This window comes from Elaeis guineensis, chromosome 3 (genome assembly GCF_000442705.2).
Source record: "Elaeis guineensis isolate ETL-2024a chromosome 3, EG11, whole genome shotgun sequence".
Lineage (NCBI taxonomy): Eukaryota > Viridiplantae > Streptophyta > Magnoliopsida > Arecales > Arecaceae > Elaeis > Elaeis guineensis.
The window spans coordinates 72,191,786-72,263,874 of record NC_025995.2 but is presented as its reverse complement, the minus strand read 5'-3'; the positions used below and the strand labels follow the sequence as shown (position 1 = coordinate 72,263,874).

At 35.5% G+C, this 72,089-nt stretch overlaps 3 protein-coding genes across 4 annotated transcripts; all 3 read left to right on the top strand.

The window, feature by feature from the left end:
* Positions 1-24,105: 24,105 nt before the first annotated feature.
* On the top strand, positions 24,106-36,908 carry LOC105033724 (uncharacterized). Its single transcript, XM_010908627.4, has 2 exons — positions 24,106-24,752; positions 36,476-36,908. Exons 1-2 carry the CDS (start codon positions 24,372-24,374, stop codon positions 36,629-36,631), a joined length of 537 nt encoding a protein of 178 aa, XP_010906929.1. The 5' UTR covers positions 24,106-24,371; the 3' UTR covers positions 36,632-36,908.
* Positions 36,909-38,041: 1,133 nt separating this feature from the next.
* Positions 38,042-58,168, top strand: LOC105033722 (F-box protein SKIP28). 2 transcript variants are annotated; one of them, XM_010908625.4, is made up of 4 exons: positions 38,042-38,526; positions 56,268-56,578; positions 57,230-57,529; positions 57,761-58,168. In XM_010908625.4, exons 1-4 carry the CDS (start codon positions 38,128-38,130, stop codon positions 57,774-57,776), a joined length of 1,026 nt encoding a protein of 341 aa, XP_010906927.2. In that variant the 5' UTR covers positions 38,042-38,127; the 3' UTR covers positions 57,777-58,168. The 2 variants fall into 2 exon arrangements, with proteins under 2 accessions (XP_010906927.2, XP_010906928.2); XM_010908626.3 differs by having other exon boundaries at positions 38,043-38,526; positions 57,242-57,529.
* A 1,390-nt stretch (positions 58,169-59,558) lies between these two features.
* LOC105033721 (GDSL esterase/lipase At5g37690) lies at positions 59,559-61,432 on the top strand. The gene is made up of 6 exons (XM_010908624.3): positions 59,559-59,861; positions 59,938-60,065; positions 60,171-60,297; positions 60,395-60,507; positions 60,620-60,869; positions 60,995-61,432. The coding sequence occupies exons 1-6, from the start codon at positions 59,621-59,623 to the stop codon at positions 61,222-61,224; spliced, it is 1,089 nt and encodes a 362-aa protein (XP_010906926.1). The 5' UTR covers positions 59,559-59,620; the 3' UTR covers positions 61,225-61,432.
* Positions 61,433-72,089: the final 10,657 nt, after the last annotated feature.

The window sequence follows — 72,089 nt, the reverse complement described above, 5'->3', positions numbered from 1 at the left end:
CCATCTGTTCGAAGAAAGCGATCTGTGCACTGGTCTATCCAGATCAATCACCATCCTCATGATGATCCTATGATCAAGAGTAATTTAGAAATCAACCATCAATGACATATGCCTCAAATTCTTAACTCTTTGAGAATATGTGTCATCATCTTATTAATCTCTTGGATGATTCATGGACACATAGACATGAATGGTAATATAACTGTCCAATAAGTATAAAATCATTTCTTAGAGATATGAAATGTATCAGTCAAGATTAGCTTCTAGAGCATACATCCAACAATCTCTCACTTGCACTAATGCTAATCTGCCATGTACCAAGCTCTATCTTCACAAGACAGGCTATAGTCTTAGGCTAGCTAAGTGACTTACCAGTGGGTCATCCACATCACATGTGGAGTTTGCTCTCTGCACCTCTATATATTTATACTCGAGGTAGTCGTGTATTCTGCTATTCTGTGTGCTTGGATATCTGATGAGACCTAGGCTCCTTAGCAAGGACTATGGTGCCATTGTCTTTGTAGTATAATGTCACAACATCTGATGGTATGACAACTAATTCTGTAACTAATTGTATAACCAGAATGCATCCTATACATCTACAGTGTACTCAACTTTCATTGATCAATTATTTAGAATCCTTCCAAGATATCGACATAGGAACATATCCATGATGTAGATACTCTACCATCAATATCAGACATAAAGTCTGAATTGGTGTATCCTCTTACTCCTAGCTTTGATCTTTCTCTAAATTAAGAACATATCCTTAATTCTTCTCAAGAGTTTAAGATCGTTTTCATAGCAATCCAGCACTCTCAGCCTGGATACAACTGATATCTACTTATGACATTCATGGTATAATCAGTTCAAGTATTTTATGACATACAACTATGCCGAGAGGGTAGCAGACCCCTCTCTGAGATTTCTATATTGAATACTTTCAGTATCCAACCTCTGTACTTTATCTATAAAAATACAAGCATCCAATTATATCTATCTCTATAGATCTTTAGCATCGCTCACTTTATGTCTTTCATAGAGAAATTATATTCAACCATATTTTAATCGATGTTAGTATTGGATACTCCCACTGATCCTTTTAAAACCTATAATTCCTCATATCTGATCAAAGAATTTGATCATATCATTAAAATGAATGTTCTAACTCCAAGGGTATTATGATTTTTGTGATCACCTATCACAAGAATGAAATTCATAGACTATTCTATATAGAAATCTTCAAAAAATCTCTACTCAAAAAGTTATTTCACATCCTTTCTTAGAGTCGATGTCTCAAATCGCCTCATTGTAGGTTCTAGGATCATCTCTATATTTTCTATCTCCCATGAGAAATAATTTTCTCTACATCCTCTGTTAAGCATACTCAAGTACCTTTCGAAAGGATTGGAGATCCTACTATGTGTACAAGGTGGAGGAGGAATACACATCTACTGACTCATGATTAATATGTTCTTAAGGTCCCAAGACTTCCTGCTCTTCAGAGACACTCTCTTAGAGCTTAACTTTCCTCCCACTACTTCATCTTGGTTAAATAGTTTTTCAAGAAGATAGCATTGAATCACAATCACATTGTAATTCTATCGAAAAGTAATATCCTAAACTCTTTTAGGAAGAGCTTCATAGACCTATCCTCTAACATATCCACTTGCTGTTCTAGACACAGGCTGGACATCCTTGAATCTCAAAATAATCAAGATTCAATTCTCACCATGTCATATCTTATATGGTGTGATAGGAACAGGTTTAAAAAGAACCCAATTTCATAGAAATGAAGTATGTCCCTAAAGAAATATAAATAAATCAATAAATTTCATTATGGACTATATCATATCTCATATAGTCTCATGACTCTTCTTATCTCATGGAGCTAAGATTTACTAAGAGGGGTCCAATATAAAACAATATCATTTTCTGAGATAATCAAAAAAAAATTTCAATGGTATTGCATCCTCGATCCGATCGAAGTATCTTCAAAATTTTTTGATTTGTTTCTCTACTTACATCTGAATTCTTTGAACCTTTCAAAAATTATAAATTTATATCTCATATACAAAGTAGAGACAACTCCTTGATTAGCACATCACATGGGCTACACATATCAAATGTGTACAAGGATAAGTATCTCAGTGGTCTTTTTCTTTTTGTCCCACAAGAGTAGCTTGGTTATAATTTTCAAAGAGATGATGCACAAACTAGATTTGACTCAATAGTCAATGAGCCCAAGCCCATATTTTTTTTAGTTTGTTAATTATTTCTTATCCAATATGACTTAGCTATAGGTTCCACATATACTTTAAATTTTATCTCAATTTTGGATCTCTCAGATCTAATGACATTCATTGATTGCTCAATTAAGTTCACATATGCATCAACATACAAATGATAGAGACTGTCTCTAAGAACTAAATCCAAATGATGATCGTAAAGGATAGATACTCATGACCGCAGTAGTAACTGTTGTCCTATAGCTAATTCAAGGGTTACTTCCTCAGCCCTTTACCTTTCCATCGACTTTACACTAGAGTCTGTAGCTCAACTAGGAGAAGAAAAAATCGTAAAGATAGTATTGAGTAATTTCAACATACCTACTCTAGGTGTATCTTTGTTTCTTTAAGCTCTCCAGATATTTACCTCTGAACTCTTTCAAGGTTCCTTTCTTATCAACACTTTGATCAATTTAGATAAAGTACCATGATGGTCTTTTATATGGTAGTTTACTATAAACTATCCATATAAATTAATCAGAGATCGCAGGATCAAATCCATAAGCAATTCTTTATACATGGTCATGTCGAACCTTTTAAGCTCTTTAATATCTTCGATCATTATCAAATAACGATTATAGACTGACTGTCCATCATGCATCACATACGCTGTGTGACTCTGATCATCTCACAATACTTGTGGATGAATCAACATGTCGTTGGCAGTGTACATGTACTCATGCATAGCACCTATCTTTATTGTCATTGTCCATCCACTCGTCAAGTATAGCTCGTTGATTATGGATTGGATGGATTGTTAATATTAGAATAATCTGGTATAGAATATTACTTAATTTTTTAAAATTAAAAATAATTTTTAAATTTGTAAGCCAGTCTATATACTCGATTTCGGTTAATCGATTGATATTTAGGATTCAAGCTAGAGGGTTGGAAGCCGACACAATGAACAGCAAAGAGCAAAGATTCTTATTAAATATTTATATTTATTTTATAATTTTACTCTAGAGATTTTTAGATGCAAAAAGAGACTCTCACTATTTTATCAGAACTCCCACACTCTTCGAGTGGAGAAACGAAAATTCTAATGCAATAATTGAATTTCTAATGGGTGCTGCAGTCCCACCGATACTGTACACCTCACCTAACAGTTATTGGTAATACGAATAAATACCGATACATGGACAACTCTTTATTCAGATGCTTCTCTAAGCATATCGCAGCTACTTGGTCTCTAAGTCATATGGGCTCACCTAACAGTTATTGCCCGCACTTCTTAGTTAAGTCAGACCCACCATTCACAAGCAGGTGTAAAGCCGTCATTGGATCCCTCACCTAATAGTTATTGGGCCCAACCCCATCTTTACTCCATAGTAACTCTTTGCTAATAGAGTGGTTACGTGTTTTCGATGCAACTGAACCACTGTGACCAGTCGAAAACAATCAACGTTGATAGCACACCTATACATCTACAATGGTGAAAGACTTTGGACTTAATATTTTATGAAGAGATTTGGATTTAAATCTCATCTAATCAATCATTACATGACTGATATAATTGACGTGGACTAAATCAAACCACCAAGCAACCATATTTGTGGCTCAATCTTTCTAATTGGCTAGATCAGTAGAGATTGGTGGAGGTCCCCCCGTTGCTTTCCTTAGACACCAATAAATTGATCAAATAAATGAACAAAACTAATTAAATAACCATCTTTCAATTACTTATCTTAGACATCAATTGGATAAGTGATCAGAATTGGTTAGCTCAAGTGAATCGGGCTCAAATCAACAAGCCAAATTAGATCCTTAGGTTAATCGATTCTATACATGGGACTCAATCGATTTGATCAACAATAATTATATGATCATTAACTTAATTAATCTAACTCAATTCAATACTTGACTCAATTTAACCAATTACTTAATCGAATTAGACCCATATGACTCAAATCAAAAATCTTAGATGTAATCCTATTACACGACCTAATTTTTGATTTTTTCATGATCAAAATTCTCATACATAAATATAAATTTTAGATTCTAAAATTATATTTCAGACTTAAATTTTTTATATAAAAATAAGTATTAAAATATAAAAATAATTTTTAAGTTCTAACATACAAATATATATCACATATATGCATGTAAAATCAGATCTAAACAAAATTTCAGATCTAAATATGATACCATATATCTCATATACTAATCATAGATTAGATTAAAACTAAATTTATAATTTAAATATATAATCATATATCATACATATGAATCAAAATTCATATCATAAAAAAATTCAGATTTCATGCATGTATCTATTTCACATGAACTAGAACTCTTTTTAGATCAATTTTTAGATCTATGCATGCATCAATATATCAACTATATATTTTAAAATTAAATTTAAAATTAAATTTTAGATTTGAAGATCTATCCATACATCTCATGTATCAAAAAAATTAATTTTGAAACTTCTTCAAAAATATGTATATTAAAATTTAGCATATGAAAACCCGTGGCTCTGATACCACTGTTAGATTTTAGGGTTTGAAGCATGCATATATATTTCAAAAACTTAATTTTCTAAATATCTGATAGAGAATAATATTAAAATAATTTTAATCTTAATTTTGTATGTATAAAAATATAAAACCACATGATCTATTTTATATACTGAAATTGATATATGCTGAAATTCAGATTGTGATCAAATTATATACCTGTTTCGCAATCTCTTTCTTCAAAACTAAAATTAAAAAAGATGAGGTTCTCTGTTAGCCACATAAGTATCTGATCTCTATGAGTATCTACTCAAGATCAGCTTAGAACAGTCATCTTTAACCTAAATTTTTGTTCTCCAAAATTCAGCCTGCTAAATCTGAACGAAGCCTAGATTGCGATCAACACTTGATCTTTCTCCTTGATTTTTTTTTTCTCCTCTTCACTAGAGTTTTTTCTTGTTATGTGCTATTATCAGATATTAGAAACTAGTAAGAAAGAGGCACCCAAACTCTTTTGGGCATGAAACTCCTTGGGATGCATGTCCCAAGGAAGGGGTGTATAGAACACACAAGAGAAGAGAAAGGGAGAGGAAGAGAGGGCGTGGGGGGAGCCTTTGGGTGTAAGGGGCTACTGATTTTGATGCTCTAGGAACCTTAGGGGAGGTTCTTTTAAATAGGCATAAAGATTGAATCCTATTCAATCTCATAATACAAGTCCTACTTGCATTAAGATTCCTATTAACTTAAGTTATCCAACTTACATTAGGAAGCCCATTAGGCGCCAACAATTGGAGCCCTTGCACCCATAATTAGACATCCCAAAATATATCCAAGAGATATCCCATATCAAAATAAAAGGCCCTCTAATCAATGGACACACCCAAATTGATCAAATCAAGGTGGTGCCCCATAATAATTATCAAAGAGATTCATAAGGGACTTGCATCCTTAATTTATGTGATCTATAACCTTAGACATCCATAATTGAAGTCTCATGAATCTTATTTATTTAGGTTATTAGCAAGTAATTAAGTTAGAATTAACTTATCAAATAAGTAATCCCAACAGAAAGAAAAATTAGGTCCAACCATATGCTAGCAAGGTTACCATGAACCCAATGAATTTCTCTAAACCTAATTGACACTTATAAGCTCAATTACTTATTCCAAGCCTAATCTCTTTGTTGTGTGACCTCATAGATTCAATTCTATCTGATAATGATACATACAATGATCTCTATCATCATATCATTGAAAGTCTTTTCAATGGATCGGAATAATTCTACTCTAACTCAACAAAGATTGTCGATCCAGAACAACCCTAGTGAGCTCTCACAATTCACTAGTGACATCTAGCAGTATGTAGTGACAATCCAGTAGAACTAAAATGAACCTCTAGGTGTAGTTAACGTATGATTCAGTCTCTCTATCATGAGTTCCGACTAGATGGTAGGTCATGGATAATCGTCAAACCTCAACATCAGTCATATGATAAATTCAATCAACTTAAGTCCATATGTGATTCTATAAAAACTTCTTTTCATCAATCACACTGCTATGGCCATAGACTTAAGGACTCAGCCTCTTAAATCTCATAGGACTACTTCCTTCTGTGAAGGTCGATAGATCCCATCTTGATGCACATCCCACTCCTATAGTGGACCAACTGTCGCCAATATCTACTACAAGGGCTCATTAAGACCCATATTGATGTGTTAGTCAAACTCCAACAGCCTCACTGCAAGCAGTAGTGTCATCTCAGGTCAAAGGATCAGTCATACTACTACAGCATCAAGAAAATCACTAACGAGTGAGTAGACATCCATGTGACTTCTCGTGTTAATCACGCTCAATGCTAGTTGTTCTCTAACAACCACCTGTACTCTTGCTTCAATGTCTCTACACTGCAGACTCAAGACCCATCTGTCTGAAGGAAGCGATCCATGCACTGGTCTATCCGGATCAATCACCATCCCCATGATGATCCTATGATCAGGAGCAATTTAGGAATCAATCATCAATGACATATGCCTCAAATTTTTAACTCTTTGAGAATATGTGTCATCATTTTGTTAATTTCTTGGATGATTCATGGACACGTAGATATAAATGATAATATAACTATCCAATAAGTATAAAATCATATCCTAGAGATATAAAATGTATCAGCCAAGATTGGCTTCTAGGACATACATCCAATACAAGCAACCATCAAATGTGAACATTACCAATGATAGCACTGTCATTTCTGACACATTCACATATGCTCTAATATCTATAAGATTTGCGTATAACATTATATACTTAAAATATTAATATATTCACTTATTACAGAGATGTAATATGATCATAAAATGAAGGTTTGGCAATTTTATTCGCCTGAATATTATTGCGTTTGTTAGTATACGACCCATGACATGTCGTTTGTACTTGAAACACTCCAGCTGCCCTATCAAATCTTGTAACTATATGCGAGGTGGTTTTGGATTGGTTTGTGATCACATGAGTAGTAACAAAAGGGATAAATCTTTCACCTCTATTTAATGCATCCTCCACTTGGGGCACGTTGACTATCGAAATAAGATACAAGTCGAAAGAATGTGAGTTATACCAATGAAATTACAGGCACAAAGCGAGCATTCTTCAAGACTCCATGGAAACATTCAGACAAATTAGTGGTCATCATTTCAGATCTTTAGCCACCATCATATGCAAGGGACCATTTATCTACAGAAATTTTAGTCAACCATTGAAAGGCTTCCGAGTTCTTTTTTTAATCTTGCTCATGTACTTGTCAAACTTCTTAATTTGTGTTTGCATGCCAATTCTTTTCAGCAAATCTCTTGATCTTATATCCTTGAATCTTGTATTGAAGTTGCTGGCTATATGGTGCTGACAATATACATTATATGCATAGAGTGGTTGCCAACCAAGATGTTTATTTTGCATAGCAGATAATATATCTACATGCCGATCTGAAATCAGATAGATGTTCTGACATGACGTAACAAAACATCTTAGGCAAGCTAAGAACCAACCCCACGCATCAATAGATTTTTCATCTGTTATGGCAAATGCAAGTAGAAAAATTTGATTATTTCCATCCAAAGCAGTTACGATCATCAACTTCTCACAATACTTTCTATACAAGAAAGTAGCATCAATGCTGATTATCGATCTACAATGTTTGAAGCCCTCAATCGATGGTGCAAAGGTCCAAAAAGTATGATCAAATACAGTACATGTTGGATACCCGATAAGAGTGCTAATGAACTTCACCTAAGAATCAGAGTTGAATTTTGTACAGCACGCAACCACTTCGATAGTAAGTCATATGACTTATCCCAATCTCCATATACTAAAGTCATTACTTTTTGCTTCACCTTCCACAACTTTCTATAGCCAGGCCTATAGTTGAATTTCTTCTTTACAGCTGCCCAATCCCAATGATAAAAATTATGGGTACTTCTTTTACAAGATCCCGTATTTCATTCATGATGAAGTTTGAATTAAGTCCAAAATGGTCTTGAGAAAGTATAGCCAAAATACATGTATGCGAATCAACATAACATGTGATTTCAAAATAATCATATCGCTTAACTATTCGAAGCATCCAATTACATCTGGATTCTCTATTTTTATACTTAACTATCCAAAGCTTAGGCTCCGACTCAATAACCTTAAATTCATGATACATATTAATAAAATACTATTTTACTATAGTTTTTAGTTCCACCTTATCCACAAAATGGAGTCCTTTACACAATTCATCACCTCTTTCCCAAGTGCTCCTCAGCACCTATAATGTAGAAGACATTAATAGATTAGTGGCTATCCAATCAATACTCTTGAATGTCCCAGAAGGAGCTTCAAACTCTAAAAAATTTGGATGCTCCATAACTATTGACTCTATGATTGATTTTGATGATTACAAAATATTAAGTGATTATGATACTAATCATGTGTTCATGAGTAAATGTAGGATTTTCTAGGTGCTTAAAATGAAAAAATATTTGTAGAAGAAATCTTCTTGAAGGGATGATGATTAATGGTCAAATAAGACTTAAACAAGAAGTTTTTAGAAGCCTAAGTGCTATGAAAGACCTTAGACATCAAGGTGGAAGAAGCCATCAAAAGTTGAAGTCAAAAAGTCACTGATACAGAAAAATATATAGAAATTTTTAGTAGGCTATCATCTGAGTCGATTTAAATTTTATCTGAGTTGACTTGAGCTAAAACAGTGAAGAAAAATAGTTTTGGCATGTAAAAATTTTAGCTGGCACTCTTTGAGTCGACTCATGGATTATCTGAGTCGACTCGAATGTAAAGTGACAAAAAAGTAAATTTTGGAATAGAAAAATATATCAGGTCGAGCAGATGCTCAAGTCGACTCAAATTAGTCGAACCGAGGTCTTAGAAAATAATAGAGAGCATGATTTTTGAGATAAAAGTTTGAAGCAGACTTGTAGGCTAGTCAAGTCGACTCGAGACATAGTTGAGTTGACTCAAGGCTCAATTCGAGTCGACTTAAGTTCAATTCAAGTCGACTCAAGTTTCAATGACTAGTTCTGTAGAATTTCAAAAATATACAGAATTATTTCTAACAACTAGTTTTTACTTTCTAATGACTAGAAACGGCTAGTTTGACTTCTAAAAAGGATTTAAAAGCTTCCAAACTTAATGAAGAGCCAAAAAAAGTAGATTAAAAAGAGGAACACGTCAGTTTATATGAGGATCATTGAATATTCTTGAGAGAAAGAAAAGAGAGGAATTAAGTGTAAAATTGTGAGTGTACTTTCAAGAAAAATCTTCTCCAACTTCTTCTATATCCTCTGAAGCTTCAAACAAGAGAAGTTCAAGCTTCAATCAAGCAAACCATCAACAATTTTTTCGAGCTTAAAGAGTTTACTTTTATATTTTTATTTATACTAAAATTTTATCATCTTATATTTTTATTTTCTTTACAAGTTTTTTTGGAGAAAAGAAACTTAGGGATAGGCCAATCTAAGCCCGTAATTGGATGTTGTAAAGATTTTGGTTAGTAATCTCAGAAAATCAATTGGGTTGTTAGTGAGTCCAGAAAACTAACCGTATAAAGATTTTGATTGGTTGACCTGGATTAAAACCAATTAGATTTGTTTATGAGTCCAAAAAAATAAATATACTGTAATCATGAGAGAATTATAATGAAAATCTTAAGAAAAGCTTGGAGAGTGGACGTAGGTGCGGATTGCATCGAACCACTATAAAATATTTTATATTTAGATTGTACTTTCTCTTGTTCTATTATTTTACTTATCTTACATGCTTTGAATTTCAAGTTAGCATAGTTTAAATCTCGCATAGCCATTTATATATCTTGATTTCGCTGTTGCTTATATTGCATATTCACCACAAACACTCAAATTAGTTTATTTTGAAGCACATACTTGCCATAAGGTTTAATTCGGCTAAAACTTTTTTAAAGAACCCAATTCATCCTCTCCCCCACTTGGGTTGCTATCTTTGGGCAACAAGTGGTATCAGAGCAGGTGCTCTAATATTAGTTGTTGACCTAACAGTTAAAGAGCCAAAGATCATGGCAATCCAAATAGAATTTTTGCTTAATGAATGTTATTCTATTGATCAACCCCCTATACTTAATGGATCAAATTATAGTTATTGAAAGCACGCATGTGCATCTTTATACAAGCACATGATTATAAGTTATGGAAGATTATAATAGATGGCACATACACCCCTAATGCATTGATTGAGCATGATAAAGAAATGATCCAACTAAATACTAAGGCCATGAATACACTTTATTATTCTTTAGATATTAATGAGTTTAATATAATCTTTTTATGTATTTCAGCAAAATAAATATGAAAAAAATTAAAAACTACTTTTGAGAGAGTAAATCAAAGAGAAATATCAAGCTCTCAAAAAGATAAAGAAGCTCATCCCAACTTATGCCTCTTGGCTTATGAGGATGAAAAGAAGAAGAAAAAGAAACAAAGAAAAAAGAAAGCATTGATTAACGGGGAGCAATGCAAAAAAAAGAAAAATGAAAAAGAGAAAGAAAACATTACAAATCCTTGCTTGATGGCTCAAATTGATGAGGTAAATATTAATAATTTTTCTGAATTTACATTTGATGAGCTTCAAGAAGCCTTTAATGAAATAATGGATGAATTTAATAAATTGAGGCTGAAAAATAAAGAGCTCAAAAAGGCAAATCTCCTTTTAATGGAAGAAAAGAATACTTTAGCTAATGAAAAGAAAGAATATTTAAAATTTAAAAAATCATTGGCTAAAGAAAATATTGAAATGAAGGAGAAATATACAAATCTGAAATCTATCCTAAAAGAGAATGAAAATCTTCAAAAAGAAAAGAAAAAGCTTGTGGAAGAAAATAAAAGTTAAGAAAAGAGGTTGAGATTTTGAAATCAATAGTAAAAAAGTTTACTCTTAGTTTTCAAAATCTTCAATCAATGGTAAATAATAGTAAGGCTATTTTCAATAAGATAAAAATTGATTTTAATTCTTCAAGAAAATAGCAACATGCTAAAATTATGATCACAAAAGCTTCATTTAAAAACTATTCTATCAAGTGCTTTAAATGCAATCAAACTGGCCATAAACTTTTTGAATATAACTTTAAAAGAATTGACCATACATTAGTTAAACAAATTTGGATTTCAAAAGAAACTTTGAGCACTAATTTCTATGAATCCAAGAAAGCTTGGGTATCAAAAATTATAAAATAATTTTACAGGTATATCAAGTATCTAATAAAGTAAAAAGAAAAAAAATTGGATGAATGCCTTAGAAATGATGTTGCTTGGTAAAAGCTAAACATTTCTTACATCATACCATCACTAATTTCTGATGTTATTTTGCTTGAATGATTAATTTTGATGCTTCATATGTATGCATGATATTATAATTTCTCATTGCTTATTTGAATATATTGATAAATTTGTTGTCTTAATTCTAGCATCATATTGATCATTGTAAGCATAAGTTTTATTTGCTGCACGTTCTCAATTGCTTATAACATACTATCACTTATGAAACTTAAATTAAAATAAGTTTGATTGTATGTAAAATATTTGGGTGTAAAACTCTCAACTAAATTTTTGACATTCTTATAAAACATTTAATCACGATTCAAAGAACATCAAGATCAATTATCAAATCATAAAAAATTACATACTTGATGATTTGCACTGCATTTTAGTTTAACTCTTAAAGATTGAATATTCTTCTAGTTAAAACTTACTATAGAGCCCTTATCTAGTTTTCCTCTTGAATTCACCTGATTTAATTATTATACCCCCAATTGATCAATTCTAATTTGATTTGAATATCAATCTCAATCTTTGTTTTGATTTTCAATTGATTTATTCCTCAATTTGATTAAGTCTCCATTTTTTTTGAAACTTCTTGAACTATTTTCTGTTTCGAGAAGTCGACTGTTGAGTCTGAGGAGTCAACTCGTGGACTCTACAGAAAAATAAAACAATTTTGTGAGGAGTTGACCCTAGTGTTACTAGAGTCGACTCCTCATCAGAAGTTGACTTGAGTTTAACAGGAGTCGATCCTTATGTCTAAGATGAATTTTTTGATTGAAAATATCCCAAGACTCTATCATTCTATGTTTCTCGAGCCATAATCCCTTTTAAATCCTTCTCCCATCAAAATTGGATCTTTCTTTTCATTTCCACCCTATCCTTGTGGTTTTTGTTCTCCAATGGCACCTCGAAAGTAATTGGCACAAAGGAAGAGAAACTCTCGTCCAAGAAAGAAAAACCAAGCATCAAAATAATCTTTGAGCTTTTAGAGTAAGAAAGAATTTTAATGGGATAGAAAATTAAAAGACTAAGCTAAAAAATTCTATGTTCTTTTGACTTATCCAAATTCAATTCAAGAATTCTTTGAAAACATAAAGCTTAGGATTAAAAATTTAGACTCAGAAGTTTGAAGTATCCATATTATGTTGGATGAATTCGAATTTGAGTTGAATAACTCCTTGATCCAACCAAATTAGGTTAGACCCAATTAGATTATCTAATCCAATTAGGTAACAAACGGTTTCGATTAAATTCTAATCAAATTAAAAATTAATCGAGCTCGAATAAGGAATCGAACACCCTTAGCGATTAGGTCATCTCATAACCTAATCAGATCAAATCAAATTGAATCTAATTCAATTAGATTTAATCTAAACTTTAATACTCAATCAAATAGAGTAATTAGCAATCTAATCACTAATCAATCCTCTTATAATTCACTAATAATTAGCAAATTAATTTATTTAATTTTTACATAAGGTTAATCATCAATCGAATTGACGATTAAATCTTAGAATGATTCTGAATCGTTGATTAACCACATGATCAGTCAGATATTTCTTTTAAGTGTGACCTTATAGGTTCAATCTAAATCGATAGTATAAAATAGACTTCCTATACCAATCAAAGTGACCATCTAGCAATAGTATCCGACATCCAGATAGGTGAAAAGATTGCAAAGTATTATTCATAAATCTATTGGCATATGGTTACCGTATAATTTATTCTTTTGACCCTAATGCTCAAGATGACCTGATGTTTAATTGTTAAATCCCGAAATAGTCAACCATATTGTGTTTCAACATTTTAAATCTATCACATGGATTATCCTAGCTAATATTTTACTAAATTGAAATACACTGATGCATTAACTCTTACTTATTCGGAGGGGTCAATTTCATCTTGACTCACACACCGACTTCGCAAGTACGTAACTATATCCAAAAATTTTCATCATTGAATTAAAAATTCAGATAGTCTAGCATCAAAGCACAATGAGTTGCTCGTAAGTCATCGTGGTGATCTCAGATTAAAGGGACACATAACCATATCATTCGTGAGCTTCTTTTGACAGTAGAGTGCTCAGTAGTTGGTTATATTCAATGAGATGTACTATTATATCTCACTTGTATGCCATACTAGTGTCTCCACACCACTTAGTTATTAGAATAACTAATGCATATGACATACAACGACCTACACTCAATAAATGCTATCGTTCTAGTAATAGCATATTATTTGGTCGTAAACTTATTTTAAGGACTAAACGATATATTCTTCTATATCGATTAAGATAGTCCTAAGGACTTCATCACAATAATTAGAGTTTATTAAAAAGATATACACTATTTTGTGTTGAAAAAATTAAATAATAATTTTATTAATTTATCAATTCATATATATTTATATAATAAGCTCAACTATCAACAGACTGATGATTGACTTTGAGACATAATTTTCAATAATAAGATTAGCTCGAATACTAAGGATATCTACTAATGGGCTGAAAATTATCTACTTTTTGGATTTGCTCACCTACCCTAAATCAATGAGAAAATTTTATGGTTGCATAAAAGTGAGAGTTGAAAGTCTCATTTTCAAAGTAAAAGGCACACAGATTGAAATGGATATTGATAATATTGGATGCATGCTAAGAGTATCTTGGATTGTCTCAAGCAGTGATATATTTAAAATTCATGTTTGTTTAAGATAATGTCAAGGGTATTGAGGATATCAGTGCCAGTCAACTGAGTGTAAAAATGTGACTACTATGACCAGCAGGATCTTCTACATATTAGTTGTGTATCACATTCTCCAGAAAATTTCACTTTGCATGCCAGCATCCATGCTATAGTAGTTATTTAGACTGATAAGCTAGTAGTACAAATAGAGCAGATAGAGATAGCTCCATTTTCATTGACCAGTCATCCAAAGGATATAGATTAACTATATGATAGACTGGATAAGAATGCATTTGTCAATAGAATTTTCACTAGAATCATCCCTTTTATTTGTGTAAAGATTCAAACATATACTTCATAGGCATGTAGGTAAGATGAGATCTGATGAGGTACAATCATTGGTCAGAAAGGAGTCAATATGATTGATTTAGGCTATCACTTTAGTGAGAAAATATGTGCGTGATTGAGGTCAGTTATTTGGAGATATTAGACCACCTCTCTATCTAATCAACTTAGACTTTCTTTTTAAAGCTATACCAACCTATTCTCACTTAGAATGCTAGGATTTATTTCTTAGAACTTTAGTGACCCTAGCAATTCATTTTTGGAATCCATAGAATATAACTCTCACATATCTTATTTTTTTTTCATGTTTAAAATAATAAAAATTTAGATCACTTTCGTAATCATATTTTAGCAAATCAATGAAAATATAACTTTTTATTACATATAATATGTTTGATGTATCTAATGATTATTCTTATTTGCTTAATTGAATATTTGTCTTGTTTATAAAACTAAGGATAAGAAATATACATAAACTAATATTAAATTTAAATCAATAGTTCATCAAATTAAGTAAAAATGCATAATTTGGAAGAAAAGAGGGAGAACTAAGATAAATGAATCTTATGGCATTTACTAATTAAACTGGGGGAATTAAGTAAATCAAGCTTTCGAGCACTAATTATGAAAAATAGTGGGAGAAAATATTATTTAAAAAATTATCTTAAAAATTTAATGGAATAAATTATTATTAATCTTAGAATAGAAATCATTGATAAAAATTTGAACCTTGCTTGTTGTCATCAAAATCATTTTTGAACTTAAAAAAAATATTTATTTTATGTTGATATATTTGAGCATTTATGTAGTTTTATCTATTTGATTTGTTTCGAGAAATTATCTGTAATTCATATGATTTGATTAGCAGTTCTACTAATTTGATTAGATTTGATTGTTATCAAGAAATGAATTTGATTTCCGAACTTAACTAGAGAAATTATTTTTAATTTATTTTGAAAAATTATTTTTATCTCTAAAAGAGAATTTATTGATGAACATTTATACTTTTGATTTGGTGCTATCATTTGACTTGTTCATTCATATTTGTGCTATCATAGATTTCATGGCTTGATTCTATCCTTATTTCTAATAATCATTTGATATCAAGCTAAATTTAAAACATATCCTTATGCTTTGTCATGATTGATCAATTTTTAAATGGATTTAAAAAAAAAACTTACTCTTCTCTAATCATTAAGTGGTATCAAAGGTTCATGAAAATTAAAGTTGGTCCGAAATTCAGTTCAAGTGATATCAAATCTTACTTCGAGAAAGTTATTATTGGTATCAGATGTAATATAAAATCGATTATTTTCATAATTGTTATCAAAAAAATTTATCTTAAGAAAATTTTCAAATTTGGTATCAATATCATTCTTGCCTTGCACTTTATTGAGTTATCTTTGGCAAAATAATTGAATATTGTGTCTCAAATCTATTTTGTATTGATATATTCTTGATATGACATCATTTGAGATAAATTTGGAGAATTTATGAACTTAAATGAATTAATACTGCTTAAAGAAAAGGAAGAGATATCATTTGAAAAAAGAAAAATATATCTTGTAGCTAATTTTAATACTTAAAATTCTTTAAAATTGAATAGTTCTATTTCTTTTGAATTTTTAAAGCTCAAAGCTATTCTTTAACTAAATTTAATAAGATTTCTTTTTGAATCTATGGTTTTGAGAAAAACAAAATGCACTGTTGAAGTTGTATTTTATGAAACCAACCAAATTAATTTTGAATTCAAAATGAGGGATAAAAGTACTTTTCATAATTAGTTTCAAGATGAAATTTAAAAAATATTTTGCTTCATTGGTTTATTTTTGAGAAATGAATTTGAAAATTTTAAGTGGTGTTTTTATTTGATATCAAGAAAGTCTTTCAAAGAAGATACTATTTGGTTTGGTTTTCAAAGTAATTGATATAAAACTATCTTCTTCTTAAGCATATTTTGGTCGATACCATACCTTGCTTCGATATATTTTTGATATGATATCTTTCGAGATAAATCCAAAAAATATATATATACCTTTTCTTAATTGAATGATATTTCTTAAGAAAAAGAAGATCTAAATTTAAACAAAAATCTCTCTATGATTTATCTTGTATGATCTATTGATATTAATTTAAAATAATTTATCGAAATAATTTGATCAGAATTTAATCGATTCATCTTTTTGATCAAAAGTTAAATCGATGGATATAATAATTTTTCATAATTGGTATTGAAAAAATTGTTATTGCCTTGAATTCTATCTATTTATCTCTTGGCAAAGTGAAAAGGATGCCTAAATTCTATTTTGCATTGCTCTATCTTTGACATTATTTTCTTGAGACGTTTCAAAAGATTGATACTCTTTATGTATCAATTAAATGATACTTCTTACAAAATTAAATATATATTGCAATTTGGTTTGAATGATCTGCTCAAAATTCTTAGCTTTGAAATGATTTATCTTTTTTGAATCTTTGTAGTTCAAAGCAATTTTGTAATTAAATCTAAGAATCTGTTTAATGTATCAATTTTATTTAAAAAGAGGAAGATATATTTTTAGATCTATATTATTCAAAAAAAATGCTCTTAATTAAATCTAAATTTGCTTTAATACTTTAACAAAAAAGAGGGAGAAGTCATACAAAGGGGGAGATGGTATCACAAATTAAAAAATCTGAATTTGAATATTATATTAACATTGAATTTGAAAGTGAGTGAACTTAAATATATTTTTGAAAATTGAATGTTTAAGTTGATCATGTGTTTAAAATGCTCATTTGATTGACTTGATTCAATCAATTCACCTGTATATTGCTTCTCAAAATCTGAATTTTAAGATGAAATGAAACTTTCATGAAGAATATACTTAAAGTGTTATCGAAATAATTGTGCTCAAAGCTTAAATTCCAAAAGGGGAGAGCTATCAAAATTTGCAATTTAAATATATTTTCACTTGATTTTGATGATTTTAAATCCTTTTCTTGAACTTTTTTATGCTATCAAAAAGGGAAAGAGATGAATATTGAGTATATGCTTGATTGCTTGAGTTGATCATGTTTGAAATGCTCTTAAAATGCTGAGAGAAAGATATACTTGAGATGTAAAATACTCATTTGCTTGCTTGAAATGTTTATATAAAATGAGAATATTTAGATATGTGCCATCTTGAATATTGATATTTAATTTTGGTGTCAAAACTTATAATGAAAATATTTTGATAAATCTTATTAAAACATTCATAAAGAATGTTCTTGTAAGTACTTATTTATTCATTTCATGATTCATATTCATATTGATAAATTAGTTGAAACACATTATACTTTATTATGCATATACTCAAAATTTTGTCATCATCAAAAAAGAGAAGATTATTGACTCTATGATTGATTTTGATGATTATAAAATATTGAGTAATTATGGTACTAATCATGTGTTCATGAGTGAATGTAAGATTTTCTAGGTGTTTAAAATGAAAAAAATATTTATAGAAGAAATTTTCTTGAAAGAATAATGATTAATGGTCAAATAAGTCTCCAACAAAAAATTTTTGGAAGTCTAAATGCTATGAAAGATCTTAGACATTAAGGTGGAAGAAGCCCTCAAAAGTTGAAGTCAAAAAGCCACTTATACAAAAAAATATGCAGAAATTTTCAGTAGACTGTCATCCGAGTTGACTCAAATTTTATTCGAATCGACTCAAGCTGAAACAGTAAAGAAAAATAATTTTTGGCACGTAGAAATTTCAGCTGGCATGCCTTTGAGTCGACTCATGGATTATCCAAGTCGACTCGAATGTAGAACAATAAAAATATAAATTTTTGGAATAAAAAAATATATTGGGTTGAGCAGATGTTCGAGTCGACTGAATTAATCAAGTCGAGATTTCAGAAAATAGTAGAGAATATGATTTTTGAGACAAAAGTTCGAAACAGACTCGCAGAATAGTTGAGTCGACTCGAATTTCAACGGCTAATTATGTAGAATTTCAGAAATATGCAGAATTATTTTTAATAGCTAGTTTTTACTTTCTGACGACTCGAAATGGCTAGTTTGACTTCTAAAAAGGATTTAAAAGCTTTCAAAGTTAATGAAGAGCTAAGAAAAGTAGATTAAAAAGAGGAACATATTAGTTTATATGAGGACCATTGAATATTCTTAAAAGAAAGAAAAGAGAAGAATTAAGTACAGAATTGTGAGTATGCTTTCTAGAAAACTCTTCTCCAACTTCTTCTACATCTTCTGAAGCTTCAAACTGTTGGAACCAGATCTAGGGTTTCAGGATTAGATCTTGAAACTTTTTCAAGATCAGACAGCGAAAAATAAAAATAAATCAAAATTTATTTTCTAAAACTAGAGAATTCCTAGATTTAAGATTCTATTACATGATTATTACATAGAATTAAATCAAAAATTAAAATATATAGAGCATGAACTACATGTTGATCATATCAACATGTTTCTATACTACATCTAATGTATGTATTAAATAATAGATCAGATCTATTACCTTGCAAGTTAGACGTTCTAACCTTGCTGATCCGAGCTTGAGGATGATGTTGCAAACCGCACATGCGTTCGGTCTCTAAGAGTCATCCACACGAGCCCACGAATCTTGACCAAAAGTCCTGCTTCAGGAAATCAGCACAGATGCTAGTACTGCACTAATCCTTCTTCAATGGTTGATCAGGTGCCTCCTTCTTCTTGATTTGGGCTCTTCCAAAGATGAGAAGTAGGAGGAGAGTTTTAAATCTGAGATGCTCTCAGAAAACTCAAGATGGAGGAAGGAAAGAGATGAAACTAACAACCCTAGAAGAAGACCCTCTTCTTCTTTTTCTCTCCTAGACACCCTGTCTTGTGTCTATTATATCTCCATGACCCAAAGGTCTTTCTCTTTGATTTTTGGATACCCCAAAGGTATCTCAAATATCTATGTTCTATAAAAATTTCATAAAGAAACTCATTTTATAGAGAGAGATATGATAGAGTCCTTGTCTAGGTCAAATACCTAGTCAAGGCTTATCCAAACATGGCAAGATAAGAGGCGCCCAACTCTTGGGTGCCTCCTCCTTATTTTCATGTATAGACCACTAGCAAAGGATGCACAATGTGTGCCCTAAAAGTCATAAAAATCTCAAAAAAAATCTGAGTAAATTCGATGCAAAAAGGAAAGAGTTTTGGATTTCTAAAACTCTATCTCATAGAATTTGAAATCCAAACTTATTCCTACTTTAATTTGATCCACAACCATTTCCATGTATGAAAGAAGAAAGAAAACCTTTTGGAAATAGGAAAGACCTGAGAGAGGGATTTTGTCACACAAAATAAGAGGGGATTGGCGTGGAATAAGAGAGAGAACATGGGGGTCTTATGTGGCGCAAGGTGGAATCTTAATCTTACTAGGATTCTATTTTATGATTATTTTAATTTGATTTTTCAAACCAAATCAAACCAAAATTAGATCAACCCAATTAAAATAGGTCTTAATCCAATTAAAAATCTAATTTAATCAAATAAATTAGATTTAAATCTGATTTAATTTTCTAATCAAATTAGAAATTAGGTTGATCCAAATCCTAATTGAACTAGGATTAGTTTTTTCCTTGCACTTGGCTTATCCAATAAACCAATTGAACTTGATCCAATCAAGCCCAAACCAAATATAATTAAATTATATTCAATTAGACTTAATCTCAGCCCATTGGCTTAATCAAATTAATCCAATTAGCAATCGAATTGCTAATCGATCCTCCTGCAATACTTGCACTAGGTTAAATGTCAATCGTATTGATCGTTTAACCCTAAAATGATTCTTAATCGTTGATCAACCATCCGATCGGATCATGAACTCTAATGTGCGTACCTCATAGGTTTGAACCTAAGTTGGTAGTACAGAAATAAATTTTTATACCAATCGAATTGACCATCTAGCAATGGTACCCGACGATCAGATAGGTCGAATGTGTAAAACAACATCCTTAGAACCCATATGGATATAGTTTCTATATAATTCATCTCCTTGACCAAAATGATCATAGGATACCTCAGAGTTCAACTGTCAACTCTGATCAGGTTGTCCACATTGTATTTCAAAATATCAAATCCATCTGATGGATTATCCTGGCCAAGGTTTTGCTAAATTGAAATACAGTGACTCATTCTTCTCCAACTCTTGGAGTGGTCAATCCCATCTCGATCACACTCTGACTTCGTATGTACTTGACTATGTCCAGAAGCCTTCTGTCACTGAATTAGAAATTCAGTTAGTATAGTATCAAAGCACAGTGAGTTGCTTGTAAGTCACTGAGGTGATCTCAGGTCTAAAGGACACTTATACCTATATCCCATCAGAGTCATTCTTGACAGCAAAATATTCTGGAGTTGGTTACGTTCAATGATGATGTACCCTTATATCTCATCTGTATGCCATACTAGTGTCTCCACACTCCTTAGTTAAGAGGACAACCAACCTATATGGCCTACAGCGACCTATGCTCAATAGAAGCTGTCGTCCTTATTAACAGCCTATCATTTGGTCGTGAACAGTTTCAAGGACTAATCGATAAATTTTCTCTTTATCGAACTTAAATAGTCCTAAGGACTTCATCATAACAATGGACTTCATTAGAAGATGAAAGCTTATGATGAAAATATCAAAAATATATTTTATTTATTGACAAATCAATTACAATACTTGGTTGCTCAACCATCAACAGCTTGATGATTGGCTTTTGGGACATATTTTCCAACACAAACAAGAGAAATTCAAGCTTCAATCAAGCAAACTATCAGCAATTTCTCTAAGTTTAAAGAGTTTACTTTTGTATTTTTATTTGTACTGAAATTCTATCTTCTTGTTATTTTGTTTTCTTTACAAGGTTTTTTGGAGAAAATAAACTTGAGGATAGGTCGGTCCAAGCCCATAATTGGACGTTGTAAAGATTTTGGTTGGTGATCTCGAAAAATCAACTTGATTGTTCGTGAGTCTGAAAAACTAATGGTATAAAAGTTTTGATTGGTTAACCTGAGTTAAAATCAATTGGATTTATTTGTAAGCCCAAAAAATAAACATACTATAATCAAGAGAGGATTATAGTCAAAATCTCAATAAAAGCTCGAGAAGTGGACGTAGGTGCAGGTTGCACCGAATCACTATAAAATTCTTTATATTTATATTATACTTTTTCTTATTCTATTACTTTACTTATCTTGCATGCTTTGAATTTTAGCTTAGCATAGTTTAAATCTTGCATAGTTATTTATATATCTTGATTCTGTTGCTGCTTTTATTGCATATTCACCACAAGCACTCAAGTTAGTTTATTTTGAATTACATACTTGCCTTAAGGTTCAATTTGACTAAAATTTTTTTAAAGAACCCAATTCATCCCTCCCCCCTCCGCTTGGGTTGCTATCTCTGGGCAACAACAACAAGTTGGTAGTCTACATAATGTGACATACTGGGTTCTAGAACATCATGGTCCATGTCATCTTTACTTGGCACATTATCTTTCTTAAATAGCCGATTATCTATATGACCTGTATTGTCGACAATTATGTACAATGAAGCTTGTCTAACAATAGGATCTACCTCATCAGTATCCATTATATAGACATTATCAATCTGTTCGCTTTTCTAAGTTGTCATTCGTACATCCCAATCAGCTACTTCATAATCCTTTGAATCAGACTAGATCCAGTGCCTCCAATGGGTTGCACATCAACATACAACTTGACACCAGATAAACAAGGATGCGAATTTATAGTTGCAAAGATAATCTTATATCTTCATCGGCAGTAATCAGAACAGATTCATACTTCAATACTGTTGGCTACATAATAGTAGGATATCTATATGTTATTATTATTTTTATTTTTAGTTTTATCTATATAGAAGATTTTATATAACTTATCCTCCAACTCTTTAAATTTTATTACATATTTCATCCTAATAGCCTTTTGTGGTTGGTAAGTGTACTCTATTTCATATGGTCCTTTAATCGTTGAACCATTGATGTAACATAGAGTCGTGACAATTTCTCCCATCTTTCACTATCTATATAATAAAACGAGTAAGTTCAGCATATTTAGAATAAAATTTGCAAGCATACATTAAATAAATTCACTACTATAAAACTAAAATAAGATCAATATGCATATAATAAAACTTATCATGCATAATCAATCAATAGACCAAATCCTATATTGCGTACCTCGCCCATTGGACTACTTATGCTATATAGATGTCTATGAGAATATTGATGGATATCATGATACCTTCAAGAACTCTTTGATCAGCCCAATAGACCATATACTCATTTTATAATAATATGGTCCGACAAGATTTGCCCGTCAAGCTAATTGGAACAATCTAATCACATAATATCTTCTTAATTAGTCAATTACTATTTATATCAAAAAATTTATTACTTCTTGACCACTTATAATAAACTGATTGATACATTTATAGACTAAAAATTAATTAGTCAATTATGATCAACTATAATTAACTATTATGCTTTAACATTACATTGCCTAATATCAATTACAATCTGGATGTGATTTTTTTTTGGTATCTCTTGACCATCAATTTTTTATAAATAAATTATAAAATTTTAAAAATTAGAGAAGATTTACTATAGAGAATATACAATGCCGGTCCAAGATATGGAGAGTGGGCCAGATGGGGGTGGATGGCAATGATCCCAGAAGAAATGATCGGAGTAGGCCGAAGGGAGTGATCCAACCATGATGGGGTCGGAGGTGGGGGATTTGATCGCGGTGGGTCGAAGGTGGGGGATCCGACCAGTGTGGGGCTGGAGATGGGGGATCCTATCGGGATAGGATCGGATGGGGGGTGATCCGATAAAGAGACATCGACCGACCAAAAAAGAGGGCCAGATTTAGGTGATTGGATGAGAAGGTGGGTTCTAATGTGGGGGGAAATATCGAAGAAATGGGGAACAAGGGGGATCGATGGATTGGGTGCTGGTGATCGGAGGAGAAAGAGGCGCGAGGACTGTCGGTGAAATGGCGAATAAGGGGGGATTGTGCCGGGGGGCGGGGGGGGGGGGGGGGGGGTTGGTGAAGTCAGGAAATGTGACTTTACCACCGATTTCAGATATGATGGCACATGTGGCGTTTGCTGGGACACATGGCGGGCGGGTTAGGACATTAGGCCGTGAAATCGTAGGTTCAGGTACGGTAGTTTCTGTAATAAGTTTGGATTGGCCTTATTTTTCAAATAAAATATTAAAAAATATTATTTAAAAAAAATCCCGCTAATAGCATCAAAAGTCTGCAGCCGTACACTCCGTTATCACCGTCCTCACCTTGAACGACAAAGCCGTTGGGAATGTTATCAACAGGTTAACAGCGTTACTGAAAGTTGGTGGCCCGGGCGGTGAATCTATCCGGATCTCCGGCATTTCAAAATACAAACTCAGTACGATAATAAGATAAAAAGGAAAAAGCGGCATTTGGTGTGGTATTTTTCGGTCCCATGTCTCCATCTCCCTCCTCTTCGACCAAGTCAGTCCAAGGTTGAACACCCTCTCGGACGCGAAGAAAACGGCAAGTGAGAGAGGGGGGCCGAGGCAGACCCTAGCAAATACGCCAAACGCCATAGAAGAACTTGTACCACGCCGACGCGAGAGAGACGAAAAAGGAGCCACCCATCCCCTTCCGCCTTCGATCTTTCGATCCGCGTCGTCGCCGCCTACGACTCCGACGGAAGCTCCGTCGCCGCTGGCGGTGGCGGCGATGAGAGAGGAGAAGAAGACGATGGAGGGCGCCTCGGAGGAGCTCGAGCGCCGGAGCCGCTACCTCAGCTCCCTCATCCAGCGCACCAAGCTCCAGCCCGACGGCGAGCCGGAGAAGCAGCACCATCAGGAGCTGGCGAAGCCTGATATGGAGAAGCTTCACCACCATCATCAGCGGCAGCAGAAGAAGAAGAAGAAGGAGGAGGGAGATGAGGTTGTCGATGGCGGGGAGGATGATCCACAGGAGCAGCAGCATAACGTGCGTGTGAGGGCGGCGGACATGCCGCCGGAGCTCCAGAAGCTGGCGTTCCGGTGTGCCCGCGAGACGCTCGCCGCCATGCCCAAGCTCGACAGCAAGCGGCTCGCGCTTTCCCTCAAGAAGGTACGCTTTCTCCTCCTGTTCCTGCTTTCCTTTTTTCAGATTTGTTGTTCCCCAGGAATTTGCGTGGTAGCTTTCACCTCCGCTCCCCGAACCCTAATCGTCTGTTGGGACGGCGAGTGTTAGATAAATATATGTTTTTGATGTAGTTATTAGTTATAATTAGTGTTTGGTATCTCAATTAATGCTTGAAAATATGGGTCTAATAGAGTGCGTTGATAAGAAGTGGATTTTGGTGGGGACTGGTAGTTTGTTTATGGTAGTGATTAATTTGTGCTGGAGTCGGAAATTTAATTGCTAGCTATAACTGGTACGTATTTGGATTGCTGATATTTTATACAGCGATATAAGAAATATACCAATCACTATATTTGATACAGCGGTAATATTTCAGATCTGCAAATTTTGACATGGGTGGTATCCTCTTAAAATTCTTCATAAATAATATTTTGTTAAGTTTTTTTCCTTTTAGTTAAGGTTTGATGTAACCTGCTGTGAGAATACATAGCCCAGTTCCTTATCTAGACTAATTGACTCTGTCGTGGAGGTCATCAGCTTTGTGGATTTTATTACCTCCAAAGAAAAAAAGTTATAAGGAAAGCAATAAATTCAAGACAGGAAATTTTCTAGTGGTTTCCTTTTTGTTGAGTTGATTCATGCCTCCGATCTTTCCTTTTTTGTGGAAGAGTCGTTTTGGCTGTATAGATATCTGGTTACCATGTCTGTGTGACATCTTGGGACGGAGAAGTAGAAGAGACTGGGGAGACTCTTGATAGCTGATCCTCCAATCCCCATTTTTCAGGGCACAAGGAATCACATATTGTGTCGGTTCATCTTGGGATTGTGGGATTGACAACCTTCTTGGTTCTTGCTCTCCTCTCTTCTCTGGTCTATGCTATTTAGCCAATCTTGGTTTAAGCAGGAGGAGTCTCATCGGATATGGTAGCAGGAAAACCAAAAGTTCCTTAGCTTCCATGATGTCCAGGAGATGGAACACTACTAGATCTTGTACTGAAGGGTTATATTTGCAAGACTTTGTTGTTCTAGAAAATCTTGCTATTGTTCCGCTTGCAATAATACCATTGACATACTTTCTTTGCACCATGTCATTTTGAAGATGATCCTTTTAGGGGCTTCTAAATTTCAAAATCTTTTCACTTTTGGGTTAAGTGTGCTTGTTTCTAGCTACCTGGCTGATATGGATGATGGAGTTTGATAGGATACTCTCATTTGGTTTGCTGGTCTGGTTGGAAATTTTTCCTTATATTTTTTTTTCTGTATCTTTTCTGGGCTGCTGTTGTTTCACGCTTTTATTATCTTGATCCTTCATAAATGGAGTTTTTTGTTGCTAATTGAACTTGTTATTCAATTACTGCTTCTGAAATTTGTTTTCGTCATAATTTATTTGAATAAAATGATGGATCCTTATTGGAACTCATGGCCAAGTGACTTTTTTTTAACAGAGCCATATACCATACCAGGAGATATGGTATGGTACGCCCCGTACCAAATGGTATGGGGTGGTACGGCATTCCATGGCATGCAAAGAACGTCACATCTTGCTGATGTTCTGCTGCCTATCTAGACACTTACTGCAAGTTAAGGCACTTTAACTTATAGTTTAAGGCAGTATGAACTTCATGTGGAATGTCATGTCGTTTTTACTTTTTTATTAATCTATATTGCACAGTTCGCATTTTGTGACTAAGAAAATTAACGGTAGTCACTGTATTTTGGTTCATTTGTATGTTTCTATTTTTGAATATTGTTTGGTGCAAGATAATTTTGGCATCTGTTATTCATGGAGGTTGAGATCTTGGATGCTGTAAGAGACCTAGGCATTTTGATGCCGTGCCAGGTGACTGTGAAGCACTACTTTATTGCTTTAAAAGCATGTGAGTCCCGTAAAAGGAAGTTAGATATCTAATCTTCTTCCTTTCTTCAATTTTTCTGTGTTCAGTGATTTATCTTTCTTTTCTTTGCACATTCCCGAATCACCAAGGGGAATGATCCTCAGTCATATTCAACCCATTGCTGTGTAGCTGGTCTTGGATTCCTAGAAATGCTGAATGATGAACTAGATCTCTAAAGGAGTTTCAGGACCATTTTTGTGATTTGATATATCTTATCAAAAGATGGTTTTCATACTTTAATTTGTAAAGATCATGCCATGGTTAGCTAAATTAACCATAACCATAACCATCAACTCTTATCGCGGTTATTTTAGGCGTGAATCCTTCTTACCAATTATTCCTACTTGGGACTGTCTATGAGGTTATTGCAAATTTCTCCAAATCCTTTTTCAAAACTCATGCCCATTCACCATAGATCTTCTCTGCGTTTTCCAAAATCCTTGACTAAAGATCATAGTACTTCACATCACCCATTTGTCCTGGACTCCATAATACATGCCTATGCCGTCTAATTGGTTCTCCGTGGTCTAACTCCTATAGTTCCTTTGACATTCTCATTCCACACTCCATCCTTCATACTATTTGTCTCGCATGTCTTTAAATTCTTACTTCAATGTTGTGGGATCCATTTTATAATATGCATGCTTTTTACAAAATTATGTCCACCTCTATCATTTCTTCCATCTTACTTGTTACTGGAAACTAGCTTAGCTACGAATTCCTCCTCCTCCTTCATGCCTTTCCCATCAAATTTAAAGGCTGAGTTAAATCTTTCTTATAAAGAAAAATGACAAAAAAAAATCTTTTCAAACATCACTGTCTCAAATTATTCAGGCCAGGAACCTGAAAGAGAGCCCTGCCGTGGTATGTCCTCCTTCTCCAAGCCTTTTCCCATTAAATTTGCGCAATGGCTTCTTTACAAACGCACATGACAGAAATCTTTTCAAGCATTACTATCTCCAGTTATTCAAGCCAGGAATATGAAAGAAAGCCCTGCCTTGAAATGTCCATCAAGGCCTTCTCATCCAATAAATGGTTCAAATTTTGTCTGATTTTGGATCTGAGCCTAAAGAAAGAATTTCTGACAAATGAGAAAGGTAACAGAAAACAAATTAAGTGAGAAAGAACACAAAAGTAGGCCTATGGAGTCCACCTTAATGAGAGGACTGAATGCTAGTCCACCGTGATTACCCAAAATGTTATTGAAGTGATTTACACATCTAAACATCATGTCTTCTATGTTTTTGGAGGACACATTACCTACTAGCAAATACCAATTGACACTTCGAAATCTTTGATTTCATCTGAAAAACTCATATTGTTAGAACCTGCTGAATTGGGACTTAGGTCTTAAACGGAGAGAATGCTGGAGGCAAGCTAATAATGCTGAATGACTGTTTAAAGTATATAGCTTTTCTTTTGCACTAGGTGCATGTTGTCATAATTGCTGATGGTAGGGATTAAGTGGCCATGACACCTGGTGCTGATTGGAATGCAAACCCAATTTCCTTCTTCTTCAATGTGTTGCTGCTGTTCTTATCTAATCATTCTCACTGCCATTGTTCACATGCCATCTCTTCCTCCTCCCATGAAGAGACAAGAAGGAAACATTTCCAGCATATCTGGTGAACCCAAGAAAAGGTTTTTATGCAGTTGTTTTGTGGAGGAAGAGAGAGAGGGCATGATGTTGGAGGCAATAATGAGACAATGAAAGCATATTCTGGCTACTGTGGCCCAGACCAGAGTCAGCCAGGAAATAATGAGAGAATGATAGGCATATTGTGGCCTATCGACTTCTCTATTGATATCTCTTATTTACTCAATCTGATCTTGCTTTTAATTGAATTTGCAATTCGCATTATCCCCTTCTGGATCATGTTGGCCAACTGCCAAATGGATTGAAGTTCCATTGAGGCAGTAAGTAGTCATTTTCAGTCAATCTAGTATGTGATGTTAATGATGAGGGGTTAGGAGATGTTAATACTTATTGATCAGTTACTTATTATATCTTGATAGTTCACAATGTTTGTTCTTATCCTTTTGACTTGTCAATAACAGAAGTTGCTTGAATGAATGAATGGTGCCAATGCATATATTACTTGTCCTGCTGTTATGCAGACTAATGTGGTTTTGAAATTTGTAGACATGGATGATTGAGGATATGAAACTACAATATCAAAAAACATACTGGGAGAAGGTAACAATGATTGCAAGGTTGTGATAGGACTTAAGGTGACAGGTACTTTAATAATAAAAGTTGGATTGGAAAGTGAAATTGAAGTGAGATCTGGAGGTTGATTTAAGAAAATCAGGAGAAAGGTTTTATTCTTGCTTTTGGTTAAGGGTTATGTAAAATTATTGGTAGCCTAGATATTTACAACAGGCTTGACACTTCAGTTTAAAGAAAATGGAAGAAATGCATACAGAAGTTGTAGAGGATATCAACAATGGAGAATGGAGTATTTGATGGTTAAAATGGGTTGAGTTACCGATGATTTGAAGGTTTTAACCAATGTAAGATAAATACAACTTTTAAGAGACGCATAGAAGCTTAGAGGAAGATTGCAACCAAGAACATCGTAATTAGTGGTCCATGGCACCAAGATGCTTGCATATCAAACCTAGGGTTATGTACCTTTGCATGCAGAGTCACCTTGAGAAATAGACAAGCTCCTTTATTGTTCAGAAGATATTGGTTCAAGTAGTTGCTGGAGGGAACACCAAAGGGGAAAAATCCCTACTCATTGGGAACAAGTAAAAGCTTATTAGAAAGGAGAAGAATCCTGTTATCTCAAGGAGTAGAGTTCCTCCTATTATCTCCTAATTGAGCAAACCATTTGTGGTTTATTGACCTTTCCAGGATGGAGAAAATTCACCGTCTCAGAGAACATCTTGCTGGCATTGTTAACCAGGAAAATTGCAGAGAGACCAAAATGGATTTTTAAGTCGTCAAGAAGAGGACAAAGAATGAAGCTCTAATGTTTTTTGTAGTTCAGAAATGTTTGAAGCATTTGATCTCCAATCCAGCAGGAACTGGATACCCTTTACTACAGGGAGAGTGCAAGATCCAAACTGTGTGGATCTTGAAGTCCTTGTTTGCAGAGAAAAGATCAAAATTATATGATGTCAAAGAGAAAATAGCTAATGGCTGCAGCTTGGACAAATTAACATGAACACATATGTCATCACAACCTGTAGAAGAGGAAAATCACATTGGCAATTTGATAGTAGAAAATGCAATTGAAAGAAAAGATGAAATTTTAAATTTGGAGCATCTTGTCCAGTGAGAATACTTAAGACCTGGATTTAAGGATCTGGTACTTCACAGATTAGGAGAATCTGGTTCAGGTGTTCTAAAAGGGGTGCTTCTGCCTATCAAAGAATTAGAGATAACGCTCTACCAATGGTATGTCGTACCCATCCAAGCTGGTGTATACCAGCTGGATGCCATAGAGGGGGTGTCTTGAGTATTGATTCACCAAACTGACCCATGTTCTGCGCATACTGACATTGTTCCAAGAAGGTGCCTGGACAACATCCTTGAGAATTTGGAAAGGTAAGTTTTTTCATGTCTCAATTCTAGGCTTTCTTGTTTTCTTTTTTGTTATTTATTCTAGGCCATCTAGTATTGCCTCTTAACATCCGTGGCAATGATATTATAATATGCCCATTGTCAAAGAGCTCGTCCAGTCTGTTTCATCTAAGACCATAATGCTGAAATACATGATGTGTGATTTCATCATCCACATTATAGACGGTCGAGTTCCTCTCACTTTATATTCTTCCAAGAAAGAGTTCCCTATAGAAGCCTCCATAAAAAAAGAAAAAAAAGAAAAAAAAGAGAAGATATTAAAAGGTTGTGCAACATGTGGCATTGTTGTGTTTGATTGCGTCTTATTCTAACAATATCTGGTTCCCAATTTGGTGAGATGGTTGTAATAGAATCTTGTTGTGAAAAGACATCTCTCTCCCTGCCCCAATATCTATGATCTCTATTCTCTAATATTGTTGTCAACCTTGTGTGATGTAAGAATGACACAAATATGCCATGGATGTCAAACTTTTGTTCACCATAATTTGCCTTGTACAAAAATAGGGCTTTGCATGCCCCTTCATCCATCAGACAATACTCACTATAATCTCATGAGTATGAACCAGTACCAAAGAATCTTCGACAGTCTTGCTTTCCCTTCATAATCTTAGAAGTATCTAACAGTTGCCATTCCAACTATGTATTTTATATTTTATGCCTCCTGAAGGCTTCCACCTTGCAAAAATATCCTTCATGGACGAGCTTTACATACCCTTTCACACACCTTATAGTGCTATTTCACTACTACTTCATGAATTGGAATCAATATAGAAAATTATAAACCCTGAACACCCATGTGGAAGTCTTTCTATCCATTCATAATTTTAAAAGGTCTTGACCATTTTTGCCATTCCCAACTTCGTACATTACATTCTATGTAGCCCGCAAGCTTTCATCCTCTACAACAATATCCACCCGGTACTAGAAACAATTTGTTTTCCCTCACAATGTATGTTTTCCCTCACAACCTATGCTTATCTACCTTAACAATCTTTCTGTAATCATTCTTGTATATATCAAACCTTAGAATATGTAGGAATTTACCTTATTAAATTCTAAAGTTGCTGCACTACCAAGTTACCCTAATCTTTCAAATGATTGATATCTCCCATGTTACTAACCTAATGCCTTTCTTTCGCATATTGCTAACCCGATGCTTCTGCAAAAGGTCCCTTTTATCAACTTAGCCACAATGGAAGCAGGTGGCCTCCTAGAAGATGAAATAAGCTATATTAGCAGTTTGGTATGGGACTCCTTATTGTGTGAATAAGATTTCATAGGTTTTATTTTTCCATAATACTGGTGGATACGATACAAATTGTGTTTGATTGGAGTTGTTTTAGAGTTTGTGTTTGGGTCTTGCACATCAATGATTTTATGTATATCTAACTTGATTTTAAATGTTAAATATATTTTGATGAGTCAAAAGTGCGCTTCAGTGATTTTAAATATGTGATGTCGAACAAGTTTGCAGGGGAATCTAAGCAGAAGTGGGATTGGCAAAAGTCATTCAGGATCCAATAAGCGGTTGACTGGTAGACTCATAGTTTGCCTAATTGCTTAGCAAACTTTTGAAAAGTTAGCAAATTTGCCATCTAGTACTTTGTTTGTAGTGAGCCTATTCTTTTTATTTTTGTTTTTTTATACCTCTTTGTTTCAATTGTTGTGATAGTTGTATTTGAAGTTGGGTGGAAATCCCAAGAATCAAAATCTCCAGTCAAGCTTTAGAAGACCAGGACTTTCCTTTTCCAAAGTTGAGTAGATGTCAGACATCTCAAAGTCTATAAAAGAGGCTTAAGTACTATAGTAGACACTTTTGCTTTTTCATTAATAAATATTGCTCTTTCCCCTTTTTTGTGTGTCTCTTGTGAAGAGGTTGTGGCATTCTTTTGTAAACCCAAAGGAACAGCTAGCTGGTTGGCCCGTGAGCTTCAGAAGATATTCTTCCTATACCCCTGAGCTCATTTTTGAGACGATGCTGTTCTCCTCCTTGCTTGTGTTGTGTTAATATGCATAAGAAAATAAATTAAGATAACCATAGATTTTTCCTAGCATATTTCTGCATACCATTTGGTGTATTTATATTTGTTATGATTTTAGTACTAGTGCATTCATACTACCAAATGTTACATCCTAATCTGAAGAGCCTCAATGAATATTAGCACAGTACATGATAGACAATGTTTGGTTGACGAAAGAAGTATCTTTCTATCATGAAAATGCCAAAAAGGTGTTGAATAATTAAGGCATGCATCACATTCTTAGAGCATAAAAGTAACTCTTAAATTTCATCATATTTTCTTAAAACATTTGATGACTATGTTGGTGGATTCTTGCCATTTTAAAATGGTTTTTCATTTTGTATCTGATTCTTTTCTTATGGTTCTATAACTGCAAGTTTGGCTTGTACAATGATACCCGAGGATTGAAGTTGGAGTGAAAAATCTAAGGGCATAAAGCCAAACATGTACGGTTACTGCAAATGTGCACACAACAATAATGACAATATATAGCGTGCATCTACCAAGAAACTCAATAAGTTCAATTCAGGCAACTATGTGGAGACTAACAACACAAGAAGATCATACAAAGTATGCATGTTTTTGTGAATTATTGGATTATATATAATAAAATAGGATGAGGGTTGGCCTTGGCGCAATGGTAAGGTTTCTTCCGTGACTTGGGTGCCACAAATTTGAAACATGGAAATAGCTTCTTTGCATGCAAGGGTGAGGTTGTGCACATCTAACCCTCTCCAGGCGCCGTAGGAGCCTTGTGCAATTGGACAACCTTTTTCCATATAATAAAATAGGAAGTTATTGTGCTCTATTTTCTAGCAGAACCTATAAATTCATAGTATACTCCCCCACAAACCCAAAAAAAAAAAAGAAGGTGAAGATTCCACATCATCTGATAGTGTGCATTTTTGATAAGGTGGGCCTAGTTCACTAAAAATGGGACTGTACATACCAAAACTTGTAGAAACCATTTTGCTCTCAATTGACAAGGAATCATATTCTAATCTAAAATAACTTTCAATGAAATGATTCATTTTGGTTATAATATGAAACCACTATTTCTCTTGCAATGAGTAGGCCAAGAAATTATTCACTGACATGTTGGAAATGTACAACAAGCATATCTAACCTAGCAAACTAGTGAGATAAGCCACCTTTTTTTTTGCTTCAGTTTAGCTTCGGTAATTGACAATTCACGAGAGATGTCAACAGGAACTCAAGTGTCACCTGATTTGATAACTTAATATAATAATTCATAGATGGTACGCCATTGCAAGCTTTTTGCCCTAAAATTATCATTCTTGCATGTATGCACTTGTATTTGTGCGTAAATATAGATAAGTTGAATATAATGGAATTTAGTGGACATCTTTTCATTCAGTTGTTTTAAGCAGATTAACAAGTTCCACAAAAGCTATGTAAGATGCAATGTCAAGCTATAATACATATATTTGATCATGACGTGTATAACAAAGCCTAAGCAATTTTAATTCCTTTAGGCCTATAAGTTTTCCTTAGGCAATATGATTTTTTCCCCCATTTTTTTCTCTATGATAGACTAAGAGCAACAAAATGGGGTAAAGAATGATGAGTTCTAGTCGCATGACATCTGACCGGGATTAGAGAAAGCTATTAATCATGAGGAAGTAGGGAAAGCATTTTAATGAAAAGTTTATTCTTAATATGTATATGAATGTATCATGTAAGTTGTTTTAAAGGATTAATAATTTAATATCCTTGAGTTATTTTATGACTGACAAGTGGCAATTACACACAAGGTGCCTCCAGGGATTAATGTATTTTATACAATGGTAAAACAGATGTATATTGACATATTGTCGTTGGGGACCAAATTGGATGCATAGAATATGCAAGAAGTTTACATTATATGTATGTATGTATGATAATTAATAAAGATATTACAAGTATTCCAAGTTTCCGATTCAGAACCACTAAAAGTATTGATTCCTTGAATTTTTATGGGAATGAAGTTTTACAATCTTTAATGATAAGTTGATAATACTAGTTGGGGCTTACCATTAGCAGTTGGTATTCCTCCTCTACTAGAGGTCATATGCAATCTTGGATGGATATTGACATGTCAATTGGATTGGGATGCATGTGCAAGCACTTGACTTGGCATGGAAAAAGGGAGTTGGACTGGGAGGATATGCAAAACAAAGTAATTGAAGTTAAAAATATGTAGTTAAATATTATATAAAAGAAAACTCATAGATGTCATTTGTTAAGGTCTCCCAATATGCATATTTCTCATTCAAATTTTCTTAATTAGCTAAATGATTTTGAAAACATGACATTTTGCAAAGTTATTTTAATACTTTTTGGACAATCTTGAGAAGATAAAACCTCACTTTTAACACTATTGCGGGGGACGAAACTCACCATTGGGGGACTCTAGCTCTCTACAAGTTTTAAATAATTGTAGTTAGATAACTGATAGATATCCAAGTATTTGGCACTCTGATTTGGCTACATATTTGTCAATTGACATGGATTCTAAGAGCTGGATGGAGTGTCCTGCTAAAATAGGTCATGTATTTTCATATTTCTTAAATTATTTCTGATAGAGGAATGTGTTAAAGCGTTTTGGCTCCTGCCGTATGGGCCAAGGGGCCTTTTTTTTTTTTTCCGGCTTCAGGGCTTAAAGATGAAAAGAGGGAATGAGGCATATCTAAATGGAAATTGATGGAATCCCATTGGTTATTCTTCTGTTTGATCCAATTTAATTCCTCTTGCTTCATAAGTCTGCAACTAGAAATTGTCTATTTCAATTCCAGTAAAGATATCGAAGGGAATTTTGAGGTTTGATATATTGCTACCAGCTGCCATATTGGTGGCTTGCTAGTATGGTACAGGTTGGTAAGGCACGCCTCTGTACCAACACATGGTACGATGCTGGAAGTGAGACAACAGCTGTGCCATGTGTCGGTACAATATAGCCATACTGTATCACTTGTGGAATCGAGCCTCCATACCATATTGGTAACTAACCAATACAGTATGGTATGCTCAGAACCAGGTAGAATGACTTGGTACAACAAACCTCAGGTAATATGCATACTTCATGGGCTTTTTTGGATGCCCCCACATCTTATCGACCAAATTTTCTTTATTTAAGGTAGGTCAAGGAGATGTTAATGGTGAAGATAGAGACGTCCTCGCTGGGAAACTATGGATCACACCATTCTCAAAAAAAAAAGTGGGTGCGTGTGGAATTTGAACTCACCTTTCACAGGGAACTTGGTATCCCTAGGTTTGCCATCTAGAGTCTTTCCCAATTACAACTATCTCAAACTTCCCTTCTCGACATCCCAACTTTGATGCTTAAGGGATTCATTTGATGGACAACATATTCAGCCACTCAAGCAGATCCCAAAAATTCGGTATCACTTTGAAAAGATATCAAACATTTTGAGGTTCCATTATCCTTTATTAATGGAACTTTTGCATTAACCGGTTGGGACAAGGCAACCACTTGGTTTGTTTGGTGGGCTGGGAATGCTAGGCTTATCAATTTTGGTAAACTACTAGGAGATCTTGCCATGGCAGATTAAATCTTATTCAAGAGGAGGGGGGGTGGAGGGGGTGTGGGGTTGGGGAGTCTATGGAGACCTTTCCATACTTGATATCTGGAGTAAGTTGCTCTGGCTGTGTTAGGCTTTGGAGGTATTTATCATGTACTTCTTCAACTTAAGTCTCCTGAAAAATCTTTATTCTAGAGCATATTTTATGTTTGTATGTGAATAGTTAGAACCTCTAATCATTTTCAGTGTGTGAAAGTTACAATAGCCATGATCAACAAACTCATCAATGTGAGATATCAGTATTTGAACCCCTGCTATAGTATGTTAGTTGTAAAACCAAATATTTTGTGGTCTCCTGTGTCTGAACAGGATATTAGATGACATTTGAGTAGGTTAACAAGGATTCTGTTTTTTGATTCCACTAAAAAAAATTGGTTATATAGTTTAGAATTTGGCCCGTAAAAATATTTTATGTAATACTTCATTGTAGATTAGGCCATGACTTGTTAGCATGGTCATGTCGATAAAAAATACTGCTTTTTTTGCACATCTGATGGTCCTTCAGCATCTTTGTTATTATTTTCACAACCAATGAAATGCTTCCTCCCGCTATTTCTTCTCTTTGGATTGCTGAATGGCAGTTTCTTTTCTTTTGCAGGAATTTGATTCATCATATGGGCCAGCTTGGCACTGCATTGTGGGTACAAGTTTTGGTTCATATGTCACGCATTCTTTGGGAGGTTTCTTGTATTTCTCCATCGATAAAGTCTACATTCTTCTCTTCAGGACAGCTGTTGAGCCATTAAGGCATTGATGGGGACATCAAGACTCAAACGTGTGGTTCTAAGTAAATATAGATGCTTGGAATACTGTTAAGTTTGTTAGCAGACCTGTGCATTGCTGCTGAACGTGTAGTAATGATGTGAAAAACATGTATAATTGTAATGCAACAAGGACATGAAACAATTGGCTGTTTTTTGTCTTGGTCAATATACTAAGCACCGTTGAGGTGGTTTTCCTGTGATAACGGACGTGCTGAACGTTTTTGCCACTGATAGGATAAATATGCAGATTTTGATGTGTTCTAGCATGATGGAGCTTGTTAGTCCTGCATCTTAACTTTGTATTTGGCCAACGTTGTCTGCTGGGTCTATAGCATGCAATTAAAAAACTGTAAATATGATTACGCACATTTTTCACAATGAAGACATCCCTTTATTACTCGAAAATTTAGGGTGTGGAGGACTTCTATCAGATACAAATGTTTTTATTCATGTGTTAAGAAGAAAATGGGTTTCTCCCACATTTTATTTGCATCATACGAATGGTTTAATGTTTTGCTGATCCAACCAAGCCATCAACTGGTTGGTAATGAGTTCATGAATTTTGTTTGAGCTCTAGTTTTGCAATTGAGAGCCTAAGCTCGGTGCTTGGGTGGGCTTGAGTTAATTCTAGATTGATTTATGTATATATTTAATGAGCTAAAAATCTTTAGCAAGCCAAGGTATTTAACAGAATTTGGTTATTTTGTTACACCTAAGCTATGTTTAAATATTTGTTTGTAGTAGTGCTACTGGGATGCTGGATTTTTATATCTAGTGGATCATATTTTCTTTTGGGAAAGGCTTATTGGACCTGGGAGTGGCAATGGATTGGATATGCTTAAATCAGTCAATATTTATACTTGCTTCATAATTAAAATTTTATATCCACACTCATTCCGTGTCCATCTTAGATCAGATCTGGTTGGATAAGATAGATGATGTGGATTTGGTTGGATAAGATAGATGGTGTGGATTTGGTTGGATAAGATTAAATTGGATGAGAAGTTTATCATGTAAATATTTTAAAATAATTATAATTTAAAAAAAAATTTAGATTAAGATGAATATTGGATTAGATTTGAGATAGGGCATAATATTACTTACATCCAACCCAAATTCATTTTGCATATTTTATCTACAATCTATAATCATCGTGACTTTTAACGAGATCGGATAAAATCTATCCCGTTCCGGTCATTGGTTCGGATGTCTGATGAGTTGACTATAATTACCATCTCGAATGGAATCCCTGTCCACGGCCAAAAATAATACTTGAACCGAGGAGGCCTGCATGTGCCCACAATAAGTAACGGATTGGTAACTTTCAACCTGGTCATGCGGCGCACGTGCCATAACGTCGTCGCAATCCGCTGTTTGTTTATCCCCGTGGTTCCACCGATGGCATTTTCCCTTCTTTCCACCACTCGTTTCATAGCGTCCGTCTCCATCGTCTAAACCCTCCACTCTCCATTCTTTCCACCATTCAATGGAGCATTCTCTTCCAACTATAGCCAACCCCGACGCTCCCTTCCCATCTCCCACTCCGTCCTCGTCTACCAGCAGCCCCTCCGGCGATGCCGCAGGCGCCGATCTGAGGGGCCCCCATGGCGCTCTTTTCTTGGTGCTGGGGTACCTCCGGTTGCCGGAGCTCTTGGCGTTCCAGAGGGTGTGCAGGCTGTTCAGGGACGTGATTGCCGGCGACTCTTTCCTGTGGCAGCACATCGTCGTCGAGCCGCCCTTGAATGGGAAGCTCACTGATGATGCCCTCTTGAAGGTTACAGCGAAGGCGGAAGGAAAGTTGAAATCTTTGGCTCTGTTGGATTGCTGGAAGATCACCGATGCCGGGCTCCTGCTGGTCGCTGATAGGAATCCTGGCATCACCAAGGTATAAAATCGGTGGAATTTTGATTGATTTATGGTGGTATAATTGTTGATTTGGAATTTGTTTTAGTCTAATTTTAGTATGGATTTTCTTTTCAAGTGGTTTTGTTCAACGCGCACCGACCAATGATGGTGCTTGTAATGACGGTTAGAAAAGTGAGGACCGATTCGAGGTTTCTTATGACAGTTATACATTTGTACTGTGGAAACCTATTTTTATTCAAGGGGTTCTATTGAATGTGGGGAGAGAAGTCTTGTGGAAAATGTTGGTCCATTTGGGAGTAAGGTTGTCGATTTGGGCCTTTCTCATTGCAGAAAGTTTGTGAGCTCTATGAAACTGCATTTCTTTTGTTTACTTGAAGATACAAAAACAGTGCACAAGGAAACGTGGCATTCAAGATTGTGCAATGTATAGATCCCTTGCAGATCATGGATTGGAAAGTTGATGATTTTTGGTTAAAAGAAATTCTTCTGCAATAAAATTGTTGTTATTGAAAATAATATTTTAAAGAGATAGTTTACATTCTTCTAACAAACTCAGAGACTTAGTTATGACGAGATAGGTACAAGAGGCATAATGGGTATTTAGTATTGTGATCTTGTGGGTTGTAGAGTCAGTTTTATTTATTTATTATTTTGAGAAGAGTAGAATTAGTTTTATCAGAATTAGCAATACTTGTATATAGGAAAAAAGGCTGACATGGCTATGCTGTCATAGACCTTTATTGATCTGTTCTTCTAGCCAAAAGATTTTTGTTAGGTTGATTTAGTATACTAGGAAGATTATCATATTGATACTTGGACATTTTGGAGGGTTTAGTGAGCTATAATTTGTTGTAGGCTGATGCTATAGGTTGAATTTGAACCCTTATATTTTTATGCATATTATTAATGGTTAGCCACAATTATTTCAGATGAGACTCTATCCTAGTGTCAGATGACATCTTGAGATGATTTGACTGGATCATAGTGGTAAAATGGCGTTTTAATTGGATTCTGCAGAAAGAATGGTTTTGTAAATGTATACAAACAAAAATACTTTATTTGAAGCTATATTATGGAGGAAAACACAGGAGAATCTTTCTATGCACCTCAAAAATATAATGCACAAACAAAGAATAAAATTATTAAAATCTGAAACTAAATTAATGCCCCTAAATTACAATAAAATTAAATGCCTATTAGGTAAATATGAGTATGCAATAAACGATCTAATCAAATGCAAAAAAATTAAAATAACACATGCAATGCATAGTGCTAAGATCATATGTAATTATTTTAGCATTAAAACTAGAATATGTAGCTAGGAGCTCTATGTCGGATCAAGATCCAGAAGATTGTTCTGGCAATAAAGTTTTTTTAATCGTAAAATGTTCCTTCCTGTGATATGAAATGTTTGTACACCTATTAGCATGGTCAAAAAGCTACATAATTAGTGATGTCAGAAGCAATTGAAGATCCTTTTCTGTGGTAAGTTTGGGCCATGATTGCGACAAGGGATTGTTGCAGCCCTGAGGTTAGGGCTCTGTGTAAGCTTTAGTGGAAAAATGGTGGCTGATTGTGAGCTGTGAACAAAGACTCAATCTAGAAGGTAAGCAAGCTAAAACGGAGGGCAAGATTGACCACCTAGTAGTACATTTCAGGCCAAGAATATGATCTGACCAGCATCGGTGTTGCAATATACCTGATTGTTTCATTCTTTAGGCCTAATAGCAGACCAGCTATCAAGAAGTTGCTGGCTCTTGTCTGTTTCAAGTAGATGGTGCAGAAAAGAGGCTTTGTAAAGTTTTCTTGTGGTGAGGTTAGGGTTTAACAAAGAAAAGTAGAAGCTGTAACAATATAGCAGAAAAGAAAAGGGGAAACAAATGAAAGAAGGTGCAAAAGAGGGGAGAAAGAGGAAATATAAGATCCACACTCACTCCAGATAGGCCATGGATCTATCCACAAAGGAGAAAAGACCCTTGGATATGAGAAACCAAACTTTTGCTTCTTTTAGCATAAAAAATACAAAGGGGTAACTATAATAAATATTTTTTTGCAGTTTTATGAAAGGTTTATGTACTGGACTGTGTTGGTCAAAATTTGCTTGCATCCATAGTATCTAAAGAGGAAGAAATTGGAATCTTCATTCCTATGCTACTTTCACTAGTCATTTTAGCAAATTTTGAAAATGAGCTGGAAGGTTGTGACCTTGAAGGGACTCTACAACAGATTTTTATGAGCCTAGCTACCATGGGCCGGAGAAGAGTTGGCTTGACCTACTTGAGGAGAAATAACAGGAGTCACTAGAGGAGGGACAGCAACATGATCTGCTAGGAATAGGGGTAGAATCAGCCATCAGAGGATCAAAAGAAGCCACCAAGGCATTAGTGGTGGCATCATTGGTTTTTGTTGTACAACTAGGGTGTCAAGATCTTCATGTTCATCAATCTCCTAGGGTTGTTGGGGTTATGTCATAGGAGGATCTGTAGTAACCAAAGCTCCTAATCATTTTCCCCATCTCCCTAAGGATGTTGTGAGAACTAAGTGCTGTTCATGAGTTATGTTTGGATGGTAGGTGCACATAAAGTACTTGTAATAATCAACTATCACTTCAATAGTTCCGGGAATGGCTTTTATCACGCATATGGTGATATCATAGCTATAAATGTTGAGACCATTTGGGGAACCAAATGAATTAACTATTTAATGGATTGCCTCCTTGTTCTAGCAAATGAGAGGGAGGCAGAAGGGCCTATGTTGCACCTTGAAATATAAATCATGGTGGACAGATTCAAAGTTTATAGATCAAGGATGAACAAAATGGGAGAAGACTCTACTCACTCTAGTATTGTTGGTTCCCCAATTAATAAAGTCAAAAAGGTTTCTCTTAGAAGGACATGTAGCCAAGAATGACCGTAACCGATATTCCTCGACAAATAGGGTTGAATGTGGAGGGAGGCAAAAGATAGCACTTTGTAACCACAATGTTATCAATCTCACCACATCATAAGAGGAGACCTTGATTACCCTTTTTGAGTAAGACCATTGTTGTTCAGATATGCGCCTAAGAGGTGGTGATGAATTGGAATTTTAAAAATTTAACATAGTTATGTGCATAAATGCTACTTAAATGAGTGAAGGTAAGATGTAAGCAAAGATATGAGTAGTGATAAGTAGAAATAGATGAATGCAAGAGAGCAAGAAAGCAAACACAATTAAACACCATAAATTTATAGTAGTTTGGTATCAAACTCAGCATCTATATCCATTCCCCAAGAACTCTTGTTTGGGAATTCAGCTATATCCACGTTGATTATAGTTTGATTGTTTTATCTAGGCTCATAATCAACTGAGTTGATTTTGAACAAAAAATCAACCAAAACCTCCCAACTAAGCCTCGTTGACTTAGTCTCATAATACTGTCCAATTCAAGGTTTGACCAACCTTTACTCAAGCTTTACTCCCTTAAAACTTGTTACAAAAGATACAATTAAAGAGAAATGAATAAAATAGTAACACAACTCTTTTTAAGAGCAATAAAAGGAAAGCTTGATGTAGTGCAATGGAAGTCAAAGTGGTTGCTCTTCAATGCTGGGACTTCTCTTCTTTAATGCTTGAGTGAATTTAAGGTTGGTGGTTGTGAATGCTTGCTTGGAAGCTCAATCAAAGCACATTCACTCCTTTCTTTGTATTTTCTCAAGTGTATTCAATGTTCTTCAATGAAACTTCTCTCTCTCTCTCTCTCATCCTTTTCTTGTGCTTAGATATGTACCCTCATTTAATTTCTAGTCTTAAATACCCTTAGGAATGGCTGGAACACCTTAAGGAGCTGTTAGAGAGGCAAAAGGAGCCGTTAGAGGTCTGATTTACCCATTAGAAACTCGTAAGAAAACTAGCCGTTGGATTGCCAAGTGCAAAGGGGTCAACTCCACTTCTTCAAAGCTCAACTCGTCACTTTCAGGGGTCGATTCGTCTTCTCCTTAGGTCGACTCTAAAAGTCTGTGTTTTTGAGCATCCTCTATCTTTCGTCTGAGATCGTTGACTCGGTTTTGTTCCAAATGCCTTATCCCGGTACTGTCACTCAGTTTTGTTCTTAGCAAATTCCTTGACTGGTCAGTCTCTTTTATCCCACTAACTCCTCTAGCTCCAAGAAAGATAAAGAGGAACAACTAGGCCATCAAACCCTTGCATCTTTAATGATTGTATGCCAAAATGACTTTTAATTATTCAGACAATAAAGAGGGGATCCTTGGTTACTCCTTCCCCCCCTTTTTCTTTGTTTTGTTTAATGTTTGTCTTGGTTTATTTGTATTGATTTGTTATTGGGTGCAGGGATTCAGGTCTAGCGGGACGTTCTATGGGACATCGGGATGGGTATCATCCCATGTGTCGGAACAGGACATCCCACTAGTGTCTCAGCATCCCGATCGGAACATCTTAGACATTCTCTGTCCCAAGGTCGGGATGGGGCGGGATGGCGGCGCATCCCATTCCATGAAAAAATCAGGACAGCCCCGTCCCACGGATTTAAAACTTTGGTTGGGTGTATATTTAGGCTAGGATTTTTTGAAAGTTAGTTTTTTTGTTTTGCTCAATGTAACAAACTGATGAATTTATATATCTTCTTATAGCCCAGCTCATCAAGCCCATTTCTGCTCTTTCTCCTTGAAAGAAAAAAAGAAATATATATATCGTCTTATTTCTTTAACTAAGTTAATCAATTTTTGTCAACTATTTTACCCAATCTCAATGCTCTATACACAAAGCTTGCATTGAAGGCACTCTTTAATAATTAGCTAAAAAGTGACATTGTTAGACCTAGATAACACAACTTTACTAAGTCCAAAACAGATCTCATCTCAAAGAGACATCAGATCAACCTAAACAAACAAATGGAAGCAAGTCCCTCTACATGTTATTTTGAGTTAAATAAAGGCATCACACTTAAGACAATTGTTTTGCTGCACTGGCTATTAAAATCCTATGGGATGGGGCTGTCCTAGTTTTTTCCGTGGGATGGGATGTGCCATCATCCCACTTCGTCCCAATACTTGGGGCAGGGGATATCCTAAAACGTCTCAATCGAGATGCTAGGATGTTGGCAGGATGGTCTTATCTCGATACATGGGATGGTACACCATCCTGGTATTCTGTAGGACATCCCACTGAGACCTGAATCTTTGGGCTATGAATCTGCTAGAATTTCAACCATTGGCTGCCAAAATGTTTTTCATTGAGCTTTTCAATCACATGAGCTTTGCTCTTGTTTTGGATAATACACTTTTCTTGATAAAATACTTAATATATTACTAGTTCACCACCTATAGTTGTTGGTAACTTTTAAATTATTGTTTTCACTGTACATATTTGGAAAATGTTAGTGCATTTGCATGCTCATTGAGAGTCAGGGATGCATAATATAACAACCCAACCTATAAATTTATGTGTGTAACTCATGAAAATGAATCAGTATTGAAATGCACCAAGTGCTGTCAAGAATCTTTTTAAGTGGCATGCTTTGAAGAATAATTTACAAGACACTTCTATCCCATCTTTTAGATTTTAGGAATGTTTAGGTACAATAGGATATATGAGACCTTAAGATTTGAGGAATGCCTCAGTATTCGGGAGTTAAAATTTGGACTTGTAGGAACATTCAAAATTTTGAAATATGGTTCAAAATTAATTTTTTATTCTTGAAGAATCGAAATTTAAGTATTTTTATTAAATTTAAATAGGGGGTACTTCCTTATTCACATTTAATGTCTTAAGTTAATAGAAGTCGATATAAAACTAAAAAAGAAGAAGAAGAGGATATTTATTTAAATGATATTAGATACAAATAAGCCTTTGTCTGTCCTTGTCTAAATCTGCCTGTCGAGTTACCGACTAATTTGACTTCCTTACCCAACTGACCTGTTCCACCTACTTGCCACCAACTTTAGGTGGGGCCCACCTGCTTAGGCAACCGATCTAATAGGCCAATTAATCTTGGGGGCCTACTTTGTGACCGATTTGTGTTGACCATAAATAAAGCCAGGAATGCAAGCAAGGGAAGAATAAGAGAGAAGGGTGGCTAAGCTGGGGAAAGGGGGGAAGCATGGAAGCTTGGATATCATTCGTGCATTTGTTTTCTTCATCATGTAAGTAACCTTGTCCATGACTTTGGATTTAAGTTTTGATATTACTAGCATTTTGGAGTCACATAGTCAGTTCTAAGCTCATGTACAGTTATGAAGTTCTAAACTACATGCTCAATTCCCAGAATTATGATTTTCTTTTTAATTAACCTTTCTATCTTTTCAATCCAAGCGCTGGTTTTTTTAAAGCCTAGATCATCCTCTGAATAAGTTATTTCCAGAACTAAATAACATTTTGAAACAACAAAACCCTAGTTTAGTTTTCAATGACCTAGGTTTATCTTTTGTTTTCAAAGTCTTGAATCAGTTTTGAACTTTGTATGTTGTTTCAAGGCTTCGAAATCAAGTTTTTCTTTTAATATTTTGGATTGTTCAATTGGCTTCTACTTTAGGGTTATTTTGGCATTTAGTACATATAAGCTGTTGCTGAGATTTTTGACTTATTCTTTCTTTAGGAATTTACCATACAAATTCGAAGTCATGTTTTGGTATTATTATGACAACTTTGAATTTCTTTTGGAATTTTGAATTTGATAGTTTGGGCTTGGGTTTTGGAATATGCACTCATCTATTATGACTTGAAATTTTTATTCTATTTTCAAACTCTGACATCAATTTGTTTCTATTGTAGTATAATAAGTGTTTTAGGGGCATCTGAAAAGTTTTGTAATTGAAAAATGTGAGAAATATAAAAGGCATATGTGGATGCCTAGTAAAAGTAATTGACCTCATTTAGAATATTGATGAGGATATTTGGACCCTTGGCCAAGTGGTATATATGGACCTTAAAGATTTTTTGTGGCTTCATCTGCATTATTAGGGAGGATTATGTGGCCTCATCCAATTTACTGGGGGGAGATTTTATATGGCCCTCCTTTAGCAAGGATTTATGTGGCCCTAGGTGTTAGTGGAACTTTATAAGATGATGTAAAACTATGTGAAATATAAGAGTTTCTGAAATATAAGTTTTGCTTTAGCCATTTGATTTCGAATTAGTATTTGACTGACAATTTTATGTAAACAATTTGGACTCTTTTCTAAACATCCAATTCTTATTGAAACCTTGCTTTCGGAATTTCATAACAAAATGATTTAAGTGAATTCTTATTTGAGGTTTTCTAATGATAATTTGATTATCATTTCATTTCAAAGTCATTTATTTTCCTGTAGATCCTTAATTTCATTGATCATGGTAGAAATTTACTTTTTGAGCTTTGTAGCTAGCTTCATTTATTACATGGCTTTTGGAGTTATTAGTGAGAGCTCTAGTGAACCTATTTTAGAAGTGGACTCGATATTTAGAAGTTGAGAATTGGATCCAATGATTTTGAACTGGCATCAGCGTTGTCTCAGTTTGTCTTCAATTGCTTGTATCATGGAAGGTATGGCATCATGTAAAGGCTATGTGCCTATGATATAATTTGTGTATGGATATCTATTCGAGAGCTGTGGATTGTGATACAATTGTAGTTAATGCTTTGTTTGATCATATGTTTCTATTTGATGTTAAATATTTGGTAATTTGATTTGCTTTGATGATCACATCTTGGAGTTTGGATCTTGGGGCATGACATGATGATATGTACTGTAACCCTATCTTGTGAGTGTTGAAAATTTATGTAGGGTGCATGCATGTGTGTTTCAATTTTTTTTTTCTAAATAACGCAGTAGAATTAAGTTTAAAACATCTTTTAATTTAATACATGCAAGCATAAAATAAAAAACATAAGGATCTACTTCATATACTGAAATTGAACACATGCTGAATTTTATGCTGAAATTAAATATGTGATTAAATTACATATCTATTTCATTTTTTCTTTCTTCGAATCTAGATCTGCAAGAGAGTAGGTTCTTCTTTAGCCGTACAAGTGCCCGATCTCTACGGATATCCACTCGGGTTCAGTTGGAACAGCTTTCTATGGTGTTGATCTTTCTTCTCCAAGAACGATCATCCTGCGAATCTGAACGAAACCTGGATCGCGATCAACTCTTTGATTATTTCTTTGATCTTTTTCTTCTCTTTCTTTCTTGATCTCCTTCACTTGATTTAGCAGCAATCAAGCTCTGAAAATCAGCAAGAAAAAGTGGCTGCCCAAGCACCTTTGGGCATTAGAGATGGTGGACGCCCAAGCACCTTTGGCGTTGGAACCAAGAGGACCAAGAGGGAGAAGAGAGGGAGACGTGGGGATCTTGTGGGAGGCATTGGAAATCAGATGATTAGATCCTTAGGGAAGGGCTCTTTAAATAGACATAAGATTTGAATCCTATTCAAAACCAAACAGTCCCTTAATACAAGTCCTAATTGTGTTAGGACTCCTTGTAGTCCTAGATTTTTGACCACACTTAGGAGAACTATGAGGTGCCAACACTTGACGCCCTTTAGTCCTTTCTTTCACACACCAACTAGGGCTCATAGGCCGCCTTAGCTTTATCTTCCACGCCATCAACCAATTAGGCACGTCCAATTTGATCAAATTAAGTGGTGCCTCATGAAATACAATCAAGAAACTAATTAGGGGTTTGAAGCCCTAATGCATATGATTTATAACCTTAGGCGCCCAACAATTTGAGCTCTATGAATTTAATTCATTTAGGTTATTAGCAGGTAATTAACTCGAATTAATTTTATCAAATAAGTAATTCAAGTACAAAGAGAAAATTGAGTTCAATCATATGCTAGCAAGGTTATTCTGAACGTAATAGGGTTTCTCTAAATTCAATTGAGACTTTATAAGTCTAATTGCTTATTCTAGGTCTAATCTTTTTGTTGTGTGATCCCATGGGTTCAATTCTATCTGTTAGTGAGATATACCATGATAGTATCATTGAAACTCTTTTCAATAGGTCGGAACAATTTTATTTTGACTCTTCAAGGATTGTCGATCCTGAACAATGCTAATGAGCTCTCACAATCCATCAGTGACACCTAGCAGTATATAGTGGCAATCTAGCAGAACTGAAAAAGAATCTCAAGGTGTAGTTCACATATGATTCAATCCCTCTATCGTGAGTCTCGACTTGATGGCAAGTCATAGATAAATCGTCAAACCTCATCATCTATGATAGATTCGATTAGCTTAAATCCAATTATGATACTCATAAAATTTTTTTTCCATCAATACACTGCTGTGGTCAGATTTTGAATTTAGCCTCATAAATCTCATAGGACTACCTCTATCAAGATCGATAGATTCCATTTAGAGTACATCCTACTCCTACAGTGGATCAATTGTCGCCAACATCCACTATAAAGACTTAATGAGATCATGTTTATATGTCAGTCAAACTCCAACAGCTACATTGTGAGCAACCGTTCGTAGATCAAATGATCATTCACACAACTATAGCATCGAGATGATCACTGATGATTGAGTAAAAATTAAAGTGATCTTTCGTATGGTCACGCTCAGTACTGGTTGTTCTCTAACTATCCACACTTGTTACTCAGTGTCTCTATACTGTAAACTAAAGACTCATCTATCCTGAAAGAAGCGATCTGTGTGCTGGTCTATCCGAATCGATCACCATCCTCATGATGATACTACGATCGAAAGCATTTAGGAATTAATTATACATGCCTCTAATTCTCAACATTTTGAGAATATGTATTGTAAGTATTAATTTCATGGACGATTCAAGGACACATTACTCTTGAATGAAAATAAAACTTATCTGTTTATTGATCAAATCAATGTTTTAAGTATAAAATTATGTCCTATATTTATTACAATGTGTCAGCCATATTGGCTTATAGGACATACATTCAACAATCTCTCACTTAGACTAAAATCAATTGGCCACTAATCTGAGTCCCATTTCTCAATATGGACTTCCATCTTTGGTTGGCTTAATTGCTTTATCAGTTAATCTGTCACGTTATCTATGGAGTCCACTCTTCACATCTTGATTTATTTTTTTCGAAGTAGTCACGTATGATATGGAACCGTCGCTCGATTGCTTTGATTTCTGAAGAGACTTCGACTCCTTAGCGAATGCTATAGCTTCATTGTTGTCGTAATACAGTGTATGATATCTGATGTCATTATCTCAAGCTCTGCGATGAACTTTTTGAATCAGAAGTCTTTTTTGCAGCATCTAAAGCAGCGACATACTCAGCTTCTGTGGTCGAATCTACTATGATGATTGTTTGAAATTCTTCCAGCCGACCGTGCTACCATTATATACGAATACATTTGATGTAGACTTTCTATCATTAGGAGCAGACATGAAGTCTGAATCAATATACCTCTCGACTCGCAACTTAAAATCTTCTTCAAAGATCAAAAACAAATCTTAGTTCTTCCTAAGTACTTAAGGATATTCTTCAGAGCTATCCAGTGCTCCTTGTCTGGATTCAATTGATACCTGCTCGTGACATTCACAGTAAGGGCAATATCAGGTGAGTACACAGTATGGCACACATGAAGCTCTTTATAGTCGAGGCATAAGGACTTCTACTTATGTGCTGAACTTCCTCAGATTGTTTGGAGACATCATTTTAGAAAGATGAATACCATGCCTAAAAGGTAGTTGTTCTCTTTTAGAGTTTTTCATATTGAATCTTTTCAGTACTTTCTCTATGTACAGTTTTTGTGACAGGCCTAGCTTCCTTTTAGATCTATCTCTATAGACATTTATTCTAAGAATATAGAATGCTTTCCCTAGATCTTTCATGGAGAATTTCTTAGATAACCATCTTTTGGTCGAGATCAGCATGAAATATCATTCCTAATGAGGAGAATATCATTTACGTACAATACGAGGAATATTATTGTACTCTCACTAACCATCTTGTATACACAAGATTTTTTTCATTTTTGATGAAATCAAACGATTTGATCGCATCATCAAAATGAAGATTCCAACTCCGAGAAGTTTACTTTAATCCGTATATGGATCTTTGCAGTTTGTAGACTCGATGATCACCATCACCTGATATAAAATTCAAAGGCTGTCCATATAGATATTTTCATCAAGATATCCATTGAAGAAGATAGTTTTCACATCCATTTGTCAAATTTTATAATTATAATAAGCTGCAACAGCAAGCAGAGTGCGAATGGATTTCAACATGACGATGGACGAGAAGATTTTCTGATAGTCAATGCCTTCGCGCTGACTATAATCTTTTGTCACGAGCCTAGCTCTGTCTCTACCTTACCATCGGCACCTAGTTTTCACATTCAATGGGTATTATACTCTCAGGTGGATCCACTAAGGTCCATATTTGGTTTGAGTGCATTGAGTCAATTTCTGACTTCATTGCATCTAATCATTTTTTAGAATCGATATCAGACATCTCTTCATTAAAGATATTAGGATCATCTCCATGATCCTTATCTTCCATAAGAAATTTTTCTCTACTTCCTCCGTAAGCATATCCATGTACCTTTCAGGAGGACAGAAGACTCTACTAGATTTATGAGATGGTGGAGAAACATCAATTACTGGCTCATGAATAATGAATTCCTGAGGATCTATAGCTCGTTGTTCTTCAGAGACCTCTTCAAGCTCAATTAATCTCCTACTACCTCCTCCTCGATAAACTGATTTTCTAAGAATTTGACATGACGACTCACAAGTACATTATGATCTTGTGGAAGATAAAAGTAGTTTCTATGGTTTCTTTCGGATATCCTATAAAACGAGCTATAACAGATTCATCCTCTAATTTGTCAACCATCTATTTTCTGACATAGGCTGGACATCCCCAAGTCTTTAGATAATCTAGACTCGACTTCTTATCGTCCCATATCTCATATAATGTAGTAGGAATGAATTTTGATGGAATTCTATTCAATAAATATATTACAGTTAATAAGGCATATCTTCAAAGATATAAGGATAAATCAGTAAGCTCATCATGGACCTAACCATATCTAATAAGGTCCTATTCTCTTTTCGGATATCCCGTTGAGCTGAGATGTTCTTGGAGGAGTCCATTGAGAAATTATATCGTTGTCTTTAAGATATCTCAGAAATTTTCGACTAAGGTATTCATCTTCTCGATCAGATTGAAGAATCTTAATGGATTTACTTGTCTGTTTTTCTACTTCATTTTTGAATTTTTTGAACTTTTTAAAGACTTAAGACTTGTATTTCATCAGATATGAATATCCATACCGTGACAGATCATCGATAAATTGATGAAATAGGTGTAACCACTCCTGACCTGCACATCAAACGATCCACATATCGGTGTGTATCAGGGCAAATAGCTCAGTGGCTCTTTTTCATATCCTACAAAGGGTAACTTGGTCATTTTTCTTTGAAGACGAGATTCACAAGCTGGGTACGACTTAAAATCAAAAATTAAGGATCTCATCATTTTTCAGTTTGTTTATCTTGTCCTCTCCAATATGACAGTTTATGATGCCACAAGTACTTTTGGTTAATTTCATATCTGGATCTCTTTTATCCTATGGCACTTACTACTTGCTCGTTTAAATTTACATTCACATCAACATGCAAGTGATAAAGACTGTCAATTAAAAGACCACGTGCAATCAATTTATTTCATAAATAAATAGAACAAAAGTCTTTATTGAAATTAAAATCAAAACCATCATGTGCTAGCACAGACATGAAAATTAAATTCCGATTAGCTACAGGTACAAAATAATAGTTTTTCAAATTTAATCTAAATCCTGACGATAATCGAGAGGATAAGTGTCAATGACTTTTGCAGCAATTTTTGCTCCATTGCTTACTCGAAAGATCATGCACCTTCTTTCAACATTCTATTTTCTATTAGATCCTGCATTGAAGTATATTTATGAGCATTAGAACTAGAGTCCAATACCTAACTAGAAGTAGAAGAAATCGTTAGGTTAGATTCAATTACGAGCATATTTGACATATCTTTCGAAGATGTGTCGCTCTTCTTGGTCTTCAGGCTCTCCAAATAGAGTGGACAGTTTCTTTTCCAATAGCCATCAGCATCGCAGTGGAAAACTTTTCCTTCATTGCAGCCTTCTTAGGAACTCCTTTTTTGGCTTATTGTTCTTCTTCTGCCTCTTCGCGGGTTTATTCTTCTTCCAATCAGATTTCTTTTGGATGAAGAAGATCGCTCCATAGCAAGAATAATGCCCCTTGAACTTTTTAAGATTTTTTCAGCAGTGACCACAATATTGATCAATTCGGATATAGTGCAATCTAGTTTGTTCATATGAAAATTTACAATAAATTGACTATATGAACTCGTATGGGATTGGAGGATCAAATCGACTTGCAATTTTCTTTGCATGTTAAGCCCGGCTTCTCAAGCTCCTCAGTGTCCTTGATCACTATGTGCTCATGGACCGACTGTCTTTGTGCATCTTCAGATTGAAGGTCTCTTGGACACTTCGGAGTACGCTATATGGCTCTGTTTATCATACAACTTTTGTAGGTGAGTGATCATGGCTCTGCAGTAGACATATGCTCATGCCAGCTTTGCAACTCATTTGATATGGAAGCTAGCATATAACACTTAATCCGACTGTCTTCATCCGTCCACTTATCATATGCTGCTCTTGCTTAGCACTAGGACGGTTTGGTAATATTAGAGGGTTCTAGTCGAGTGCATGGCCTAATTTTTCAGAAGTCAGGACAATCCTGATATTTCTAAGCCAGTCTTTAAAATTGGTTCTGGTCAAACGATTGGATTCAAGGATGCGGGTTAGAGGGTTTGAAGCTGACATGGTTTAACTGCGAGAGTAGAGATTCAAGTTAGATTTTTGTACTTTAAATTTTATATTTGCTCTAGAGACCGTAAGAAGCAAACAAAATTTTTACTATTTTTTCGGATCCTTATACTCTTCGGGTGGGAAGTAAAAATCCTAACACGACCGCTGAATCTCTGGTGGGTGCTGCGGTCCCATCAATGCCGTGCACCTCACCTGATAGATATTGGTGACACGTACACTGATGCGTGGACAATTCCTTACCCAGATGTTTCTCTAAGCATATTGCAGCTACTTGATCTTTAAGTTATGTGGGCTTATCTGACAGATATTGACTACATTCCTTAGTTAAGTTCGATTCACTATTCACAAGCAGATGCAAAGTGTCATTGGATTTCTCACCTGACAAATATTGGGTCCAACCCCATCCTTGTCTTGGAGCAACTCTTTGCTAATAGTGTGGTTGCGTGTTCTCGGTGCAACTGAACCACTGTGACCAGCCGCGAATAATCAACACTAGTAGCATGTCCGCACATCTACAACGGTGGAAGATCTTTAGACTTAATACTTATGGGGAGGTTTAAGATTTAGGTTTTATCTAATCATTCATCATATGACCGATCTAATTAGCATGGGCTAAACCAAACCGCCAAGCAACCTTATTTAAGACACAATCTTCTAAATTGACTAGATAAGTAGAGATCGGTGGGGGTCGTTCCGTTACTTTCCTTAGACATTAATTAATTAGTCAGATCAACGAACGAAAATAATTAAATAACCATCTCTCAATTATTTGCCTTAGATACTAATAGATCAATTGATCCAAATAGATTAGCTTAAGCAAATCAGGCTCAAGCCATTGAGTCGAATTAGTAGGTTAATAGATCTTACATGTGGGATTTAATCGATTTGATCAACAACAATTGTATGATCTAAGACTTAATTGATTTAACCCTAATCAACACTTGACTCGACTTGATCAATTACTTAATCGAATCAAATCCATTGTATCTAAATCAAAAACTCTAGATATAATTTAATTACATAACCTAATTTTTGATTTATCCATAACCAAAATCCTTATGCATAAAGATAAATTTTAGATCATAAATCTAAATTTCAGATCTAAATTTTTTGCATGAAAGATAAGATTTAAATCATGAAACTAATTTTAGATTTAACATGCAAGCACATATCACATATATGCATGTAAAATTTAGATCTAAACTAAAATTCATATCATGACATGATATTATGTCTCACATACAAATCATGAATCAAATTGAAATAATTTTCAAACCTAAATATGCAATCATACATTTCATGTATGAATCATAAATCAGGTCAATAATTTTCAGATTTATGCATGCATCTATATATCACATATATATGAACTAAAACTTGATCTAGAATAATTTTAGATTTATGCATGCCTTCATATATTCCATATATGAACTGAAAATCAGATCTATAATAGATTTTAGATTAAAATTAAATATCTATACATCTTATATATCAAGTAAAATCAGATTTTGAAACTCTTTTCAAAAATATGTGTATCAATTTCATGCATATGAAACCTGTGGCTTTGATACCACTGTTGGAAATTCGTGTAGGATACATGCATGTGTTTCAAAATTTTTTTTTAAATAATGCAGCGAAATTAAGATTAAAACATCTTTTAATCTAATATATGCACGCATAAAACAAAGAACATGAGGATCTATTTCATATGCTGAAATTGAATACATACTGAATTTTATGCTGAAATTAAATATGTGATCGAATCACATACCTGTTTCGCTTTTTTTTTTTTAAATTTGGATCTGGAAGAGAGTAGATTCTTTGTTAGCCGTGCAAGTGTCCGACCTCTATGGGTATCCATTCGGGATCAGTCTGAAACAGTTCTCTATAGTGTTGATCTTTTTTTTTCAAGAACGATCACCTTGCGAATCTGAACGAAGTCTGGATCGCGGTTAACTCTTTGATCTTTTTTTTCTCTTCTTTTTTTGATCTCTTTCATTTGATTTAGCAGCAATCAAGCTTTGAAAATCAGCAAGAAAAGGTGGCCGCCCAAGCACCTTTGGGCGTTGGAGATGGTGGACGCCCAAGCACCTTTGGCATTGGAACTAAGAGGGAGAAGAGAGGGAGGCATGGGGATCTTATGGGAGGCATAGGACTTACTGAAAATCAGATGATTAGACCCTTAGGGAAGGGTCCTTTAAATAGATACAAGATTTGAATCCTATTCAAAACCAAACAGTCCTTTAATATAAGTCCTAATCGCATTAAGACTCTTTGTAGTCCTAGATCTTTGACCACACCTAGGAGAACTATGAGGCATTGACACTTGGCACCCTTTAATCCTTTCTCTCACACGCCAGTTAGGGCTCATAGGCCACCCTAGCCTCATCCTCCACGCATCAACCAATTGGGCACGCCCAACTTGATCAAATTAAGTGGCATCCCATGAAATACAATCAAGGAACTAACTAGGGGTTTGAACCCCTAATGCATATGATTCATAATCCTAGGCGTCCAACAATTTGAGCCTAATAAATCTAATTTATTTAGGTTATTAGCAGGTAACTAATTCGAATTAATCTTATTAAATAAGTAATTCAAGTACAAAGAGAAAATTGAATTCAACCATGTGCTAGTAAGGTTATCTTGAATCCAATAGGATTTTTCTAAATCCAATTAAAATTTCATAAGTTCAATTGATTATTCCAGATCTAATCTCTTTGTTGAATGACATTATAGGTTCAATTCTATCTGGTAGTGAGATATATCATGATCTCTATCATAGTATCATTGAAACTCTTTTCAATGGGTCAGAACAATTTCACTCTGAGTCATCAAGGATTGTCGATCCTGAACAACCCTGGTGAGCTCTCACAATCCATCAGTGGCAACCTAGCAGAACCGAAAAAGAACCTCAAGGTGTAGTTCATATGTGATTCAGTCTTTCTATCGTAAGTTCTGACTTGATTGCAGGTCGTGGATAAATCGTCAAACCTCATCATCAGTCATATGATAGATTTGATTAGCTTAAGTCCAATTATGATGCTCATGGAAATTCTTTTTCATCAATCACACTGCTGTGGCCGCAGATATTCGGACTTAACCTCACAAATCTCATAGGACTATTTCTTTCTATCAAGGTCGATAGATTCCATCTAGATGCACAACCTATTCCTTTAGTGGACCAACTGTCGCCAACATCTACTATAAAGACTCAATAAGGCCATGTTTATATGTCAGTCAAACTCTAGCAATCACACTGTGAGCAACCGTGCCATCGTAGGTCAAAAGATTTTCACACAACTACAGCATCGAGACGATCACTGATGATTGAGTAAAAATTCAAGTGATTTATCGTATGGTCTCGCACAGTACTAGTTATTCTCTTAAAAATAACTAATTAGTAGGCTGACTCCAGTTGCGTGGACATCTGTGGCAAGATGAAGATATGTGAACCTTGAGAACTCACAAGCCTTATCCCATGTTTTTGGGGTTATTTTAATGAATTTTTGTTTCACCATTTTTTTTCCTTTATATTAGGTGAAATTCACCCATTACTATAATTCTCTCAGAACTCATGTTATGACAATCACTGGTGAATTATTTTCAGCCTCTTAAAATCCTTATTCTTGTCACCAGAGCCATTGCTGATAATTGACCGTACATGCTAGTCTTTAAGTCATGCACTTGCAAAAGGTTCTACTGTTCTAGTATGGTCTAACCAAAAAATCCAATCCAAAATATGCTTGTAATATCTGCAACCATCAAGGTACACCTAAATATGTGAGATATAATAAATGGTCATCCATCATTTCTGAAAGGATTCAGCACTTGTTTTAGTTCTCATTCTTGGCAGGGCAACATCATCTTTTGATTTCTCATATGGAATACAGATGCTTATATGTACTTATATCATGCACAAAACATTGCAGCTTTGTGTACCTGGATGCATATACCTAACTGCTGATGGTGTTGTGAAAGTAGCGAAGCGACTTTTTGAGCGTGAGGGCAATCTAAAGCATCTTCAACTCCGTGGTATCTGCAACATAACAAAAGAACATCTTGATGTCCTTAACTCTTTCATGTGCAAAAACAATCCATGCCAAATTCCACAGCCGTCCTTTTACAGCCACTGGCGCATTGTGTCATTTAACAGTGATGATGACCGTCCAGTTGATGTTGACATGTGCCCCAGATGCAAGAATGTGAATCTGGTTTTTGACTGTACGAGGGAGAACTGCAGGTTAGTACATCCTGATCTTTGCCACCCATATGGCTCTGTGTCATAAACTTTGTATCTTTCTAATTTTTTATGAAGTCACGTTTAGAATTATTAACTCAGTTTATCATACTTCCAGGATTATTCACCCATTATATAACAAAATATGTTTTCCTATATATTCATTTTTTATTTCTGTTTCATCATAATAAATGTATGTGCACCCAGCAAATCTTGTCCTGTGTATACAAATCAATATACTCCAGTCCTATGCCTATTTTGATCTCTGGAAATGAATATATGGTGTTAAGCTGCTACATGGTCCTTTTCCCACCAAGCTTGTGAAACAAATTCTTCTGCAACTTGATTTATCATGTAACGTTGTTACTGACGAGTTTTGTTTTCTTGCCATGCAAATCTTCTTTTTTCCTAATTTTAAAGAGCCATGAAGTTCTACTTTATGCCATCCCGACTTCAGACTTTATTCTGAACTGATTTTGTAAAATATCTTATACCTGTTGTTTTTTCCTAATTTTCAAGAGCCATGAAGTTCTACTTTATCCCATCCCAACTTCAGACTTTATTCTGAACTGATTTTGTAAAATATCTTATACCTGTTGTGTGTGTGTGCGCGCGCGTGTGTATATTATTTTTTTTAAAAAAATCTTGACAGAGTGTGAACTGCAGGATGATGAAATCCAGGTGGAGTGAGTGCAGAGGGTGTTTCTTCTGCATTGCAAGGTGTGAGGAGTGTGGAGGTTGTATTGACTTGGAGGGATCTGGCGAGAAGGCTATTTGTTTGCATCTTTTGTGTCTGCAGTGTTGGCTTCATCTTCCAAAGTGTAATATGTGTAACCAACCATATTGCAAATGGGATGCAGATCTCTTTGGTAGTTCTTCCATGTCTGCTGGGTTTGTATGTGAACGGTGCAGGGAATCCGGACGCTCATCCTATCATTCAGCAAGTGGTTACTGGTATAGATTGCATGCCCCTTCTGTTCGACCTGAAGCACCATTTCATTTGTCTCATTAAAAAACAAATTTTATCATAGCAAATTAGTAAGATATGTGTGTGTGCAATTTAACTTTCTTTGCACATTGGTGGTATAATAAATGTTTCTTCGTTATGACTTCTATGTCTATAGCCATTGTTTAAACTGATCTTGAAATGTTCTCAATTAATAATGCAATTTGCTTTTCTTGTAGGGAAACCTTTGCTTGACCATCACCCAGACCTTCAGGTGGGTTAGTTCCAAGCATGGAACTGGTTAGGTAGTTGGAAAATGAGGGGGGGTAGTTTCCATAGATAAACTGAGTGAAAGAAATGTTCAGGTAACCAGGTTGCCCTAACTCCAAGGGCCGGGCGGTTGGCAGACTAGGATGTGAACAGCTTTGGAAAGATGATCCAACTGTTATTGTTCTTAGGGAATGTTCGCAGCATGATTTCTTTGAGATGTTTTTTTGTTATGTTAGAACAGTAAAGGATGTAAGTTGTCCAGAGCACTTCTTGGAACGTTGGGATCTTCTGTTGCTTGTAATATATGATAGCAATGACATACGATTTTATCTGTAGTTTCATTGTGATTATCAATCCAACTTCATTGATTTTGTTTCTTTGCGCCCCCCCCCCCCCCCCACCTTTTTTTTTTGGTTTTAGTTATGCATATTAATGTATTTAATGTCCCTAGAGATGTCTAAATAATTTTCCCACTTTTTCAAAAATTTTGTTGGTGAATACAAGTGTTTATAACCGAAGCTGGAAAATGCACTTCTTCAAGCTTAAATGCTTGATCGTCTCCGCTATGCATTCGTTTTTGCATTCCCTGTTCTTTTCCCATCTCTCGGTAGGATCGGTCCATTTTTGGATCACTAGTTTTGCCCTGCTTGTTTATCGAATAAAAACTAGCTCATGCATAGTGGTGACGTTGCATGGTCGTGCTATGTGGATTTGATATGTGTATACTGAAGGCAGCTTGTGGTTCGGATCAGTGAACAGTGGTTATGTCTTGCACGAGGTATGTGAGGATCAAGACATTGAATGAGCAGTGCTGGCTTGAGGGCAAGCCTAGATTGACACAGAGGTTGAGCTGCGGAGCATCTTGGAAGAATCATGTTATGCAGGAGTGCGCATGAGCATTGCAGTTGATTCGAGGTCGGATTGCTTATGGACCTTGAGGTGTCATCTGTATTCAGTACAACAGTGTGTCAGGTGGGGCATAGGGTGTAGCTGGCTGTGGTTGATGTGCTGTTATTGGTATGTCGAGAAGGATTCGAGAGGGTGGCTGGTGTGGCAGCTGGGGCGCGACGGGTGGGGTAAGAAAATACCCTGACTGATAGTAATGATAGATACTGACAATCTGGCTAAACCATAACTCAGATCTGGAGCAATAAATGCGATGGCTGCAAAAGTTGTATGAGCAAAACCTTTACAATCAAGGGAAAGCACGTTACTAGATTGAATCCATTTGCACCTATTCAATCCAAGTCAATTGGGTTAACTTACTCATCACTTAGAGGTTTGTCACCTAATTAACTTAAAAGTTCTGAAGGCCAACACGGCAAATGCAATAATGGATGGTAAGACATGTTGTAAGGTTCCCCCTTCCTCAAACTAACATAAAATTAAAAGAGAAAAAAAAAAGGTTTAGGGATGGCTCCACATAAGGGGGATGCGAGTAAAATCCTGAGTTGGTGCAATTTACTTGTACGAGACCTTTGTTCTCCTGGAACATTCTATAATAACAATAACCGAGAGATTAAAGCAAACAAGCCAACTGTTAGCAAAATCCTCAACAACCACAACCACCACCTTTCTCTCCATTCCCAAATCCACGCCGATGCCTTCCAATTCTCCTCTCTTTTCTTCTACGGATGATATTTGCTGCAATCTCTTCACCAAGGAAGGGAAAATAAGCACCCGGAGAAAAGCCAAACTTGTTGAAATGAGCATGACTTCGCAGCACCAACCGCCCTATAAAACCCCATCACCACAAGCAGCCCACCACCCCAAGCCCAGGCCTAGAGGGCAAAAAAAAAAAAAAAAAACAAAAAACAAAGAAAGAAAGGATGGCAGCTCTTATGGCAACCTTGATCGTTTGTCTCACTCTCACCATCTCCATTGCCATGGTCACTGCAGCGAGCTCAACGGTCCAATTTGTGTTTGGGGACTCCTTAACGGATGTCGGCAACAACAATTTTCTCCAGTACTCCCTCGCAAAGTCGAACTACCCTTGGTATGGAGTTGATTACATTAATCGACAGCCTACTGGGAGGTTCACCAATGGAAGAACGATAGGAGACATTATATGTAAGTCAAGAACCTCAACGAGCCCTTTAGCAGTCAAATGACTTAACTAACAAAGTTTCATGCTATGGAAATGTAGCTGCTAAGCTTGGGATTCCATCACCACCACCATACCTTTCATTGTCGATGAATGATGATGCTATCCTCCAAGGCATCAACTTTGCATCAGGAGGAGCTGGCATTCTCAATGAGACAGGAGTTTACTTTGTAACGACATCAATACTTTTCCTCAATATGTTGCCATTAATTTTTTGATGCATATTTTTGCTGCTTAATTGGTTCCATGCCTGTAACATCAATGCGGTATTGCAGGTCCAGAAGCTTTCTTTTGACGATCAAATAACTTGTCTTGAGAAGACCAAGGCTGCAATCACGCTTAAAATTGGCGAAAAAGCTGCCGAGAAGCTATGCAATGAGGCAGTCTACTTCATTGGCCTTGGTAGGGCAATCTTTAACTTCTTACATCATAACCAACATGAGTTACATTCTTAACCACAACTGCAATGTATTCTTCAACTCTTCTTCTCCCTTTGTAGGTAGCAACGACTATGTTAACAATTTCATGCAGCCCTTCTTGGTCGACGCTCAGTTGTACACACACAACGAATTCTTAGAGCTCTTGACTCTCACCTTAAATGGGCAGCTAAGGGTAATATCCAATTTACCAACACATGGCACTAAAACTAGACAATTAAGCCAGCAGACTGACCTAAAAATGGCATCTTATAATCTTTAACTGGAATGTGCTTGTGTCTCTGAAGAGGCTTTACGGGCTCGGAGCAAGGAAGGTGGTGTTCCATGGATTGGGGCCATTGGGTTGCATCCCCTCCCAGAGAGTGAAGTCGGGGACTGGAGAATGCCTCGAGGAAGCGAATCAGTATGCGCTGGAGTTCAATTCACGTGTGAAGAAGCTGCTCGTTGCTCTCAATGCTAAGCTGCCCGGTGCTCAGATGGCTTTGGCCGATTCCTATGACATCGTCTTAGATCTCATCAACAACCCAGAACGCTATGGTACGACTAGTAGTCAAGTAGACTCTGATAACATGAGCATTTATCTTTCATCCAACTCCTTAAAATGATTGATAATACCAGCCTTTTCTACCGAGTTGATGGAACTTTTTCTTTCTGTTACTCAGGATTCAAGATTTCAAAGACATCGTGCTGCAATGTGGATACCACCGTTGGCGGCCTATGCCTGCCTAACTCGAGGCTTTGCAGCAATCGCTCAGAGTACGTGTTTTGGGATGCATACCACCCCACTGATGCTGCGAATGCAGTGATCGCTGGACTCCTCTTTGCTGATCCTGACATCCGGCAAGCTCCTTCCCCAGTATCTGAACTTGCTCCTGCCCCCTCCCCTCTATGAAGGGCTACCACATCCTGATTTCCTCCATGTTGTTACAGAATTTAGATTTTATAGGGGTTTGTTTAGACACATCTTAAATGAGGTCTTCAACTATTACAATGGCAAAAAAAATACGCAATACACGAGTGTTAATGAATACTCTGTTAATACATATACTCTATTCCTTCAAAATGAAAAGACAGGATTAAATGCTTATGTTCTGTGAGATTTCTATTACCTTGCGATGTATTGGATATGTCCCTTGCATTCATTCATTAATATCTATCCTCTGCATTGGAGGAGGCTGGCAAAGGATTTCTGATAGCTGAAAGATTTCCTTTTTTAATTTTTTTCTCTCTCTATGGCGCCACCTTCTGGACTGACTGGACCAAAGAAAACAAATTGGGCATAAAATAGTAAAAAAAAAAAAAAAGAAAGAAAAAGAAAGGAAGACTAGCTCAGCCATGGAATACTGATTAGAATTCACTTGGTTGTATGCATCGTGGTTGCTGTTAAATAATTGACTTCTTTGCGAGATCATTTGCCGTGGTTAGAAGTGAGAAGTGATAGGCTTCATCATCATTTGACTTTTTCTTCGCCATTATTCAAACCTGTAGCACGCTCACTATGATCAGGATCCTGATCTAGGGGGAGGAAATGGTACCACTAAAGCATAGTTTCTGATAATTCTTTTGGCTACATAGACAGTATAACCATCATAGCTTATGTATTGAAAATATGTTTTTCTGTCATTGATGCAGAAGAAGGCACTCCGTTCCGCCTATGCATTTTAGGACGTGTTAGAAACAATTCTTATTGAAAAAAAAAAACATAGATAATATTTTTTCTAATGTGTTTGAAAGCAAACTTTCAGGAAGGTAAGTTCTGATGGCCTTCAGAATACTGTCTGAGCATGTTTCTCATATAACACAAACTTAAGCTGGTCGGTTTCATCATGAATCGATATCATTACTCTGTACCTGGATGGTAAGCAGAGGCAGGTAAATGACTTTGTCCTATTAAATATGTTGCATCTACTTCATGACAAGGATTTTGTTTAGATCGGTGCTCAAGAAAATATTTCAAGTTAATCCACCACATAGATGCTAGTTTATCTTCAATTTTTTGTATTTCATTGAAATCACCCTCTGCCAGCAAGTTTTGAAATCCTATGTCCGAGGTTGATTTTTCGAAGTATCAAAATATCCTGAAGCCAGAAGTTGATGGTTTCGATCTTTTTTCAATAAGAAGTCAAATTTCGCTAAATTTTAGTCAGTGCTAACCCTCTTTTCTAAAGCAAAAAAGAAATAAATAGGAGTATTATGGTTGCTATGGGCTAAAAGACATTGGTGTCTGCTATAGGCTACATGTGTACATGTTGACGGCATCAAAAATAAGAGTGGTAGGCGATAGCTTGATGAAATCTCGTGAGGTCAGAAACTAAGTACACTAAATGTGCTGAGCCAAAAATCATTCATTCGTATGAGGCTAGACTAACAACTTCTATAGAGAGTACTTAAACTATAGGTTGCTAATGCTACTATAAGAAAAAAGCAATCTCCTACAAAAAACTATTGCTTATTGCCTTGGCTATAGAAGAGGAGGAATTAGAAGAATAATAATCTGGTTGTGCTTCGAGATAACTTCCCCTTATTGAAAATTATATTCTAAAATCAATCGTATGACGATTGAGTTTATCCTTATATATGAATTATTGATTATTGAATAATAGTTATTATGGTATTTTTCATCACAAAGTGACATCTTTCTTGAATTCTTGTACTGTGATGAAGTCCCTAAAACTATGTTAGTGTACGATAAAGAGAGGATTTATTATATAGTTCTTAAACAAGTTCGCGATCAAATGATACATCATTACGGGACGATGACATTTATCGAGTGAAGGTCGTTGTGTGCCATATGGGTTGGTTGTCCTCTTAACTAAGGAGTGTGATGACATTAGTATGGCATACAGGTGAAATATAAGGGTACATCGTTACTAAACAAGTGACTCACCTGCTGAGCGTTCTGCTGTCAAGAGCTGCTCGTGAAACACATGGATATAAATGTCCTTCAGATCTGAGATCACCATAGTGACTTGCAAGCAACTCACTGTGCTTTGGTACCGAACTACCTAAATTTTAATACAGTGACGGAAGACTACTGGGTACAGTCAAGTACTTGTGAAGTCTGTATGTGGATCAAGATAGAATTGATCCCTCCGAATTATTGGAGTTGATGTATCGCTGTATTTTAATTTAGTAAAGCTTTAGCCAGGGTAATCTATGAGATAGATTTGAAAGGTTAAAATACAATGTAGATGAAGCAATCTCGGTTGACAGTTAACCTGAGATCATCCTAGAGCATCCAGGGTCATAACACGGCCATGCTATCGAGGGATGAAGCCCACGATAACACGAAGCCAATCCATCATAATCATCTAAAATCCTTCAAATAAAAAGATTCAATTCTATTATTCATCAAATAATCGAACCAATATTGGTTCAGAGCATCTAAATCCAAAAGCAAGTACTAACCCGAATCTCAACATTCATAAATAACTACAAATTCATGATTATAAAATAAATTAAACTTTTGCTGTCAAATTTTCAAGCTTGCTATGCAGATCTTCAAGTTTGGATTTCTTTTGCCGATCCTAACCTTATTTCTCTGTTCAAACAAAAAGAAAATAAAAAGAATATGAGCTATACTAGCCCAGTAAGTAGAACTTGCGCTTCCTTATCGGATCAAACATAAGTTTTTCATGATAATGCAATATTTAGAAAGTAACAGATAATATAAAATAAAGTATTTCATAGAGTATATAATAAAACAAGTTATAAACTCATCATGCATGCATAAATCATGTATATTTCATAATCATGAATCGTAAATCATTTTCATCATGTATTCATGTCATGTTTCAAAACATTGCTCACAGATATTCGTGCTAAGGTCACTATTATACCCGTGACAGGGCCATGTTTCTTAATTGACAGAGTTCTTAATTCATGTGCCAACTTTATACCTGCTGGCAGGGCCATGTTTCGTGTGGATGCTAGCTCCGGATGTCGACCTTCCTGAAGGGATTCATTCATAGCCATCTGAGAGCCTTTGAAATTATTTTATCTTTTTCTTAAAAATACATATACATAAATAGAAAAATAATGAAATTCATGCTTCATAATCATGCTATTTTTATAAGACATATTCATGAAATCAATGCTCATAATAAAACATGCTTTTTCATGTCACATATGTCGATCCTTTTTTTATGAAAAATTATGATTTCATCAATAGCAATTCTTTGCATAAAAATATGATCATTTAAAAATAAATAAGGAGCATAAGATCCACTTACCTCATTCATCTTAGATCTTCAGACTTCGTTAAAAGAATCAGCTAATCCTATTTAAAATATCAAATCATCATCAATTTCTATTTCATAAATATAATAAGATTAAATCATAAGGAAAGAGGATTGTTGTCTGGATGTGTCGGTCTATCCAGATACCAGGGCAATTCAAAGACTCTGATCTGAGGGTCAGATTTAAGTGACTTGATCAAGAAATCGTGAAGCACTGATCGAATTAAAGTCAAGATCAATCAATGGGTTCTTTAATAATAAATTTGAAAGATACTTGATATGATCAAATGAAGTTGACATACAGCACGGATATCAAAGCAACTTTGGATCATCTTATTAGAGTCAATATGAGCCTCTAAAAGATGATGTCATGACTCGATACAGGATTCATAGATCTTTTTAGAGAGAGAAAGTCAATCATGAGAGAGAAAGTAGAGAGAGAAAGTGGAGAGAGAATCTTTGTATCCTTCAAAAGTGGCAATCATGATTGAGATCATCAGAGGTTATATCAGGATGATATGAATTAACCATGATCGATGTTATCAATTTCGAATATGGATCAGATCGGGATCCAATCTACTGTACAAATTTCGGAGCGGTCTCAGGTCATCATATTTTTATCTTAAGTTTATCCTAGAATCTATAATGCAATCAGAGAGAGAGAATGATGTTAGAGAGATAAAATCCATAAAAAGAGATAAAAGGTCTAGAGAGAGAAAATAAGAAGAAAATCTAGAGAGAGAAAATATAGAGGGAAGGTAGGAGAGGAGAGAGAAAGACTTAAGAGAGAGATGAGAGAAACTTTCTCTCACATGTATTTATTATTATTATTATTATATATATATATATTTTTCTTTTCTTTTTCTTTTTCTTTTCTTTTTAGAGAGAGAAAATAGAGAGAGAAAGAGAGAGAAGAGAGAGAAAGAGGGAGAAAGAGGGGAGAGAGGAAATTTTTCTCTTATTTTATTTTATTTTATTTTTTTTGTATTTTTTTTCTTTTATTTTTTTTTCTTTTTCCTTTTTCTTTTCTTTTCTTTTCTTCCCGCGGCCTCCCTTGGCTGAGACAGGGGAAGACCGTGAGGTCCCCCCTTGGTGGCCCATGCTTTGGCGAGATGGTGGCTTGGCCGGAGGTCCGGCAACGGCGGCCGACCCTGCGAACCCGGTCGGCGATGGGGTTCGGCCGGTAGACTTTCTTTTTTTTTTTTTCGAAAAACAGGGAATCCATCCCCTTTCTTCATGATTTCTGGCTTTTTGGCCGATCGCCGGTGGCCAAGTGCTCAAGAGAAGAGAGGAAGATGGATGGGGGTCCGATCTCGGGATGAGACGTCGAAATCGACGGTGCCGGTGGCCGAAAAAGAGAAAGAAAGGCTCGGCCGAACAGGGGAAGAACAGGGCCACCCCTATTCATAAGTTTTCCGTCGATCCCGATGGTCGGTGAGGGTGTGCAAGGCCATAGGAAGGAGGAGAAGGATGAGAAGAAGGAGGGTCGGAGCTTACCTTCGACTTCGGTGAGGTTTCTGGCGAGAAATTGAGGGGAACACAAGAACAGGGTCGGGAGCTTCAACGGAGAATTTCGGAGGAAGGAAGAGGGAGATCTCACGGCTGGTCGAGGCTGGCTTTTGAGGGGGAGAAGGGGATTTATAGGGTTCTTCCCAGGGGTTTTCGATGGCTCCGGGGAGTTCTTCTCCTGATCGGACTTAGGGAAGAAGAAGACTCCCATTGGGAGTCTTTGTCCTCTATTTTTTTTTAATGGGCTTTGTGGGCTTTTTGGCCCATCAAGTCGGATTATCACATATACATAATATCACGGTTTGTTAGTGTAATGTACACACCTCGTAAACATCCCAAAATAGATAATATCAGTGAATCCTACCTTTGGCATTGTAGGCTTGGTCATGTGAACAAGAATAAGATTAACAAATTGATCAAAAAATATATCCTTAAGATAGATGATTATGAATCATTGTTTACCTGTGAATCTTGTCTACTTGGTAAGATGACTAAGTCACCTTTTAAAGGAAAAGATGAAAGAGCCAGTGATGTCCTAGGTCTAATACATATTGATGTATGTGGGCCTATGAATATAAGTACCAGAGGAGGATACTACTACTTCATTATGTTTACAGACGACCTATCTAGATATGGGTATGTCTATCTTATGAAGCATAAGTCAGAATCATTTGAAATGTTCAAATGATTCCGTGCTGAAGTAGAGAAACAAACTTGAAAGAGTATTAAGATCCTTCGGTTAGATTGAGGAGGTGAATATCTCACCAGTGAGTTTCTGATATATCTAGAAGAGAATGAGATTCTCTCACAATGGATCCCTCTTGGAACACCATAACATAATGGTGTGTCCGAAAGGAGGAATCGAATCTTGTTAGACATGATCCAATCCATGATGGGCTTTTTCAGTCTGTCAATATTCTTTTGGGGATATGCTCTAGAGACTGCCTGCTATATTTTGAATAAGGTACCCAGCAAGTCTGTCGATCAAACTCCATATGAGATATGGATTGGGCGTAAGTCGGTGCTCTTACATCTTAGGGTCTGGGAGTGTCCAGCTTATGTCAAGCATTTAAAGACAGATAAGCTTGGACCGAAGTCTGATAGATGCTTGTTCGTAGGGTACCCAAAGAAAACTAAAGGGTACTACTTCTACCTCACTGCAGAATAAAAGGTGTTTGTCAGCAGTCGGACAGTCTTTTTGGAAAAAGAGTTCCTTGGTGAAGGAGCTAATGCCTGTAAAATTGAACTTGATGAAATTTAAGAGGTGGAAGGACCGACACATACAGAATTAGGTTTGATTAGTGAATTGAATCCAGAGCCAGTAGAGGCACCATTAAGGAGATCCGGTAGAGTACCGCATCAACCGGACAAATACTATAATTTTTTGATCTGAGACGGTGATCCTATTGAACTTAATGAGAACGATGAGGATCCGATCACCTATATGGATGCCATGCAAAGGTCTGACTCTCAAAAATGGCTTGAGGCTATGAAGTCCGAGATGGAGTCCATGGAGATCAATAGTGTTTGGATACTAGTTGATCTGCCCGAAGGGATAAAACCTATAAGATGTAAATAGATTTTCAAGAGAAAAAGAGGACCGGATGGGAAGGTAGAGATCTATAAAGCCCGTATAGTTGCTAAAGGTTACCGTCAGTATTATGGTATTGACTATGACAAGATGTTCTCTCCTATGACAATGCTCAAGTCCATCCAGATTATGCTTGTTGTTATTGCACACTTAAATTATGAGATCTGATAGATGGATGTCAAAATTACTTTTCTTAATGGAGAGCTGGAAGAAGAGGTATATATGATACAACCTGAAGGGTTCACATCCACAGACGAGTCGAAAGTGTGCAAGCTGAAAAGGTCAATTTATGGACTTAAGTAGGCATCGAGGAGTTGGAACATGCATTTTGATAAAGTAATCAAAATGTATGGCTTCGTTAGGAACGGAGAAGAGCCTTGCATCTACAAATGGGCTTGTAATTTTGTGGTCATTTTTTTTGTACTGTATGTGGATAACATATTGTTACTAGAAAATGATATCCCAACTTTGCAGAGTGTGAAGCTATGATTATCATCACAGTTCTCTATGAAGGACTTGGGAGAAGCATCCTATATCTTAGGGATGAAGATCTATAGGGATAGATCTAGAAGATTACTTGGATTGTCCTGATCCACGTATATTGACACCTTGTTGAAGCGGTTCAACATGGATAATTTTAAGAAAGGCTATCTTTCAATAGGCCATGAAATTACTATTTCCAAGAAGGATTGTCTGACAACTCCTGAGCAGAGAGAGCGTATGAGTAGAATACCATATATTTCGACAGTAGGATCTATCATGTACGCTATGATATGTATGAGGCCGGATGTGGTCTATTCACTAGGGGTAGTGAGTAGGTACCAGTTAGATCTGGGTGAGAAGCATTGGAAGATTGCAAAAGTAATTCTTGAGTATTTGAAAAATACTAAAGATCAATGGCTTATCTATGGAGACTCTGATCTGAAACTTGTGAGATATACTGATTTTAATTTTCAGTCAGATTGTGATGACAGTAGAAGCATGTCGGGCTATATATTTATCTTTAATGGAGGAGCTGTTTGCTGAAAAAGTTCCAAGCAATATACTGTGATCGATTCTGTATGCAAAGCAAAATATATTGCTGCATCTGATGCTACAAAAGAGGCGGTGTAGTTGCGAAAGTTTATTATCGAGTTGGGAGTTGTACCTTTCATTGATGGTCCTGTTCTGCTGTATTGTGATAGCTCCAGTGCCATAGCTCAGACAAAAGAACCTAAGTTGTACCATTGCACTAAACATGTTCTGTGCCGCTATCACCTAGTGTGAGAAATTATGAACCGAGATGACTTCGAGCTTCAGAAGATCGATGGAAAGGAGAACCTAGATGACCTCTTTACTAAAGCTCTCGAGATCAAAAAGTTCGATGACTTCAAATAAAAGATGGGTATAAGATACTGCTCCGATTGGCTTTAGTCCAAGTGGGAGTTGTTAAGAATTGTGTCTTAAAATCAATCGTGTGATGATTGAATTTATCTTTGTATATGAATTATTATTTATTAAATAATAATTATTCTGATATTTTTTTTATCACAAAGTGACATCTTCCTTGAACTCTTATACTGTGATGAAGTCCCTAGAACTATGCTAGTGTACGATAAAGAGAAAATTTATCATATAGTTCTTAAACATGTTTGCGACCAAATGATACGTCATTATGGGATGATGACGTTTATCGAGTGAAGGTCATTGTGTGCCATATGGATTGGTTGTCTTCTTAACCAAAGAGTGTGGTGACACTGATATGGCATATAGGTGAAATATAAGGGTACATCATCTCTGAACTAGTGACTCACCTGTTGAGTATTCTGCTGTCAAGAGCTTCTCGTAAAATACATGGGTATAAATATCCTTCAGACCTGAGATGACTATAGTGACTTGCAAGAAACTCACTGTGCTTTGGTGCCGAACTATCTGAATTTTAATGCAGTGACGGAAGGCTATTAGGTACAGTCAAGTACTTACAAAGTCTGTGTGTGGATCAAGATGAGATTGACCCCTCCGAATTATTGGAGTTGATATATCACTGTATTTCAATTTAGTAAAGCTTTGACCAGGGTAATCCATGAGATGAATTTGAAAGGTTGAAATATAATGTGGATGAAGCTGTTGACAATTAACCTGAGACCATCCTAGAGCATCCAAGGTCAAAAGGATGAATTATGCGGTAATCATGAGTATGAGTTTTGATATATTCTTTTGCGATAATTTGACCTATCTGAATGTCAGAAACTATTGCTAGATGGTATCTCGATTAGTGTAGGAATTGATTCCTGTGCTACCGGCTTAGTATTGAACCTATGGAGTCACGCACACAAGTCAGACAAAATAGGAAGGAATTGATCTATGTTTATATGTCCAATCTGAAAGTACTTGACTTGATTGAATATATAAGCTAACTTGATTGAGAATTAAGTTATGGGTCAAACGGGATTGAAGAGTTGACTATGTCTAGCTAGCACTACACATGAGATTCAGGTTCAATTCCGAAGATGAATAATTTCTATCTATGATCCATGAAATATATGAAAGATTGAATTTAAGTATTAATTAATTTTAGATTAGATCTGAATTAATTAGACTTAAATAGGTCTAAAATCTAAGTTAGTCTTGATACAAAAATCCTAAAGAGTTTAGGATTGTCAGCCTTTCGAAATTATTTCGAAACGACTTCAAATCGGATTCGAATCGGACCTGTTTTGGATGAGGTATGAGTCTTCCTACTTGCACTGGGAATATCCACTCGTGAAGTATGACCAAAAATTAGTTTGGTGCTTATTTGATGCATCCTAAGTGGGTGTGGGAGTGGGTGCAAAGTGGATGTCATAAGTGATGGCAATTATATCTCATATAGGAGTCCTTTCATGAGTATTGGACCAATTCAAATCAGATTTGAATAAAGAGTCCTCCTCTCATTGGATCATGAGAATTATTTATAAATAGAGAGGGTCTCTACCCATGGATGAAAGAAGAGAATAGAATAGCAAATAAATCAAATTGAGAGAAGAGAAAAAGAGAAAGAGACAGGCGTGTGAAGAGAGAGGTCCATCTTCTACATCTCTCTCTTTGTTGCCACCTCCTCTCTTTGAATGTGGATCCTTTTTGGGCATCCTATCTGCTGGTGTGAGATGTCACATCATCATATTTCATTCCTCGATTGATCGTGTATGCGAAGCCAATTGGATTGGAGTTCATCCTGCTTTCCTGCAGCATCTGACGTGCATGTGAAGTAGAGGATTTGCATATCCAAACCTCTATGAAAGTTTATATCAGATAATTTTGAATTTGATCTCTAGTTCCACTATAATTCAGGTAAGAATTTGATCCTTAAATAAGTAGAATATTAGAGAAAATTTTTAGATGCAACCTGGACATTCTGGAGAGAACCTGTTTCCTTCTCTTCACCCCTACCATTGTCAAATCACGCCCTCTTCTTCTTCATCGATGATCCCCAAATTTTTCACTTGTTAAGGACTTTCTAAGCTCTGTCCTAGTTTGGATTAGAATATCTAACTTGAGACTCAACTGATGGACTCAAACAATCATCAAAATCATAGTGAGTTCTTCTAGTTGGATAACAAACTATTATGTATGGATGAGCTTATGGTGTCGAGGTTGAGGCTAGCATATGCAAGAGTTTGCATTGAGATTGGTGTAGATTCCCTTAATGGCATTGGGGCAATAATGAGTTATTATATGAGAAGCGATTTGGGAATTAAGAATGTTTAAGTTCTACTTAAGAGGGAGTTGAAACAACCTATTATTAAATTTGCACAAGTTAACATGAATAAGCTATAACTGTCACCAATAAGTTATTTCAAGAGATCTCATCTTGCAAACAGTGATATGCACTTCAAATCTATCCAATGGAGTTACGTTGTAGCAAAGCACAATGACAAATTATTAGTAAGGGTGGACAAGGAAACACAAAGAAAAGCTAAAATGAGAACATGGAATTAGCTATGGACTTGATAGTTCAGTTAGTGTGGGCTATGGGGTTGCCAATATTGATTCCTCATTGCTACACATAAAGCCTATAAACCTACTACCCATGAACCCTAGAATTTTCTCAACACATTAGTCATTAGATAGTGTTTTATCAATTAGTATCATTGCCACTACGAATCGATCAGACCAAGGTGTCGAGCTAATAAAGTCACCGTGATTTGCTCATCTGCCATCCAAATCGAGAAGGTTGGCTAGGGGTTGTTGCAAGCTTCTATAATGACAGTTTGGTGGTTACTGCACTTGGATGGTGATAGATGGTGGAGCTCTTGCTTGGAATATTGTGCTGATGTTGGATCCAACCTGAAATAGCAAAGATAAGGAAGTCCATCCATCGGAGATGTTTGATGGAGGACTCTTCAATGCTTAAGTCAAAAATGACTCTTAGGGAAGAAAAGGAGGCCGAAGAGAGGCAAA

Bases quoted from the DNA above. Each gene is read 5' to 3' on its own strand.
- LOC105033724 (XM_010908627.4), top strand. From the start codon at position 24,372: ATGAGAGAGGAGAAGAAGACGATGGAGGGCGCCTCGGAGGAGCTCGAG. The intron at 24,753-36,475 runs GTACGCTTTCTC...TTTCTTTTGCAG, and splicing joins TCGCGCTTTCCCTCAAGAAG to GAATTTGATTCATCATATGG.
- LOC105033722 (XM_010908625.4), top strand. From the start codon at position 38,128: ATGGAGCATTCTCTTCCAACTATAGCCAACCCCGACGCTCCCTTCCCA. The intron at 38,527-56,267 runs GTATAAAATCGG...AAAACATTGCAG, and splicing joins GGAATCCTGGCATCACCAAG to CTTTGTGTACCTGGATGCAT. The intron at 56,579-57,229 runs GTTAGTACATCC...ATCTTGACAGAG, and splicing joins TGTACGAGGGAGAACTGCAG to TGTGAACTGCAGGATGATGA.
- LOC105033721 (XM_010908624.3), top strand. From the start codon at position 59,621: ATGGCAGCTCTTATGGCAACCTTGATCGTTTGTCTCACTCTCACCATC. The intron at 60,298-60,394 runs GTAGGGCAATCT...CTCCCTTTGTAG, and splicing joins AGTCTACTTCATTGGCCTTG to GTAGCAACGACTATGTTAAC. The intron at 60,870-60,994 runs GTACGACTAGTA...TCTGTTACTCAG, and splicing joins CAACAACCCAGAACGCTATG to GATTCAAGATTTCAAAGACA.